The sequence below is a fragment of the Rattus norvegicus genome, chromosome 8, assembly GCF_021556685.1.
Source record: "Rattus norvegicus strain SHRSP/BbbUtx chromosome 8, alternate assembly SHRSP_T2T, whole genome shotgun sequence".
In the NCBI taxonomy this organism is placed as follows: Eukaryota; Metazoa; Chordata; class Mammalia; order Rodentia; family Muridae; genus Rattus; species Rattus norvegicus.
Window position 1 is genome coordinate 55018908 of NC_141541.1, and position 72089 is coordinate 55090996.

Here is a 72089-nt window from a genome sequence, read left to right on the forward strand (position 1 = left end):
ACAGCAGAGATAGTAAAGAGCAATTTTATTCTTCTGATATCTGCTTCACCTCTCACCCTAAAGCATGTGACTACCATGCTAGGAAGCCGGTGACTTCCTCCTTTCTACCCTATCTTTCTAAGGCTCAAAGACCCATTGTCAAGATTATTGTGTATTTCGTAGGTGGCCTCATCCACTGGAACAACAAGATGCTAAACTGAATGGATTGGCTACTTAATCAAACTGACTGGGAATGAATTAATCGAGCAGGCGGTTCAAAATCGCTAAAGCCAAGACTTAAGAAAAGTCACAGGTTTCACCGTTGTGTAAATGTATTTAGGGCAGAGACCTGGGCTGAACAGTCAGCCATTGCCCTTACGTTTAAGTGAGTAAAGTTTTCAGGATAGGGAAGATTTAGATATTTAGAAAATTATATAGTCAAGACGATTTAAGTGCCTCATGTGCATATATGAAGATGTCATAATGAAACCCATTATTCTATACAGTGGCTACCCAGCAATTAAAAAAAAAACCATCCTTGTTTATCATTTTTGGGTCATCATCTAGATCTAGCTTGAGGCCCTGATGATTTGTTGGGCAACAGTCAATCTTCTAATAACCTACACTACTGAGCTGAAAAACACATGAGCATGGGCTGACTCAGTGTACATTCTGGGATGTTGTAATATTCTAGCAGCCCAAGCAGCTGGCTCTGGGACAACAGAAGAGAAAAGCAGTGGACTTGCCAATTTATTTTCATGAAAGAGACTTTCTTATTAATGTCCAGTACAGGAGTTCATATTGACCTGGCTTTTATGATAGGTGTATTCCTTATAGCCACCCCTAAACTGGATTTCTGTAGAACAAACCCCTTTCTTGTTTTTATTATCTATATCATAGATTTAGAGATGATTTGTTTACACTTCAATTAATACTGAGTCTTTAAATTAGCTGCCCTGCTCTACCTTTCAGTGATCCTACATTAAATGAAGTGCATTGGTCTGACCAACGTCTGGAGATTTGTGAACGTTCTCTGTCATTCTCCTCTCCCACTTGGAATGACACATGAAGGAAGTCACTGGCTGCACGCTTACAGGTTGTTTCTGCATGGTGTAGATGTGGAGTGCCAGGGCTGTCAAGTTACCACACGGAAATCTGGTTCGAGTCTCATCCTGCCATTTTCCATTTCTATGAGGGCAGGGTAGAGGAGACATATGACCTCTGTCTGCATTAGTTCTTCCGTTCCTCATGGGGATTGTAATTCCCTGTTTCTTCCATGAGCTCCCTAATGAGGAAATGAGATAACGAGAAGCCGTCACTACTATTGTTATTACTGGTAATGCAATAATAACAATGAAATATGATGAGAGATAAAAAAACAGGATGAGCCATTAGCTCATCAGTTCTGCTTTCTGCCGATGAAAAGAGCTGCACTTCATGCTTACAGAGCAAATAACTTAGTGGAAAGAGGAGAGCCCTCAAGTCCAGGCCCCTCAACATGTATCCTGGGAGTCCAGCCAGAAGGACAGTAAGATTAAGTGGGTCTTAGAAGACCACTAAATCCTAAAACATCTCATTTTTTCCCTGTGTATTGCTTTTCTCATTCAGCAGATTTGGATATATTTTGTGAAATCATCTTCTTTATTGACAATCAATGCATTGAGTGCCTCTTCTACGCCAGGACTCTGCTCCATCTCGAATGTCTATAGGGCAGATAAGGTACCTCTCATGTAGTTTCCCTTTCTGCTACCTCTGAATTGCTCCCTGGGCCCTAGTCCTTCAGACCCTCCGCATCAGAATAACTCATGGTAGAAGCCGAGTGGCTGTTATTTTGCAATTTTCCCCAGGTAATTCCAACACACAGGCTCACTGGCCTATGTGGTAATTTATCATTAGCCAAAAGACACCATGACCAGGAACCAACCTCCTGCAGCTACCTATACATTTCAGGGGTAAGATTTCTAGCTTTTGGCTTCCCTATAATTGGGTACAATTAGAAGCTGTGTTTCACTCTTGCAAGTTCACCATAGGGCTGCAAAACAGGCTATGTCCTTCATTGTTGATCTACTGTTCTGTGACTGACTTGCTGCAAAATTGCCTGGATTGTTTGCCATGTGGACTGCCGGCCCCCTGTCCTAGATCCAAAGGACAATCCAGAAATGCCACTGTCCCTGTATTATCAAGTATGGGCTGGTTCTCTTTCATCTAAATATATGTTTAGAAGATCACACAAGAGAAGGAAAGCCTAGGAACCAACCAGGAAGAAGGCCGGCTCCCTGGCAACTTAGTTATGTCGTTCTCAGCACCACAGCGACACTCTGAGTGCTACTTGAACGTATAGTCCTGCACCGGCCCTCTGCAGAGCAAGGTTTCCTCAGCTGTCTCATGCAAACTAGCTCTTGGAAATCCTAAGAAAGACCCAGGGAAGATGTCCCAACTTCTGCCCTATGAACTATGAAGAAGTTCAAGTTCAAAGCAACCCAAGGACCACCCCACACATCCAATATATGCAAGATCCAGGAGAGTAAAGACAGTGTCTCTACTGAAGTCCCCTCTATTACTTCTCCTGCTTTTCCACCTCCTCCTCTGCCCTCCCTCCTCCTTTTACTTTTGGGTGTTTCAAGACAGGGTTTCTCTGTGTAGCAAGCCTGGCTGTCCAAGACTCACATTTTGACCAGGTTGGCCTTGAACTCACAGAGATCCATCTGCCTCTGCCCCCCAATCCTCTCCTGATGCTGAGTTAAAGCCATGCACCACCATGCAATCTTGTTTTTTTAATGCAATTTCTTTTTTTTCCATAGAGATTTGATTGTTTAATTCTTTTTTTTCTTTATTAACTTGAGTATTTCTTATTTACATTTCGATTGTTATTCCCTTTCCCGGTTTCTGGGCCAACATCCCCCTAGCCCCTTCCCCTCCCCTTCAATGTGGGTGTTCCCCTCCCCATCCTCCCCAACAATCACATTCACTGGGGGTTCAGTCTTGGCAGGACCCAGGGCTTCCCCTTCCACTGGTGCTCTTACTAGGCTATTCATTGCTACCTATGAGGTCAGAGTCCAGGGTCAGTCCATGTATAGTCTTTGGGTAGTGGCTTAGTCCCTGGAAGCTCTGGTTGCTTGGCATTGTTGTTCATATGGGGTCTTGAGCCCCTTCAAGCTCTTCCAGTCCTTTCTCTGATTCCTTCAACGGGGGTCCTGTTCTCAGTTCAGTGGTTTGCTGCTGGCTTTAATGCAATTTCTAACGTCACTTGAGCCTATTGTAAACCTCTCCCTGTGGTCCTTGAGGGACTCTTTTTTTTTCTTTTTTAAAAACAAAAAATATCCTTTGCCTGAGCCTCACTAAGTCTAGCAAGCAAACTTTTATTTTGCCTGTGGTCTTGCCTCTGTACCAGGGAGCTATTCCTAGCTTGTAGTTACTGCTGCTGATTTTGCAATATTATGATTTCAGTGGAATGGAAATGTTTCTTATCCCCCACTGAACTGCTCAGAGCCCTTTGATGGGAGCTGAGTTTTGGTGGGGATGGTGTGAAAGGGACATGGCAAAGATTTCAAAGAGCCAAGAGCTCACCGGAAGTCTTCCGCTCCTCTCCGACTGCAGGGATTCTCAATCTAGTCAAATGAGTACTCCCAGGTGGTCTACCTTGCCTGGGAGCTCATGCCCAGCAGTTAAGTTCATCTCTTGAGCTGAAATGTCAGTGGCACTCCATCTTGTTCAATCCCCACAGTGGCTCTGGAAAACCCATCCTTTGATTAAGCCTACCACGCTACAATTCATGGCCAAGGAAGCCTGGAGACTTTATAATGAGTCTGGATGAAGGAAAAAAAAAAAGAGCCAGCTTTAGAGTTCAGACTCTTACGTTAGCAAGGGACTGGAGGCTGAGGACTCCTGGGTACCCTTAGGGATAGCAGGCTTTGTGGGATACAATTCCCTTGCTAGTAACAAGTTTTCAGAGGATGGAAGGAAAAGGCACAGGAGCCAGGAAATAGGGTGGATGAATAAACCAGTACCCAGGGCTCGATAAAGGAGGCAGGCAGTACTCAATAATCTGTTTTCAGAGACATTGTCACACCCTAAGTCTTCCCCCTGTTTTCAGAGACATTGTAACACCCTAAGTCTTCCCCCTGTTTTCAGAGACATTGTCACACCCTAAGTCTTCCCCCTGTTTTCAGAGACATTGTAACACCCTAAGTCTTCCCCCTGTTTTCAGACACATTTTAACACCCCAAGTCTTCCCTCAGTTCTTCCTTCCATTCAGCCCAGGTGTTCAGGACCCAGGCTACCTCCAGTCCCCTCAGAAGTGACCCTTTGATATCTGATCTCCCATCTGCTGGGCTAGGCATGTAGAAGAGACAGCTGGCACAACCCCTCCCAGGGGACTGCAATTAGGGGATATTTAATCCTGTCACCTGGTTCATTTGCAGTGATGGATTTGGGCTTGAGTGCTGAGCGGCGCCAAGAGGATATTGGATTACAAGGGGCCATCCCCTTCACCCCTCAAAGAGACCTTGCCCTCTTTGTGCTCTGCACCTGTCTCTCTGGCCCCAAGGTGAGTCACCTGATGCCAATGAATTAAGAACAAGCATTGGTTGTCACCTCTCCCTCCACTCCTCACCTCATATTTCACCAGAAACCTCCTACAGATATGAAAACACTGGTGATATTTGGACCCCCGACTGCTGCCTGCCCCACAGTCAGTTTAGAGGTTCTGAATGACAGGCCCTGGTGATTGAAGAGATTTCCAAGGATTTCCCATCATTCCATTTTAGTTTTCCAGACTCTTGGTGCAGGGAAACTTTCACTGGGTGTTCCTTTAATGTGGGTGTCTCTTCCAAACCCTGTCAGCAGTCTATGTGTCCCCATGCTTGGTCCCTCACTAGCCTCCAAGGACACTGGGAGAAAGCTTGGGACCCAGAGGCCTGGCTATGTGATAAAGCTAATGTTCTTCAGGGTTCTCCCCCGTCCCCGTTTGTGTGTGTGTGTTGCAGGGGGTGGGTTGGGTAATGAGTTATAAGGTAAAGAATTTGAGCTAGAAAAGTTCCAATATGGAAAAAAATCAATAAAGCAAGAATCTTTTGTGAACCATGTCCACATGAAGAAAGTACTTATGTATTTGAGGTAATTCTGAGATGGCTTCAGTGACTTCTGCAGATCCTTGCTGGACAGAGCTTATTTTGTCTCCTCCTCAGACTGAACTTTCAAGGAACACCACACACAGAGTTCATCTTAGTTGTCTTGGATTTTATATGGGTGTGTGTGTGTGTGTGTGTGTGTGTGTGTGTGTGTGTGTGTGTACATGTTTGTATGTGTAGTGCATGTGTGTGTATGCATGTGTGTATGTTCACATGTGCATGTGCATGTGTGTGCATGTGTGTGTGTGTGCACGCACAAATGTCTTGCTCCATTGTCTTCCTCTAATTTTCTCTACCCTATTTACTGAGTCAGTTTCTCACGGAACCTGCAGCTGGCCAATTTCTCTAGACTGGCTGCCAGTGAACCCCAGGCATCTTCTTGCCCCTGCCTTCCCAGCATGGGATTACAGATGTAGTCTACTGAACTCAGCCCTGGGTTTTTTGTTCTGTTTTGTTTTAAAGCATGGGTTCTGGGGACCAAACTGGGGCCCTTGTACCTTGTCTCTGTCTTTACAAGTACTTTACCACTGAGCCATCTCCTTGGTTTCCTCCCATTGGCTATATCTTAAAATAGCATCCAAAGACAATGGCCAGTATCTACACATGGAATGCTTCACATTTCAAGGGAGGTTCGGAGTCACACAAGGAATTCACTGCCCGTAGGACTTTGTATGTCTATTGTCCATGTTAAGACCAGCTCTTCGTGACGCTATTCCTGGAGGTTATGTATTCACTATGGGTGGGCATATCACATCAGTCTCTCTGCTTCACATAGTTCAGTGGCACAACATTGTCTTTGGGAATAATATATTTCTATAGGTTATTACATCATGTTCTGACCTTTTTGCCATTCTGTCTTCTCTTTTCCTTCTCTACAGCTTTTTACTTCCTATGCCTAGACCACTATGTGAACACACATGTACGTGGCATACATGTATGAACAAGCTCATATGTAGATGCATATGCATATGTATATGTATTAGAAGCCTCAACCCTGTCCGTGTCTTAGTATCTTTGTATTGTAGATCTGTGCCTAGAATACACTCCTTAATGCCCGATGACTAATTCCTGGTTATTCTTCAAGTCTCAGTTGAAATATTTCACTTTTAGGGAGTCGAGTCCATAAACTCATGTATTTGAACCTTTGATTTCCAGCTGGTGACACTGTTTGAGGAGGCTTAGGATGTGTGGCCTTATTTGAGGAAGTCGCTGGAGGCATGCTTTGATATCATAAAGAACCCCGTTGTTTCCAATGGTCTCTCTCTCTCTCTCTCTCCCTGCTTCTTGCTTGCCACTGAAGATGGGAGCTCTCAGCTTGCTGCTCCGGCTGCCATGTCTGCTCGCCACCATGCCTGCCAGTTCTCGAACTGTAAGCTGAAACAGACTCCTCCTTCTAGAAGATGCTTTTGGTCACAGTATTTTGTCACAGCAACAGGATAGTAGCTCAAACACCAAGCATGGTATCTTTGTTTTGTTTCCAAATGCTCTCTATGCATTCTTTTCTACAAAATGAACGCACTGTATTTTCTCTCTCTTGAACCCTGCTCTATGCAGTGGCTAGACTTATCTTCAGCACCCAAAATAGCCACTAGCACATCACAGCAGGGTGTAAATATTGAATCAGTGCATACAGAATTCCTATTGAGTGTGCACATGGAGCCCATATTTGTGGGTGCTATTTAAAGAAGGCAGTTTAGTGCCCAGGCAGAGGATCTCCTTGCCTCCCAAGAGCAAAGTCCCCTCACAAAGCCGGTATTGTACTTTATGACTCCCAGCTTAAGACTGACAAACTGCCGTCACCCTGGCTGTGCCCTCTGCTGCCCCAATCCAAAGGCCTATTTCTGTGATGATCAAAGGGACTGGAACAAAGGATTCTAACGGAGTGAGTTTCATGTGGTATTCCGGAAATGGGGACACTTTTAGAGCAGGCCCAGTCCTGGGAGGGTGCTCTTGAGAACTGCAGATCTGCTACTTTCAAAGGGTCAATATGACGGCACATTAAGAAGCACTTGAGGAGAGAGGATTTTTCTCCAGAGGAGGGAGCAGCACTTCAAATCCATCATCCTAGCTCCTGTTCACAGGGATGGTGTGTGTGTGTGTGTGTGTGTGTGTGTGTGTGTGTGTGTGTGTGTGTGCACTTGCGCACACAAACATACACACATGCACACACCCATATATTCACAAACACACGTGCGCGTGCACGTGTGTGTGTGTGTGCGTGTGTGTGTGTGTGTGCGGGCATGTATGTGTGTGTGTCCACCCAGCATCTGCTTTAAGTGCTGTAGCACTGCAGGCTTCCAAACACCTTTGTAGACTGCCAGCAGCCTGCTCTTCTTCTCATCTATACAGGTACTACTTCTGGAAACTTTGTGTATTTTCCAATGCCTCCCATAATAATTCCTATTCTCCAAGCAGCTTCCTCCTGATGAACTGTGCCTGCCTGTGGCTCTTCTGAAGTCCATCAACATCTGCGTCAAAGTTTGAAAATGCGACTGCTTTTAGGTAATTTGATAAATCGTCTGAAGGCATTTTCATATGTGTGTACTCTGCTTCTGCATTCCATTTATAAGCTCCTTTAGGGGAAAATCTATATTTTTTTTTCTTTATAACCTTCTCCACACGATTCTTAGGACAGTGTTTTCATCAGCATGCTTATTGTCTGAACACATTCTTTCTTCTTAGGCTGAGAACCCTTGGAGGCTGACTTTATTTCATTCGTTAATTTATTTAAAATATTTACTGAGGCCTATTATGTGGCAGGCACTAGCTAAGTGCTAGGGGTTTAGTGTTGAAACTCACAGTCTGGGGCAAGGATGGAAACATACACAAATAACTGTAATACAATGTGGTAAGTGCTATAATATAGGTACTGTGGGCTCAGAGTGCTCTGGAAACCCAGGAGGGAGCTTATGAAATAATTTCCTTACTGTTCCAGTGTCTAAATATGAATGTTTAAGTAAACACCTTTTCTTTGGAAATGCTTAAAGCTTTTGTGATTTTTTTTCAGGTCTATTATCTTATTCGATACCTCCAACAACCCCTTTAGTAAGCTTTGTTCCATCAACTCACCTCTATGCCAGGTAGGGACCCAAGAAGGAGCTATGGGAAGAAAGAGAAGGGAATGGGGGAATCAACGTTATTCACTCTTGGTTTGCAATTAGATAAATTAAATGTCACAAAGTGATTTGCTGAAGGTCATGAACATGCATCCAGGTAGTCAGTGTAAACATTCCTTCCATGCTCGTAATATAAGGGTTTCTCCGCTGCGCTGTAAATAAGCTTCAAACATGTTTCCCCCTCCCCTCCCGGATGTCTGCTCTCACTGGTAAAATGTGATGCATAGCTCAAGTACGACATCAAATATGGAGAACAGCTCACAAAGGAGACAAGGTAGTCTGTGGTCAATCATTGACTAAATCGCATAGGTAGGAAGGACCTCAGGAAGCTGGAGATGTCACTGTAGATCAGTGTTGTCAGGAAAGGTTCATGGAAGTGGAAGAACACATCAAGAAGAAAAATAAGAGGCAACACACAAAAGCTATACTCCAAAGAAATGAAATTTGCTAACCTGCTCTCCTACCATGCACTTTGCTGGGACCACACCCATTAGACTGGGGCACTCAACCTGGTCCTTAGTGTTCTTTAATTAATTAATCAATTACCCCTCCTTGGGTACCACTCTACCCTGGGGCATCTAGTCCTGTCCTTAATATTCTATCTAATTGAACAACAGATTATATCCAGGTCAAGAAGTCCTTGACATCTTCTCAGGGAAGTTGAGTTCTTTACTCAACTTGTGTCATGTAGACAAGATATGCACATGAGGATGACTTTATGCTAGCTCCCCATTTCTGCCTCAGGACCACTATTCTCCCTCCCACAGAGGAAAGCTTCATTATAATGACAGGCTCACAGCATCTATATCTTGCAACGGGTTTCCTCTGAATTGAAACATTCCCTCCTGGAGGCTGGAGGGAAACTCGTTTAAGTTCCCAGGCTTAGGAAGCTCAGAAAGGGACAATATTCACATGGTCTTGCCTTCATATTACACAAGCAATGAAGAGTTGCCAGGGAGAAGAGACTCTTACTTGCCCACTGCCTTGAAGTTGTTCAGGAAGGTCCAGGGGTAGAGCTCTTACGATGCCATGCTCCTATAAGTAACCCCTATAAATTCATTGGTTCACCAAGTGAAACTTGAGCGGAATTGTTTCTTTGGTCTGCTATTGATGTACTATCTGGAGTCAAAGATATATATATATATATATATATATATATATATATATATATATAGATCTCTCCAGGAAAGGCCATGCAACACTATTCTGAACTCATTTTAAAATTCCTGGTCATCCCATAAGAAACATCTTGGGCAACACTCCTGCTCAGGGAAGTAGTAAGTATGTTGACAGGCAGGCACCTTTCCAACCATCAGTTTCCTTGGTCTGTGACAACTGCCTGATATGAATATGACCTAGGAACTATATTCATATCATATGACCCTGCTCCCCTTGCTCATAGATGAGGGAACCAATGTAGACATGTGATCCAGAGAGCCAATCAGATTATCTCCTGCAGGAGTTGAGAAATGAAAGCAAGAAATGGTTTTCAGCTAAGTTGGTCCCTGGGATGAGGTAACATTGAGCAGGTGGCCATCGTGGCAGCCATCTTAAGCCAACATCTTGTGCCTGGTGAGTAGGAAAAGCCAATCTAAAGGAGAACTGTGTCAAATAAACAGAGATAGAGAAGACCACAATCACTGAGCTTGAAGCGTGTTGGACACTTGTTAACAATTTAGTCCATGTAGGTACTCAATTGTCCCTTTCCCGACTTTGTCTTTAAGATGTCCCACATCCTTGGAATAATCACCTCTATCCATGTATACATATTTTTATTTAAAAGTCTGTTTTTAATCTGCATGACCAATACAGCTTGGCTGAAAACTTTAAATCCAAGTCAATGAAAAGAACTGCCACCAAGGTTTCATACACACAAAGATAGAAATGACCCAGTTTAAGTAAAGAGACACTCTTTGCTCTTGTCTAATTACTTACATGGTGGAGACACAACCATTAATAAAGCAGACTTGAGATCTATGAATTGTGGAATGTGAGACTCTTGCTGCCAGGATAGTCTAGAAATACTTATTCTGTCAAACTAAACCCATATTGTTCCTTTATTTCTTGTTTATTTTTCAAGAAAAGATTGGGTAAACGAAAGAGAAAACTAGAACCCAGGGTGGAATAATTGAATGCTATGAGTGCCTTAGACAGGGTGCAGTTGAGGAGATGTTGGCTTGGCAACTTCACATTCATACAGGGCAGAGTTTGGAGCTAGGATCTATGTGAAGACAAAACCAGCAGATGCACACACACACTCATTGGAGAAAGAAAATGGAAGACAAGAGAAACTTTTTAACACAGGGCAACCATGAAGAGTGTTGTTTGCCTCTGCCTATGCTCTAGGTGATAAAGGAAAATATTCTTTGGGAAATAGAAACTCTGGGACATGGTTTGAAGCTCAAATTTATAATAACTCTGTTGGCCGGACATTTTAAGCCAATAAATGTTTATAAATATAAAACTATTTTTCTGCTTTCTGTTGCCCTGGGGATTGCTGATAGATGCAGCTGCTAATTTTCTTTGGAGGGATTGCTTCTATGGCATGATATGCCATTGACTTTTACACAGAGAAGTGGCTTTGTTGGGATGGGCTCACAGTAAACAATACCAAAATAAAGGGTAAAAGTTCTCACCACAAGTGAGAACTTGCAGGAGCAATTAACAGGAAGATTAGGCACCAGGACGCGGACACCCCGAAAGAGAATGATAATGATTGTACAAAAAGAATTGAGATCTTCAAAGCATAACATAAATTCTGTGATGCGAAGACAGCATAATAGCTCAGAACATGCAAGATTTAAAACCTTCCCCTTCATTTCATACATGTGTACCATGAAATGAGATCATATATACTACCATGTACTTCCTTTGACGTCCCCAAGAATATGTAGTGTTTAGAGAGAGCCGGATAGAAATTTAAAACGCAGACTTTGAAAGGAAAATTCTGTGGGAACATGTCGGAACTAGAGAACAGAAAATAAATGAACTAGAAGTTTCAAAAGACTTTCACAAAGGACTAAAGCTTAACTCAAAGTAGAATACAAGGAGTGACAAAAGACAGAAATATGAGAAGATGAAAACCAGAGGGTAAAGTAATAAAGCATCAGTAAATGCTCCATAGCTTAGGATAAACGTCAGTATGTGCTTAGGAGTTTGGGATGGAAAGAACAGAGATACTGCACAAGGGGCAAATTTCTTCAGCGTTGAGGATAAATTCGACTTGACATATTTTTAAAAACCACAGTGGTTTGGCACGGTAAATAAAAATGACTACTAACTAGGCACATCATGTGAAAATGCTAACTACTGAAGTCAGAGAAAACCTAAAAGGCAAATAAAGGACGATTGTTTGGGCTGCAAACCTCCAGAGCGGTATTGAGGCCACAGCATAACGGATTATGTCTTTAAAATGCATAGGAAAAGAATTGCCAGCCCATAACTAGTTTTTGCAATTCAAAATAATTGACAAGTGTAAGCTATGATCATAATGTAAAGGAGAAATGTAGAGGTGTTCAGAAGGATGAAGACCGAAAGACACGTAAGATACCCTGGAAAGAAAAAAGAAAGAAAGAAAGAAAGAAAGAAAGAAAGAAAGAAAGAAAGAAAGAAAGAAAGAAAGAAGGTGACTCTGGAAGGAGACAGGAAGCTCGATGGTGAACAGAGTACAAACAGCAGCTGGCATATAGAGTTATGGCAGTAAGCATGAAAGGACATCACTTGGGGTTTACAAAAACAAGGCGAGCAATCAGGAGGGATGGAGGGATGGACTCAAACCATTTGGGCTTAAGCATCCAGAGTGAAAAAAGGTGCAAACATTCCTGGCTCGTTGAGGGTAGAAAAGGTGACTTGTTTTAGATTAGTCAAGTCTACAGTTACATTGAAAATGTAAAGCCAACCACACACACACCTAAAAAGCTAGGAACACGATGCTTAGAGAAAACGTCTTAGGTAGGGATTTTGTTGCTGTGACAAAACTCCATGACCAGAAGCAAGATGGGGAGGACGAGGTTTATTTTCACTAACGCTTGTCTCGGTCTCAGTCAGCCACATCATCAAAGGAAGCTGGGACAGGAACTCAGTCAGAGCAGGAGCCTGGAGGCAGGAGCTGAGGGAAGCAGAAGGCCATGGAGGACCACTACTTAAGAAATATCCACATTCTTTCCTCTTTCTTTCTTATAGCATAGGACCACCAGCCCAGGGTGACTCGCCTAACCACCTCCACCAACCATTAATCAAGAAAATGCATCATAGGCTTGCCCACAAGCCAATGTAGTGGGGTCATTTTTCTCAATTGAGGTTCCCTGTCCCAAAATAGCTGTAGTTTGTGTCAAGTTGACATAAAACCACTCAGCACAGGAAGGAAGTTAAAGAGAAATGCAACCAGTCAAAGGGAACATGGGGAAAAGTCTTAGGAAAAGGGAGGTCCCACTAGCAGCCAACATAGTTAAACGCACCACATTGGATGCTGCCATGTACTTTAAATACATCCTGGAATAGACTAGGTGAAAGGAAGATCAAGACCGTGTTACTAAAGAGTCTGAGTTTGGGGGATTACATTTAAAACCATGGAAAAACTTGTTCTAATAAAACTAGTAACCAGGAAATGCAAACAAAAAGTTAGATGCTTTTCTATACCTATTCAATTAAAAAAATGAATACCTACAAGGAATGCCAGAGAAAAGCAGGCTCTGAGTAATTGGGAAATACACCTAGGAAAGTGGAAGGTGGCCATCTAAAGCAGTAATTCCCACTCTGGCACTGCAGAAGCAGAGGTCTGAAGGAGCTCTTGGTACTAGGAATGGGAAAAGCTTGTTTGAAGCTACATTTCCAGTACTGATCCCTGAGCAGAGGAGAACAAATCACGTGAGCAGTATAGTTAACGTAACGTCATCAAGGAAGCCATTCCTGGCCTGTGGGGAGAGGAAACAAAGCAGTCTCGAAGACTCAACTTGAGAGGCAGGTGTCCGGGTCCATGGAGACTGAAGTGGCAAGAACGCATGAGGCATAGCAATGGAGAGAGGAGTTAGTAGAGAAAGAGTTCTAGAAAATGGCATAGGAGCTCTCTGGAGTCTTGGCTAAAAACAACACACAAAAAGTATAGGACAAAATTTCAAAAGACAAAACAATTATCAGCCATTGTAAATCAAGAAAAGGTCAAGGAACTCTTCCAGAGGAGGAAATCACTTCAGTCCTCACTAACTGAAAATTAGGGGTTGGAAATTATGTAGAGAGGTTAGCAGAGCCATCAAAACGGACAACCTTTGATAGAGATCATGCTAAACTAACCCAAGAACATGAGCCTTGAAGTGGTCAAGAACAGCCCCTGAGTCACATATCCTGTCGAAAAAAAAAGAGATCCTTTTTCTAAGGAATGTAACCAAATACACTATGCAACAATATTTCTGGTACCTAGTTAAAAATTAATAGTCATATTAGCAGGCAGGAGCATGTGGCTCATGTACAGCAGAAGAAAAATGAGTCAAAAGAAAATGCCAAGAAGAGAAACGACAGCAGATGAAAGTTAAATATACACAAAGGAGTGGAGAGTGTTGAAAATATCAAACACAGATGTAAATATGAAATACTTTTTTCATTTAAAAGATTATTTACACGAGTGATTTTTCTAAAGAAAAAGACAGGGCTGGAGACAGTGCTGGGAAGCCCGGCAGGACCAGTGCGTGGCAGGACCAGCAGCGGACCAACGTTCAGTCCTCACACCCAGTGAATAAGCCAGGTGGCCCACTCATGCCTGCAAATCTAGGACCAAGGAGAGCAGAGACAGGAAGCACTGCAACTTCCTTCCATCTCTTCTGCAGATGCCAAACAAAAGAGCTCTGGGTTCAGAGTGATAAGTCTGCCTCAAAAGAGTAGGCAGAATTTAGAGGAGGACGCTTGAGGTCCTTCTCACATACCACACACACACACACACACACACACACACACACACAAGTGCATACACACTCGTGCATGCACACACATGTACCACATGTACCACAAAGCTTAAAACATCGGACAAAAGATTCTTCCATGTAAACCAGTGTAATATTTTTGAAGGCAGAATGTGCTAGGTTAAAAATGCATATTATAAATCACAGAATAACCATAGGAAACAAAGCCAAGAAACAAAGCTAATGAAACCACATAAAGTATTTAACTTAAAAAAAAAACCCAACTTTTTAACATACAAAAGTAGAAGAAAGAAGGTCTGGGAATATAATTCAGTTGGCAGAGTGCTTACCCAGCATGCATCAAGCCCTGAGCATACTCTCCAGCAACACATAAAATGGGTACCGTTGAGTCTCTAATCTCAGCGTGTGAGAAAAGGAGCCATGAAGACCAGAAATTCAATGTCATTCTCATCTACCTAACAAGTTACAGGCTAGCTTGGGCTACATGAGGCTTTATGTCAAAAAGGAGGAAATTAGATGATCAGAAAAGATAAATTGAAAACAAAATGTTAGATTTTAAATCTCTCTGTTAAATAAATACATTTAAGAAAAATAATTTATACAATTCAAATAAAATCTAGATAATGTAAAAATGAATTACAAGTTATGGGTATATGATATCTAAAAGAATGCTAATTTGTATAGAGAGACTAGAACTGAATGCCAAATATTAGTATAAGGAAGCTAGAGTTGGGTTAATATTAAACAAAGCAGACTTACCAAAAGGAACCCAAAGGGAATAAGGATATCTGCTGATAGGAAAAGGGGCTAGTGTACTATGAAGAGAACAAATACTATGAACGAATACTTCAGTCATATGGCCAAATGGAGAAATCAAGTTGGTAGTAACCAGAAAGCTCCTCCCTGCTGGCTTGCTTTCAGACCGTTTGGAGGTATACTGTGTGGATTCCATGGGGGAAAGTCATCAAGTCAAACCCAGCCGTGAACCCTGGGGGCTACAGTGCTGACGACCCATGTACCAATAGTTGCCCATGGGTATACTAGCACATGAATATTACAGATATTTGATTGAATCAAAGGCACACTCTACAGGAGGAAACAAATGTCTGGTGCCATAAATCTAGTGCACTTTTCAGACTTAGTTAGAGAAGTTGCTTTTTCCCCGTCAATTATTTTTTATTCATTTTACATCCCGATCACAGTTACCCTCCCTCCTCTTCTTCCAGCTCCACCCTTACAAATTCCTCCCTCATGGTCTCCTCCCCTTCTCCTTAGAGAATGGGGAGCTCCCCCTTGAGTACTATATCACCCTAGACATCTAGTCCCAGAAGGACTAGGCACATCCTCTCCGACTGAGACCCAACCAGGCAGTCCGGGTAGGGGGAAGGATCCAATAGCAGGGATCAGAGACCAGAATAGGCCCTGTTCTACTTGTTAGAGGACCCATGTGAAGACCAAGCTGCACATTTGCTACAAATGTGTAGGAGGCCTAGATCCTTCCTGTATGCTCCCTGGTTAGTGGCCCAGTCTCTGTGAGCCCCTACAGTCCCAGGTTAGTTGACTCTGTAGATCTTCTTGTAGTGTCCTTGACCACTCCAGCTTGCCTAATTGTATCCCCCCACTCTTGCACAAGACTCCTGGAGCACTGCCTGATGCTTGGCTGTGGGTCTCTGCATGTTACCTCTATCTGCTGCTGGATGAAGACTCTTAGGAGACAGTTATACTAGGTTCCTGTTTGCAAGCATAGCAGAGCATCATTAATAGTTTTAGGGATTGGCTCTCTCCCATGAGACGGGTCTCAAATTGGGGCAGTCATTGGTTGACTGTTCCCTCAGTCTCTGCCCCGCCTTTATCCCTGCATATCTTGTAGGCAAGATAAACGTTAGGTAGAAGGTTTTGTGGGTTGCTTGATATCTTCCTCCCTCCTCTGGAAGTCCCACCTGACTACAGAAGGTGGCTACTCCAGTCTCTATACCCTTGCCTCTGGTAGGAATCTCAGCTAGGTCACCCCTGTAGATTCCCCGTATCTTCCCCCATCCCAGAGAAATGTCTTTATGCAATAAACAGTAACGAAGGCAGAAAAGTACAACTGGTCAACGTGCAGAGAACAAGAGTCGGTGGATTGGTTGCTCAGACACAAATGAGACACACTTATGACACCGTCTCACCCAAAGAATCAGCAAATGTTTCCAAAGAGCAGTGTAAAGGATGGTGAGAGTCAGATAAGCACCCCTTCCTCAGGACACCCAACTAAGCCAAGGCTGGTCCTTGGCACCAGAGCTCAGGGAGAAGGGAAGCAAAACTGTCTTCTGGGCATGATAGGACTGATGCATTCAGGAACTTGAAGCAGCTGTGCTCTGCTACACACGACTCTGCAGGACATCAAGCTGGCCAACATTCTAGCGTGAAGACGGGAGAGACACATAATTCACCAGCTCTACTGGTGAGCTATTAACAGTTGATGGTGTCTGTGAGAGGCAGAGTCAGTTTTCTTTAAGGATGTGGCTCCCGGTCAGTCAACCTATACAACAGTGAATGGCCCCACACAGATGGGCAGCACAGATTTGACTCATTGGGTTATAAAAATAATTACATGGACTTGAGAGGGGATGTTGAGAGCGGATGGGGGGGTCTACAAGTCACTGGGGGAAAGGGTTGCAGTGCAGGTGATCAACATGTATTGCATGCATGCATGCATGAAATTCTTAAATAGGAAATATTTTATTAACAAACGAATTGAATTTTCTAGAAAGAGAAATCTTTTACTGTAGTTGAAGACTTCAACTGCTCTCTCATTAGTTAATAGAACAAGCAGACAGAAAATCAGTAAAGAGAGATGCCCTAAGCATTATTAACGAACATAATCCAATTGACATTTATATAACATCCCACCCAACAGGAAGAGAATATAGTTTTTCAAGTGTACATGGAATGTTTATTGAAACAGGGCATCCTCTAAACCATAGAAAAAGTTTTTAACATGTTGAGATAATTAACTGTGTAATAGGCATATACTCTTATCACAGTAGAAGTAAAATGAAATTTAGGAACAGAAAAAAAATATTTGAAATTTTTCTTCAGACTTGGAAATGAGCCAACATACTTCTAAAAAAAAATAATGAGTCACAAGGGAAATCACAGGGAACCGATTTTGAGTTGATAAAAATAAAAACACCACATGGAATGTACCAAAAGTTCTTAAAGATAAACTTTTAACAATAAATATTTGTGTTACATAATAGTGTTATATAATAAGTTCTCCCTTTCTGTGGAAAGGGAGAAGTGAGCAAGACAACAGGAAGAAATAATAATTCTGAGAAGGGGATAAACAGAACTGAAAACAGCGAAACAGAAAAGAAAAGCAATTAAATCAAGTTTTTTTAAAGTTAATAAAATTGATAAACCTGAAGCCAGACATGATCAAGAACAAAAGAAGAGTAAAAATGAATAACATAATAAATTAAGAAGAAAACGCCATGCGAATACTTCAGATATTAAAAAGGCAGTGCAAGGATTTTTAAAAACAATACTGTGGCTATAAATAAGAAAACAGAGATGATCATTTTTCATGAAAGGTAGGAACTTAGCAGAGATTCCTTGGGAGAAATGCGCCGTCGGAATAGCTCAGCATTCGAATTGTTTTATAACTGCACTGGCTAGTCTCACCTGTCAGCTTGACACACCCTAGAATCATCAGGGAAGAGAATCTTAATGATGAATAATCTAGATTGGGTTGACCTTTAGGCATAGCTGGGAGGCACTGTCTTGGTTGTTAAGTGATGTAGGAAAACCCAGCCCACCGTGAGGGGGTCCTGAACTGTATAAAAATGCTGAAAACAAGCAAGCAAGCCAGCAATCAAAGGTATGATTTCTGTTTCTCTGTCTCTGTCTCCTCCCCGACCCCCTGTACCCTGTGCATGTGATGTGACTGCATGCTTTGGTGTCTGCCTTGACCTCCCTGAAGTCCTAGATTGTGACATGGACTTGAAAGCCAAATTAACCATTTCTTTCTGGAATTCCCTTTTTGTCAAAACATTTATCATAGCAACAGAAACAACACTAGAACAATGTTTGTTGAGGAGACTGAGTTCATAGAGGCATAAACCAAGTAACATTTTGGTCAATTCTAGAAGCCTATGTGATGGTGTTCTCCTGAGATGATATCAACTACTAAACTCACAACCATCTTAGTTTGTCTGCGTGCATCATATAGTGTCTGTACAATGACCCAAATGAGACAAAATGGTATATAAAACTCCCAGGAAAGAAAATTCCAGGGCCATATAATATCGCCATTCAATTTTGCCACACAATATGGATGAAAAGGAAAACTATCAATTCTTAGCAATTATCTGCTCATTTTTAGCAAATTATGAATGTATATGTATTTTGCTTATTAAGCACTAAAACAGGACCAGGCATAACAGTTCACACTTTTAGTCCCACCGTTTAGGAAGTGGAGTCAGGTAGATCTCTGTGAATTTGAGGGCAGCCTGGTGTACATAGCTAGTTCCAGGATGACCAGGGATAGATACATTGTGTGATCCTTTTTTTTTTTTTGGTATTTTTTATTTACATTTCAAATGTTATCCCCTTTCCCAGTTTCCCATCCCCCCATCCCCTTCCTCTCCCTCTTCTTCTATGAGGGTGTTCCCCCACCCATCCACCCACCTCTTCCCACCTCACTGCCCTGACATTTCCCTACACTGTGGGGTGGGGTGGGGTGGGGTGTTGAGTCTTGGCAAGACAAAGGGCTTCTCCTCCCATTAGTGCCCAATAAGGCCATCCTCTGCTACATATGCAGCTGGAGCCATGGGTCTGTCCATGTGCATACTTTAGATGGTGGTATAGTTCCTGGGAGCTCTGGTTAGTTGGTATTGTTCTTCTTATGGGATTGCAAATCCCTTCAGCTCCTTCGATCCTTTCTTTAACTCCTCCAATGGGGACCCCATTCTCAGTTCCATTGGGTTGGCTGCAAGTGTTTGCCTCTGTATTTGTCATGCTCTGGCAGAGCCTCTCAGGAGGCAGCTATATCAGGTTCCTGTCAGCATGCATTTCGTGGCATCAGCAATATCGTCTGGGTTTGGTGACTGTATGGGCTGGATCCCCAGGTGGGCAGTCTCTGGATGGTCTTTCCTTCAATCTCTGCTCCAAACTTTTTCTCTGTATTACCTACTATTTTTGTTCACCTTCTAAGAAGGACTGAAGCATCTGCAGTTCGGTCGTCCTTCTTGAGCTTCATGTGGTCTGTGGATTGTATCTTGAGTAATCCGAGCTTTGGGGCTAATATCCACTTATCAGTGAGTGCATACTATGTGTGGTTTTTTTTGTGATTGGGTTACCTCAGGATATTTTCTAGTTCCATCCATTTGCTTATGAATTTTATGAAGTCATCATTTTTAATAGCTGAGTAGTACTCCATTGTGTGAATGTACCACATTTTCTGTATCCATTCCTCTGTTGAAGGACATCTGTGTTCTTTCTAACTTCTGGCTATTATAAATAAGGCTGCTATGAATATAGTAGAGCACGTGTCTTTGTGATATGTTGGGGCATCTTTTGGGTATATGCCCAAGAGAGGTATAGCTTGGTCCTCAGGTAGTTTAATGTCCAATTTTCTGAGGACCCTCTAGAGTGATTTCCAGAGTAGTTGTACCAGTGTGCAATCCCACCAACAATGGAGGAGTGTTCCTCTTTCTCCACATCCTCAACAACATCTGTTGTCACCTGAGTTTTTTATTTTAGCCATTCTGACTGGTGTGAGGTGGAATCTCAGGGTTGTTTTGATTTGCATTTCCCTGATGATTAACGATGTTAAACATTTCTATAGGGGCTTCTCAGCCGTTCGATATTCCTCAGTTGAGAATTCTTTGTTTAGCTCTGTAACCCATTTTTTGATAAGGTTATTTGATTCTCTGGGGTCTAATTTCCTGAGTTCTTTGTATATTTTGGATATTAGCCCTCTATCATATGTAGGATTGGTAAAGATCTTCCCAATCTGTTGATTGCCATTTTGTCCTAATGACAGCGTCCTTTGCCTTACAGAAGCTTTGTTATTTTATGAGGTTCCATTTGTAAATTCTTTTTTTTAAAAAAAGATTTATTAAATTTTTATCTTTATTAACTTGAGTATTTCTTATTTACATTTTGATTGTTATTCCCTTTCCCGGTTTCCGGGCCAACATCCCCCTAACCCCTACCCCTCCCCTTCTATATGGGCTTCCCCTCCCCATCCTCCCCCCATTACCACCCTCCCCCCAACAATCACGTTCACTGGGGGTTCAGTCTTGGCAGGACCAAAGGCTTCCCCTTCCACTGGTGCTCTTACTAGGCTATTCATTGCTACCTATGAGGTTGGAACCCAGGGTCAGTTTATGTATAGTTTTTGGGTAGTGGCTTAGTCCCTGGAAGCTCAGGTTGATTGGCATTGTTGTTCATATGGGGGTCTCAAGCCCCTTCAAGCTCTTCCAGTCCTTTCTCTGATTTCTTCAACGGAGGTCCCGTTCTCAGTTCAGTGGATTGCTGCTGGCATTCGCCTATGTATTTGCTGTATTCTGGCTCTCTCAGGAGAGATCTATATGTGGTTCTTGTCAGCCTGCACTTCTTTGCTTCATCCATTTTATCTAGTTTGGTGGCTATGTATGTATGGGCCACATGTGGGGCAGGCTCTGAGTGGGTGTTCCTTCTGCCTCTGTTGTAAACTTTGCCTCCCTATTCCCTCCCAAGGGTATTCTTGTTCCCATTTTAAAGAAGGAGTGAAGCATCCACATTTTGGTCGTCCTTCTTGAGTTTCATGTGTTCTGTGTATCTAGGGTAATTCGAGCATTTGGGCTAATATCCACCTATCAATTAGTGCATACCATGTGTGTTTTTCTGTGATTGGGTTACCTCACTCAGGATGATATTTTCCAGTTCCATCCATTTGCCTGTGAATTTCATAACGTCATTGTTTTTGATAGCTGAGTAATATTCCATTGTGTAGATGTACCACATTTTCTGTATCCATTCCTCTGTTGAAGGGCATCTGAGTTCTTTTCCAGCTTCTGGCTATTATAAATAAGGCTGCTATGAACATAGTAGAGCACGTGTCTTTGTGATATGTTGGGGCATCTTTTGGGTATATGCCCAAGAGAGGTATAGCTTGGTCCTCAGGTAGTTTAATGTCCAATTTTCTGAGGAACCTCCAGACTGATTTCCAGAATGGTTGTACCAGTCTGCAATCCCACCAACAATGGAGGAGTGTTCCTCTTTCTCCACATCCTCGCCAGCATTTGCTGTCACCTGAGTTTTTGATCTTAGCCATTCTCACTGGTGTGAGGTGAAATCTCAGGGTTGTTTTGATTTGCATTTCCCTTATGACTAAAGATGTTGAACATTTCTTTAGGTGTTTCTCAGCCATTCGGCATTCTTCAGCTGTGAATTCTTTGTTTAGCTCTGAACCCCATTTTCTAATAGGGTTATTTGTTTCCCTTTGGTCTAACTTCTTGAGTTCTTTGTATATTTTGGATATAAGGCCTCTATCTGTTGTAGGATTGGTAAAGATCTTTTCCCAATCTGTTGGTTGCCGTTTTGTCCTAACCACAGTGTCCTTTGCCTTACAGAAGCTTTGCAGTTTTATGAGATCCCATTTGTCTATTCTTGATCTTAGAGGATAAGCCATTGGTGTTTTGTTCAGGAAATTTCTCCAGTGCCCATGTGTTCGAGATGCTTCCCCACTTTTTCTTCTATTAGTTTGAGTGTATCTGGTTTGATGTGGAGGTCCTTGATCCACTTGGACTTAAGCTTTGTACAGGGTGATAAGCATGGATCGATCTGCATTCTTCTACATGCTGACCTCCAGTTGAACCAGCACCATTTGCTGAAAATGCTATCTTTTTTCCATTGGATGGTTTTGGCTCATTTGTCAAAAATCAAGTGCCCATAGGTGTGTGGGTTCATTTCTGGGTCTTCAATTCTATTTCACTGGTCTATCTGTCTGTCTCTGTACCAATACCATGCAGTTTTTATCACTATTGCTCTGTAATACTGCTTGAGTTCAGGGATAGTGATTCCCCCAGAAGTCCTTTTATTGTTGAGGATAGTTTTAGCTATCCTGGGTTTTTTGTTATTCCAGATGAATTTGCAAATTGTTCTGTCTAACTCTCTGAAGAATTGGATTGGTATTTTGATGGGGATTGCATTGAATCTGTAGATCAATTTTGGTAGAATGGCCATTTTTACTATGTTAATCCTGCCAATCCATGAGCATGAGAGATCTTTGCATCTTCTGAGGTCTTCTTCAATTTCTTTCTTCAGAGGCTTGAAGTTCTTGATCTTACAGCATAAGCCATTGGTGTTCTGTTTAGGAAATTTTCTCCAGTGCCCATGTGTTCGAGGGTCCTCCCCACTTTTTCTTCTTTTAATGTTTGCTCCTGTGACATAATATAACAAAGTCCATTTTCTGGAAAGTCATTGATTTATAAATACACGAGTTTCCCTTCACACAAGGAAATCAGTCTGTTGTCTCTGTGGCTGAGGTGGACTTGCTAATCTTATTTCTCTCAGATGGGTTTTGCCAAATTCTCCATTGCACTTCTATTGAGATGACCTGTTTGAGTTTGGAAAATGCAGAGTAAAATCTTTCAAGAAATTACAGCAAGCAACTAGATTTTGGCACCTGTGCCCTTCCAAGGAGTAATATGTTAGAAACAAATAGCTTATCCCAAGAAAGAACTAGAGAGATGGCTCGATCATTAAAGTGCTTGCCTTGTAAGCATGAGGACCTGAGTTCGAACCCAAGAGCGCTCCTAAGCTGTAGCGTGAAGCCATTATCTTAGCTGCAGGGAGGTGAAGACAGAATCTCCCTGTCGCTTGCTGGCCATCCAGTCTAGCTAATTGGTTAGTTCCAAGACAATGAGAGAATCTGTCTCCATGACGGTGGACGGTGTTCCTGAGGATAATACTGTGTGCTGCCTTGAGGTCTTTATAAGACCATGTACTCGTGTTTCTGAATACCCACCAACACACATGTATGTGCATACTCATGTACACTACACACACACACACACACACACACACACACACACACACACACACACGCTGATCATTTAGAAGCTAGTGCTGTATTATACACAGCCTTATAGGACAACAAAACCTCTGGCAAACAGCCATTGTGGTAAGTTATTTAGCACTGTCGAGCCTTCAGATGACTGTAGCTCTATCTTATGGCAACCCCTCCCCCCAAAAAAGGCAAGTAAACGGTTAGGAATGTCTCAACTCACAGAAAATGTGAAATAGCGTGTGTTAGATCAAGCCTCTACATTTTGGGTAAAGTGTTATGAGGTCGTAGAGTCTAATGTACTTAGAGTGACCAAAAGCATTTTGAAAGAGACAAAACTGGGAGAGTCAGTATACGATTTAGCATAAAGAGCCGTAATGATGGAGACCACACAGTTTTGGCAAGACAGCAACAAAATGTTGTCTGGACCATCCTAGAGCACCTAAAAATACAACGCAAATATATGATAGTCCATCAAAATGAAGTATGCATGAAAGTCCCATATGGAAACCTATTGAGCAATTTAAAAATAATAGAAATGAAATATTTTGGTAACATGTGAATGGGATTCAGTGCTAATGGATTTTTGACAAAATTCCAAAGGCACAAAAATATTCTTTTTTCAGAATCTAAAAGTAAGACTACATATCCAATGATAGCTATGTATTTTTCTCATTAGCATATTAGAATTATTGGTCTTGCTATGACAGTTTCATTAGCGTTTTTACATCTCGCCATTTCTCTCTCATGCCTCTGCCCACTTCCACTGGTCTTGAACTCCTTCTTTTGACCAAATAGTCTCGACTTTCACGTCTTACCTTTATAATCTAACTTTCACACACCAGACAGAATATGTTGTATTTATCTGTCTGTGTCTGTCTTGTTTTCCTCATGCATTCATCTGCTGATGGACAGCAAGGCTGATTCCATAATTTGGCGATTGTGAATAGTGTCACAATAAACGTGAATGTGCAGCCATTTCTCTTGTATATTCCCACCAGTGGCATAACAAGATCATACAGCAGTTCTGTTTCTAGGTTTTTCTGAGGAACCTAGGAACTGATTTCCATAATCACCGCTCTGATTTGCATTCCCATAAGCAATGTTTAGAAGTCCTTTCCCCTCCACATCCTTGCCAACAGTTAATCCTTGCCAACAGTTGCTGCTTATACTTGAGGCTGTCTGTCTGCCGGTCAGTCTGTCTGTCTGTCTGTTGGTCTCTTTGTGTGTCTGGTGCATTTGTGTATGTGGGTACATATATGTATGTGTGTTCACATGCACTTTGTGTTTGTATGGATATCATAGGAAAACCTCCAGTGTCATTCTTCAGGTACTGCCCAATCTCTCTCCTTCTCTGGGACTGGGTCTCTTCCTGGGTTGGATAGATCACTGGTCAGTGATCCCTGAGATCCACTCCCTGCTGTGTCCCGAGTGCTGGGATCATGAGTGCATGCATACAACCATGCTTGGCTTTTCTATGTGATTTCTGGAGGGTAGAACCCAGGTTCTCACGCTCATGTAGCCATCACTTTACTGAAGGAGCTTTGGCTGTTCCCAGATTTTATTTTTTTAAAACATGTGTTTCGTCTTTAACAATTTTATTTATGTATCTAGTGCATTCTAGTCCCATTCTCCACTCCTCCCACTCCCACAAATTCTCTCTTTCTCCCACCACGTCCGCATCCCAGTTTCATGTTTGATTGATTGAGTTTGACTGATTTACTCCCATGGGCACGAGTGTGCAGCTATCCATCGCCACATGAGTAATTCACTAGAGGCTACCTTACTGAAGAGAGAAACTTCCTGGGCTGCTCCTGTGAATGGAGGTGGGACCTCATGGGCTCTTCTGATTTGTGGCTGAATATTTATTGGTTCAGTCTTGTATAGGTACAATACAGGCAACCATAGGAGTTGTGAGTTTGTGGGTTAGACAGCCACAAGAAAGCACTTGACAGTCAGTCCTCTGCCCTCATGTTTTCTTGGTAGTAGCCATTCTGACTGGGATAAGATGGAGTCTCAGTGTAGTTTTGATTCGTATTTCGTTGATGGTTAAAATTATTGAACACTTTCCCATATCGTTCTTGGCCATTTGTTCTTCTTTTGAAAACAATTAATTGGATTCATTTGTCAATTTATTGACTAGATTATTTTGTTTGGGCTCTTAATTTTTTTAGTTCTTGATATTACTCTCCTATGAAATACATACCTGTGGGAATTCTCTCTTGTTCTATAGACCACCTCTTTGCTTACTAGTTGTATCTGTTCCTGTGTGGAAGATGTTTCATTTTTTGCAATCCCGCTTGTCAGGTCTTTCCATCATTTCATAGATTACTGGAATTCTACTTAGAAAGCTCTCATCTATGCCTACATCTTTTTGGTATTCTCTCCCCATCCCCCTCCTCCTCCTCTCTCCCTACCCCTCCCTCTGTGTGTGTGTGTGTGTGTGTGTGTGTGTGTGCATGTGCATTATCTGTAGGCATGTGTCAGTACACATGCTATGTGCAGATGTGTCTTCCTCAAGCACTCTCCTCCTTCCTTTTTTCATGACAGTCTTGTGTTAACCTTGGAATGCACTTATTGGGTGACTGGCCAATAAGCCCCTGGCATCATCTAGTCTCTACCTTCCAGCACTAGAATTCTAGGCATGCACTGCCAGTCAGATTTTTGTACGAGTGCTTTGATCTTAACTAGGTCTTCATGTTTGCACAGCAAACATTTGACCCCCTGAGCTATCTCTTTGGTCCTATATGCCTGTACCCAGAAATGCTACCCTGAGTTTTCAATAGGTCTTTGGTCTATTTTGATTGGTTGTCATACAAGGTAAGAGACAGAAATCTTGTATGCAGATGCCCACTTTTCCCAGTATTGCTTAATGAAGAAGAAATGGATACATTTTATCCAATGTGTATTTTAGGCTCCTTTGTCACTGCATGCATTTGTTTTGGGCCCCTCTATTCTAGTCTATTGGCCTACTTATCTGTCTTAGTGCCATGCTATGCTGATTCCAAAAGAGTTATTTCAAAATTTTTACGTATCTATTGAGTTTGTGTGAGCGTGCACATGTGGAGATGACAAGATAATTTTCAAGAATTGTTTCCCTTCACTACGTGAGTTCTGGAGCTCAAATTCAGCAGTGAGTGGCTTTGCCCACTGGGCCATTTTGCTGGCCTCGTGCAGCAGCTGCTGCTGCTACTGCTACTGTTATTATTTACTCTGGTGTGTGTGTGTGTGTGTGTGTGTGTGTGTGCACGAGAGAGAGAGAAAGAGAGAGAGAGAGAGAGAGAGAGAGAGAGAGAGAGAGAGAGAGAGAGTCCACGTGAATTTTAGGATGTTTTATGTGAAAAGCATCAGAATTTTGGTGGGAACGACACTGACATAACACCCATAAGAATTCAATAGATTCATGACCACAGAACAGCTTTGCAACCAGAGTCATCTTCAATGGCTTTCTTTCCTGCATGACAGTTTTTATGGTAATCACTTCCTTGGTTAAGTTTACTCTCAGGTATTATTTGAGGCTGTTGTGAATAGGATTGTTTTGCTAATTTCTTAATTGCGTTGGTGTATAAAAGCATGCCGGTTTTTATATGGTAGACTTGCATACAGCCGCTCTTGCTGACACTCTTTATCCAATCTAAGCATTTTCTCAAGAACCTTTAATGTCTTTGAACAGTCATAACATGAATCTAGGGTAGCTTGACTTCTTTTCCTATTTGGATTGGTTTCATTTTTTTTCTCTTGCTTTATTGCTCTGCCGGAGCATTCAAGCATTGGTATTAAATGAAAGGGAGGGGCAAACATGCTCTTCTCCTTCCTGATGTGAGAGGAAATGCTTGCAATTTTCTCATTTCACCTAATACTGGCTATAATTTTATCAACAATAACATCAAAAGACCACACACACACACACACACACACACACACTGTCTTGTTGTCTCTGTTTCTCTCTCACACTTTGTATATCTGTGTCTGTGTGTCTGTATGTGGAGATCGGGTGATAACTTTAGGGGGTTGATTTTCCCTTTTCTACCTGGATTTGAGGCAGGGTTCTCTTGTGTCTGCCATTTGACCAACTCTTTCCAGCTAGCTGGCCTTCCTGAATCTAGGGGACTCTCTGATCTCAGCCTACCCTCTTGCCATAGGAGCACTGGGAAAACAGGCACATGCTACCACATCCAGGTCTTTACAAGTGTTCTAGGGATCCAAGCTCAGCTTGTCCCGTTTGCAGAGTGTGTGTTTTTATTTTCTGAGCCATACCCCTGGTTTATATACAGCATTTCTTTGTCGAGGTGTGCTCCTCTGTGTCCAGTTTCTACAGAGATTTTATCATGAAGGAATAGTGACTTTTGTCACACCCCCGTGTCTGAGAATGTGATATCTGTGCCTGAGTCTATGCATGGGCTCTAGTGCACTTACCAATGTGCAATTGTTGAACCGCTCTTGCCTCTCGGGAGCCATTCTTGCATCCCTGGAAGGAATAAAACCAACCTGATCAGGAAGGATGCTGTTTTTATTTTTATTTTTTATTTTTTTTTTCGGAGCTGGGGACCGAACCCAGGGCCTTGCGCTTCCTAGGTAAGCGCTCTACCACTGAGCTAAATCCCCAGCCCCAGGATGCTGTTTTTAAAATGTGTGCTGTGGGATTCAGTTTGTGAGCATTTCATTAAGAAAATTTAAGCTTTTTTGTTTTCAGGAAAGCTGGCCTATATTTTTGTCTTGTCTTTATCTAGTTTGGAGTCATGATATTGGATTTGTTTAAGGAGTTTAGTAGCATCCCCTCCCTTTCTATTTCGTGGGATAGTTTGAGAGGAGGTTGGTGTTAATTATTTTTCAAAGGTCTGGTGGTATTCAGCAATGAACCTATTCCTCTCCTTGTTGGGCCTTTTATTTTTTTTTAATTAATGCTTGAATATTGTTACTCATTATCAGGTCATTTAAACTGTATATATCCACTTGATTTAATGCTGACGGTCATATATGTCAAGAAATTTATCTACTTTTTTTCTAAATGGCAAAATTATTTCATAATGATTCTCTGGATTTCATCAGTGTCTACTGCAATGTCTTCATTTTCATCTCAAATTGCTTCACTTTGGGTCTTCTCTTCTTTTTGATTAATTTAGCTGAGGGTTCATCCATCTTTTCACCTATTCTAAGAACTAACTCTTGGTTTCATTGATTATTTGCACTGTCCCTTGATTCTCTAGTCCCCTAACTTGCATGCTAGTTTTTTATTTTTCTTTACATCTCTCAGAATTTGGCCTTTTCAAGATCACAAAATATACAACTAAGTGATTTATTTGAGTTTCTTCTGGGGATGGAGGTTGTTCGTTCAATTTTGTTTTTCCTAAGATAGGGTTTCACTTCTAGCCTTGGCTATCATGGAACTCACTATGTAAACCAGACTGGCCTTAAACTCATGGAAATCCTCCTGTCTTTGCTTCCAGAGTACCGGGATTAAAGGTCTGAGCCACTGCGCCCAACTAAGTTTGCTTGTGTTTAATGTCCTATGTGAACTCCCATGGGTGTCCCCCAAAGTTCTGGTAACCCCCTTCTTTTTGCTTGATTCTAAGGATTTTAAAAAATGCTCTTTCTCATTTTTCAATGACTCCCCTGATCACTTGGAAATATTCTAGTTTGTCTCCACATATTAGTGTTGTGGCTGTAGCTTCTCTTGCTTTTTAATGTTTAGCTTTTAAAAATTGTTATGTTCTCATAAGATTAATGACTTACACGATTTTTTTATTTTTTTTAAGACTTGCTTTTTTTGATCTAAAATGTGATATGTTTTTGAGCAAGCTCCAAGGCCCATTGAGAAGAATGTGTTTTACAACTGCTGTGTGGAAAATTCTATAGACGGATGTATCATGTTTATGCATCATTTATGGTTCGGTTTAAGCTGCAGCTTACTTGATTAGATTTTTTTTTCTCCCTGTGCTATCTGTCTATTTATTGGTAAAAATGAGGTATTGGTATCGCCCGTTAGTGTAGCACATGCACACTCGTTGCGTATACATTCACAATCATTCTGCCTTCCAGGTGGGTTGTTCTCTTTATTAACTCGCAGTGGTTGCCTTGTTCTTGATTTTGGCCGCAAGTCTAATTTGTCAGATATGAATGCAACCACCCCTGCTAATTTCCACTTGCTTGGTGTATCATTTTTCCATACTTTCCCAGAGTGCGTGGTTCTTTGCCATCAAGATATTTTGTGAAAAAAAAAAAAGAAAAGAAAGAAAAAGAAAAAACATGTTTGAAGCTTGTCTTTTAATACAATCAGCCAGACTGCATCTTAATTGGAGAGTTAAAACCATTTACAGTGAGGGTAATTATTGAGAGGTCGACATGGATTTTTATCTTTTTTTTTTTCTGGTTGCTTTATATGTTTGTTCTTTGCCTCCTCCCTTTTTCTTCCCAGGGGTTTTACAGCTTGCTGGCTCTCTTGTGCTCCTTTATTCCTTCCGGAAGGCATGCTTCCCTAGGCTCACAGACTCGTGCCTTGCTCCCCAGTCAGTATGTAGGACTGCTTTCAGCACTTCCTGCAAGCCTGCCTTGGCTTGCCTCGTCTGTTTTTCTGCTGCAAAGTCTTTGTTTCTTCATCAGTTTTGAGATGTGAATTTACTAGATCCAGTAGTCAGGACTTACAATCCTTTGCTTCTGGGGATTGGAATGCATCCTGACACACTTTCCTGATGTTTAGAGCTTCATCAGGGAGCTCTGAGGTTACTCCGATGCGTTTGCTTTTGTGAACGAGTCTTTCAGCTTTATTTCTGTCCATTTGCTCTGTAGTCTCAGCGTTTTACCCAGGGTATAATGTGGAGAACCTGTCTTTAGCCCGTGTTGGTTTGGGCTCCAATCTCATCCTGGGTCTGGTTGTTGACACCTTTCCATAGATTTAGGGGGGTTTTCTTTACCTTTTCATTGCCATGGGTTTCAATGCTTTCTTTTTAAACAAAATCTCAACGCCTGCCTCCTTTTTCCTTAGTTAGACCTGATGAGTTTGTTTGCAATTGTATTTGTGTGTTTTCTTTATCATGCCCTGAATGTAATACTCCCTTAATCTTTCCATTTTCATTCACTGTAGGTTTCCCTTTTCACACTCCACAAGCCATTGTCAGCCATGGTGAGCTTTGTGGCCTGGGGACCAGGAAGGTTCCACTCATTCCAGATGGCCTCTACTTGACGCACCCGAGGTTGGTTTTCATGTAAGGTATCCTCTTAATGTTAGAAAGCTGGGGAAGCCAAAAGACCACAGAGGTCTGCACTGAGAGGAGAGAACTCTGCCTGCTGCTCAGAGGGTTTTCAGAGCCTGTCCGTCAGCAAATGGCTCTGCAGGAAGGTGGAGGTTACAGAAATCAGTGCCCATGTCAGATCTGGACTCAGAGTCCTCAGTTGTACCCAGTATCAAACCGCAGGTAGCATGAAGAAGCTCCAGAGACTAAGCAGTCTGCCTGCTATGACCTTGGCACAACAGTGTCTATTGTAATCCTTAGGTAATCAAGCTTTCTCTTCACCACAGAAGGCACGGCCACTGACTACTTTGCTCTTCATAATCCTGGGACCAACCTAGGTCCTACCTAGCTATATTTTTCTGAGGTATGGGTTTCTTTTCCCTTGTTGTCTGCCATGCAGGAGGAGGCATTGCCTCACTAACCTTCCCCTATAGACTGGACTCAAGACTTGTATCACTATGGGATTTCTGTCTGTTTTCATTACGGATGTGTGGCATTAACTGTGACTGTGACCTGGGTTTCTTCTCATCTCCCAAGGAGTAGAGGGTAGAACTACAGGATGGTCTGACTTTTCTTTGCCCTGTCTATGGTTCTGCCTACCTCCAGTTTTCCAATCAGCTTTCTGGTGCCGAGCAATGCTCTTCTCCTGTCCCCTCTGGAATACAACCTGTCTTCTGTGAAGCTGACTCTTAGCATTTACAGTCATACCTTTGATCTTTTAACAGAACTTGACACTTCTTAAACTTAAAGAACTTAACAGATTCTTTTTGACAAACACTGCTGGAACAGCTGGGCAGCCATATGAAAAAACAAAGCCAGGGAAACCCTCAAATCACTCCTAGTGTGCACATGAAGCCTGAAAATTCATCTTATCCCTAAATGCAACTTCTAAGTCTGTAAGACTTTAGAAAAAAAACATAGGTAAACTATCTTCGTGAATTTGAGTCAAGTAAATATTTCTTAGAATAAGGAAGTATAAATAAATTGAAAAGTCTTTAGAATTATAGTTCATCAAAATTGAAAAATTTTTGCCATTAGAAGCACATTAAGGCAATGAGAAGAAAGGCATCTAGACTCATATTACGTGCTTACAGGTCAGTTACGAAGAAATCAAATAACACAATAAAGTCAGAAAATATTGAAACAAATGATGGCAAAAATGCATTATAAGCTCATTTTTATTTAAAAATCAACAAGAACTCACAAAGAGGTATTGTATATTTATTCAAATAAATGAAACTAGAGGCAAGGAACTAGTAATTGTTCCATTGATGACAATATAAAGTAACTTTATTTCTCAGGTTTTGGTGGTAGGAATTTAAGGTGACACAGCCAATTTGGAAAATAAATTGTATTTTTCTTACCACTGAGTTGAATTTTCTCCCAGTGATCCAGTGTGAGTCTTCCCAGGGACCTAGAGAACCCACACTCAGCCTTGTACCTGTTGGTCAGTATACCATCTGGGGATTCGAAGAGAGATTTTCATCTCAGTTGAAGTTCCATGGATTGAGGTCTTAGCAACAGCTACCTCGGGCCAGAAAAGCTCCCACTAACCATGGATCCACTATGAACTTGAGATCAGCCATGTGATCTGTGTCCACATCAACCCCAGCAGAATCCAAGGAAATTCCTCTCCAGTGTAGGGCTCTAACAGTAGGTATGCGAACTGCTACTACTGGTCTTTAAAGACTTGAAAGAGTCCACTCCTACTGTTCCACACTGCACAGGTACACACATGAGCCAACCTGATAAGAAAGAATCAGGGACACTTGCTGCCAACAGAGAAAAACGAATAGCACTCCAGAACTGAGCTCTAAGAAATGGAGAGAGAGAGAGAGAGAGCTACATATTGCTTAAGAAATAACTTGAAATGATCATTTTAAAGAAGTTTAATGAAATGCAACAGTATACAAAGAATCAGCCACGAGAAGCAGGAAGCATTTCATGAACAAAATTTGGCATTTAATAAAGAAAGAGAAGACACAAAAGGAACCAAAACAGTAATTGTAAAATTGAAGCATATCATAACCGAGTGAAATTTTTTTCAAATACATACTATAAACAATAAAGTTGATCATGGAGAAGAATTAGTAAGTTGATGCAGAGGTAGAATTTGAAATCCTTATATTAGAGAACAAAAAGATTAAATGGCAAAGAAATTACAAGGAACCAAGAGAACACCATCAAATTCTAAATATGAGTTATGGAAGTCCCAGAAGAAGAAGAAAGAGAGAAAGGAGTATAAAGTTTATTGAAGGAAAATAATGGCTAAATGGATACCATTTTAGAAGCTCAGAGGAATTAAAGAAACACTCCAAAGAGAAACACTCCTAGGTACATTATAGTCAAATTGTCAAAAGTCAAAACAAAAAGAGAATCTCTTTTCTTTTGTTCCAGTGTTAGAGACTTGGATTGAATTTAGGTTTTTAAACATGCTAGGCAAGCCTCCAGCATTGAGAGAATCCCTAGACTTCATTAGAGAATCTTCCAAGTACCAAGCAGTGAGACTGGCCACATACAAGAAATAACCAAGAAGGCTATTACCAAATACTCTTCATGCATACTCAAATTATGCATAACAAAAAGTGGGTAATAGATTCAAAGTATTGCGCATGTGTGTGGAACATTAAATGAGGATTCTATACCTAGCAAAGCTGCCTTTTAGAAACTAGAAGAGTTGTTTGACATTGGTCTCGTCAATGATTTCTAGGATATTGTGCCAGAAATCTTGGGCAAAAAAAAAAAAATTAAAGTGAGTAAATGTGTCTATGTCAACCAAATAACTCTGGAAAGCAGATGAGATAATAAAGTGAAAAAAGCAACTTATAGCCTGGAAAAGTAATTGTAAGCTACATAATCTGATTAAGGGTTAAACTTTTAAATTTTAATTAAGATACTTTTGAAATTCAACAGCAAGAAAAAAACTAACCAAAAGTTGGCCAAAGATTTAACAGTCATTTTCTTTTCAAAAGAAGATATAAAGATGGCCAACCGATATCTAAAAATGGTTTATGCTAGACTCCTAAATGGGGAAATGTACTTAAAAGTCACTTTGAAATACTATGTCACTCTTGGGATGGTTATTACCAAAAGGACAGGAGTAATAAATACTAGCACGGGATTGGGGATTTAGCTCAATGGTAGAGCGCTTGCCTAGCAAGCGCAAGGCCCTGAGTTCGGTCCCCAGCTCTGAAAAAATAAAAAATAAAATACTAGCATGAATGTAGGAAAACGGAAACCCTTATATACTGTTGATGGATTGCTAGCTTGCGCATCAATCGTATGAATGCTATAGGGTTACAGTTCTTCCTGGTGGGATGCAGCAGGACTGGTCACGTGACACCCACAATCAGGAAACAGAAGGATAAACGCTACTGCTGCTCAGCCGGCTTCTTTGGTTTTAGATAGTTCAGCATCCTCAGCCCAGTAAATGGTTCTTCCCACTGTTAAGATGAGTCTCCCTATATCAGTAAGATGATCAACATGATCCCCTTTCAGTGATGCCCAGAGGCCCCTCTCCCACATGACTCTAAATTCTGTTAAGTTGACAATTAACGGCAGCAGTCACAATAATCAAATTCATCATACTTTCATATTCTCATGGTGACGTGCAAATCACTTAACTCGGATGTAGAAGTTAAAAGATGAAAAGATTAAAAATAATCATTCAGTAATAAAGCAATTAATACATAACAGAAAATATGGAAAGTGTGACCTCAATTGTATGCGTGTGAGAGGTAAAAGAGTAAAGATTTTAATGTGCTTAGAGTATAATTAGCTTAATTGAATAGTGTATCTCTAAAATAATGTATGCAAACCTCGAAGTAAAAAAACCACAAAGAAAAAAGTCTCTAGTTGATGTACAAAAGTTGATAAAAGTGAAATCAAAGATCACTGCAAATTTTTAACAAGTCGCATAAAAAGATGGCAAACGGCAAGAAAAGCGAAACTACAGAAGAGCCAGTGAACAATTAACTATGAGGTAATCATAAATCTTTGGCTGGCTGTTAACGTTACTTTCCTTGTTTAAAGACTGAGCACTATGTGGAATTATTTTTACTTTTTTCAAGATGTATTTTAATTTTGATTAGTATGTGTACGTGTGTGTTAGAGAGAGAGAGAGAGAGAGAGAGAGAGAGAGAAAGTTTACATGTTTTGACACATGAAGTAAGTGCCTGAGAAGGCCAGAAGAGGGCATCTGATCTGGAATTACAGTTGATTATGAGCCACCCAACACGGGTGGTTGCTGGGAACTAAATCACAGGGTTTCTGGAAGAGCAGCAAGTACTCTCAACGGCTGAGCCATCCTGCACTTCCTGCATATTTTTAAAGTCTGATAATATAGGGGATGAGAAAAATATTCCAAACAAATACCCAGCAAAAGAGAGTCTCCTACCAGACGTGATAGCTCACTGTTTGTAATATGCATAATGACGAGTGATGTATTGTTTTCCAGATGTCTACTGGCCAGTTTAGGTCTCCCTCCTAGAAACATCTGTTTAAGTTTTTGACCACTTTTTAGTCAAGTTATTATTCTGTTGATGATTGCGTCAGAGCAAAGAGGCTACATTAAAATAGCAGACAAAAACCATGAAGGCGTCAACTTATTGAGATGGTTACTTCAGTGTATGCAGCTAACCAATGGCAGAGCCACCAATACACAATGGAAATACTTTCATGGGTTCCATTAAGAACCAAAGAAAGGGGTAGCAGAACAGTAGTGAAGGACTTAGAAACCACCTCAGGGAATGCATAGATCACCCAGACAGAGAGACTGTGGATGAAATAGAAAGACAGGCATACGCAGAGCTTTACGTCACCAGCAGTAGTGTATGCACCTTTTGCAGGAACACAGAGAGCACATTCTCCATGATCAAGAAAATTATAATCATTTCAAATATTGCTTTTTTTTTCTGACCACAGTGACATAAAAGCAGAAATCGATAGTGGAAGAATTCTGAACACTTCATAAATGCATGGGACTTTAACACACTAGTGAAAAACCAATGAGCCAATGAGAAAACAAAGGAGGAGGAAGGGAGTTGGCTAATGAAAGAAACAGTCTTCTAAAAACTCACTATTTTTAAAGCTAATTTTGAAATATAATTAATAAAGAAAGAACTTGAACACAGGTATCCTGGGTGTGGGTGTGGAAGTGCATGATGAGAACAGTATCTTTTACGTCCTTAAAGATTGGAAGATTTGCTAGACCCGACAGCCAGAGTTAATAATACACCTTGAGGTCACATAAGACTTTAACCTACTATCCTACTGTGTAGTCTACCTGTTCGTTTTTAAACTATCAGAACAAAGTAACAAACAACCTTCCTTGCCTTGGATAATCCCATGTAATCAACCATTACAACCTAAAACAATGCAAAGCAATCTTTTAAATTGAATATGCACCATAAATGTTAAGCATGACACTTTTTTTTACTGGTTGATAAATGGTGTTATTTGCAATACTGTTTGTTTTCTGGGTCAGTTGGAGCCAATGGCTTAATCCCTTGTAACATGGTGGTAAAGATTTCTATGTAGTGCCCTGTCCCTTTCTTATGTGATGTTTTCTATGCAATTCAATAAAGACAGAGTGAGCTTCTTTGTTAAGAAGACAGGAGACACAGGGAACATGAAGTAAAGCTTTCTAATCTGGGCTCACTCTTGGTTGTGACTCCAAGGAGAAGTACCTTTATTTCTGTCCTTACTGTGACAGTGATGTATTGGTATCTTGGAATTGATCACTAATGGTTTTAATCCACGTATGCCTGGGCAATGCTTCCTCCAGAAGACAGGACTTAGAAGTGAAAATTTCAGTGCTGGACATGGATACCTCCCTACGAGTTCCTAGTGTGGGAGGCCCCTCAAGCTGCACAAGCAAGACAAGCTATTGCCATTTCCGTTGACTGGCTGTCCATCGTAACTAGGTGATAAGACCCTAGGGGCTGAAGACACAGCACACAGAAGTCAAGCGGGAACTTCGTCAATGGCTTCTTTCATCATGCTGGAAGATGCTATGGAGACCTCTCAGGGAGAAAAGTCTTTAAAGGTGTTACTTAATGGTAAACCCTAGATGCTATAATGTCAAACCACCAAGGGAGATGTGCTCCTTGGTGCAACATGAGCTTGGAGGTTGTAGGGATAATTCACTGCTTTCCGATTGGATCCGAGGCCCACCATACATGAGGAAATTCCTGTGTGCTCCTGTAGACTTGACTTCAGAGAGCATAATCCCTAGGAGGGAACCTGTTACTGTTGTCTTATCTAATGTCCAGGCCGCTCTGCCCTCTGAGTGCAGGTTGATGCTCATAGGTCAGTGCTGCTATCCACCCTGGCCAGAGAAGCTTCTTTCTGAGGTGGACAGCAATGAATGCGGAGGCTCTCAAATGATCAAAGCTCTGAGAATTGTGAGTGCTGGGGGCTCAGCCCTAAATGGAGCACCTGCGCCAACCCCACTGGGGCTCAGGGAACATCACGGAAGAGAGACTGGAAAGAATGGAAGAACCAGGGGGTAGGGAGGGTTTCTGGAAAATGCTACCTTCTGGAGATGACATACTTGCTTCATGTACCTGTGGTTACCTGCACACAACCTGCATAAGATCAAGCCAATAGGATTAATCAATATACCAGGAGGCAGCACTAATTGTTTAGTAAGACTTTTTGTAGTTGTTGTTGTTAATTTTATTTTTCTTGGATATTGTATATATTTACATTTCAAATGTCCCCTACTCCCTCTCTCCCTGCTTCTGTGAGGATGTTCCCCCTCCCACCCACCCACTCCCACCTCAACGCTCTGGTATTACCCTACACTGGGGAAACAAATCTTCCCAAGACCACCACGGGCTTTTCTTCTTATTGATGCTGGACAATGCCATCCTCTGCCACATATGTGGCTGGAGTCATGGGTCCCTCCATGTGCACTCATTGGTTGGTGGTTTAGTCTCTGGGAGCTCAGGGAGCTCTGGTTGACATTGTTGTTCTTCCTATGGAGTTGCAAACCCCTTCAGCTCCTTCGGTCTTTTCTATAACTGCTCCATTGGGATCCCCTTGTTCAAGCCAATGTTTAGCTGCCAGCACCTTCATCTGTATCAGTGGGGCTCTGGCAAAGCCTCTTAGGAGACACCTATATCTGGCTCCTGTCAGTAAGCACTTTTTGGCATCAGCAATAGTGACTGGGTTTGGTGGCTGCATACGGGATGGATTCCTGGGTGGGGCAGTCTCTGAATGGCCTTTTCTTCAGTCCCTGCTTTATTCTTTGTCCCTGTATTTCCTCCTGTGAGTATTTTGTTCTCCCTTCTAAGAAGGAATGAAGCATCCACATTTTGGTCTTCCTACTCCTTGAGCTTCATATGATCTGCAAATTAAAAAATGTAAAACGGTCCACGAATTTGCGTGTCATCCTTATGCAGGGGCCGTGCTAATCTTCTCTGTGTTGTCCCAATTTTAGCGTATGTGCTGCCGAAGTGAGCACTTGTTTTTAAGACAGGACATGAAGGTGGGAGAAATGTGCGCTCTGCTGTGTTCAAAGGAGTGTGGGTGTGGGTGTGGGTGGGGACCGAGAAAGATGGGGTCAAGCTGCATTGTATGCAATATGAAATTATCAGAGAATAACCAAACGGTATAAAGTGAAGAGGAAGAAAGCAGAGGAGAAAATATAAGTAGATTAAGACAAAAGAAAACAGAAGCACCACAGACCCAAAATATCTGGGATGTGGCAAAAGCAGAAAGTTCACAGTGGTGTCTGCTGGGATGGAGGAGGGAAACCAGAGGAGAGTAAGTAATCCAAGTCTGTACTCAAGGAACACACAAAACAAAAACAAGTAAAGCCCAGAGTTAGAAGAAGAGAAACAATAATGATAAATACATGAAATAAGAGCCTAGAAACACATAAAAATATCAATAAAACTGGGATACCATTTGAAAAGATATATTTTCCAGAGCTTTACCAGAAGAGTGAGAGATGACTCAATTACGCTAACTATGATCGAGCTATTGTAACTGATAGCATGTCAGTATGGTGCTTATAAGACGCTGATGTGCACTTATACACCAGTGCATTAGGGAACTCGGAAGTGGCCAAGTTCCTGCCCCCTGTCTAGACTGAAGAAACAGAAATGCAAAACACATAATGAGACTGAATCTGTAATCGAGGTTCTCCCAATGCAGCACACCTAAGGACCAGGTGGCTTTACAGCTAAATTCTAACAAACAGAGAAGGAAGAATCAATGCCATAAATTCAAACTATTTCCAAAAGAGTGAAAAAAAAGGCATCTAAAAGCCTCTTTTATGAAGACAGCATTATTCCCTTTCTAAAGCCACAGACATATACTTTATTAAAAAAATAGCAAGCTACTCTCCCAAATGAACATAAATGAAAAATTCTCAACAAAATACTAACAGACTGAATTTACCCCAATATTAAAAGCAAAGCATGCATCACGTTCAAATGGGACGTATCCCTGGATACAAGAATAGCGCAGCACATGCAGATTCATAAATGTGACAGCACACGAGCATCTCTGAAGATACACAAAACCATTTGACAAATTTAACATCATCTCCTAGCGAGAAGTCTCAAGAAAGCAGGTGTAGAAATAATGGCTGTCACTGTAATGGAGACGATCGTATATAACGAGTACATCGCGTGCCCCACACTCAATAATGACAAGCTTAAAACATTCTCATCCAAGATCAGGAATGAGACCAAAAAATAAAAAAATGCCTCTCTTAAAACTTGTACCCAAAACAGTACCTGTTTACTGAGATGTGTGGAGTTCGGTGCTCTGCGGCTGTTTGAGTCGCCTCTTAGCACCAGTTCTGTAATGCCTTTATTTGTGAATTAATTAGAATATTAGGTGACATAATTTTTTAAAATAATGTCTCTTGGAAGTTCTAATCACATCAATTATGTGAATAAAAGAAATAATTTTTGACACTGTTTTTTTTTTCTATGTATGTGAAGAAAGTCTCTGGGACACAGGTTGGGATTGTACTGAATCTGCAGGTTGTGTTGGACAGGATATCTGCTTTCACAAACTAGCCTGGGAGAGCAGCCCAGCTTCTAGTGTCTTCCTCAGTGTATTAGTGTCCTAACACTCTCATTGTAAAGGTCTTCCTTCTTGTTAAGTAAGCTACATGTGGTCTGTGAGTTGTATCATGGGTATTTTTGGCTAATAGCCACTTATCAGTGAGTATGTACCATGTATGTCCTTTGAGGTCTGGGTTACCTCCCTGAGGGTGGTATTTTCTAGTTCCATGCATTTGCTTGCAAAATTCATGATGTCCCCATTTTTAACAGCTGAGTAGTATTCCACTGTGTAGATGTACCACATTTTCTGTATCCATTCTTCAACTGAGGGACATTTGGGTTCTTTCCAGCTTCTGGCTGTTATAAATAAGGCTGCTGTGAACATAGTGGAGCACGTGTCCTTGTGCTATGGTGGAGCATCTTTTGGGTATAAGCCCAGGAGTGATAGAGGTGGGTCTTCAGGTAGAACTATTTCCAAATTTGCTTCAATCTCACTTAGAACTGGGGAAACGAAATAATCTTGGGAGTCAGAGGGAGGGAGGAATCTGGGTGGGTGAGGGAAGGAAATGGGGGGTGGGCAAGATCAGATATGGAGGGAGATAGGAGAGAGAGGCCCAGAAGACCAGCAGAATGAATAAAAATATGCAGCAGTATGGGGTGGGGAACAAATGGAACCACTAGGAAGTCCCAGACACCAGGGATGTGGGAGGCTCCCAGGACCCAGTGGGGATGACATTAGCTGAAATGCCCAATAGCAGAGAGATAGAAACTGAAGAGACTCCCCAGTAGATAGGCATGCCTCCCAGTTAAGAGATGGGGCCACCCTCCAACCTCAAAAATTCTAACCCACAATTGTTCCTGGCTAAAGGAGATGCAGGGACAAAAAAATGGAGCAGAGACTGAAGGAAAGTCCACCAATAGACTGCACCAGCTTGGGCTCCATCCCATGTGCAGATACCAAAGCCTGACATTACTGTTGATGCCAAGATGGCCTTACAGACAGGAGCCTGGCATGGCTGTCCTCCGAGAGGCTCTGTCAGCACCTGATTGAGACAGATGCAGATACTTACAGCCAACCGTTGAACTGAGCCTGGAGGTCCCTATGGAAGAGTTAGAGAAAGGATTGAGGGAGCTGAAGGGGATTGCAACCCCATAGGAAGAACAACAGTATCAACTAACCGGATCCCTCAGAGCTCCCAGGGACTAAGCCACCAACTGAAGAGCATTCATGGGCTGGTCTGTGGCCCCAGCTACAAATGAAGCAGAGGACTGCCTTGTCTGGCTTCAGTGAAAGGAGGGTTGCTTGGTCCTATGGAGACTTGATGTGCCAGAGAAGGGGGATGCTAGAGGGGTGAGGTGGTAGTGGGTGGGTGGGGGACCACCCTCTTAGATGCAAAGGATGAGGGATAAGGGGGTGATGGAAGGAGGACTGAGAAGGGGGACAATATTTGAAATGTAAATAAATCAATTTAAAAAAAAACGATCTTTTGTTTCTCTAGTTAGGTTTGGTTTATTCCTGTGTGTGTCTGTGTGTGTCTATGTGTGTGTGTACACATGTGCCTGAAAACACATTCTATGAATGAGATTGTTGCCCTGACCTTTTTTTCAGCCTGTGTGTCACTGGCATGTTGGAAGACTTGATTTTTTGTATTTTTTCAAAATGTTCCCCCAAAATCGAAGATGAGGCATTTTAAAGTTCACTTTGGGAAGACATCATTATGTCACCTCAAAGCCACAATATACCACGCTTTGCAGAAAGTGTTCATCAAGTATTCATCAGTTCTGTAAGTTGTGAGAGGGATGGGGTCTATGGGGTCTTCTATGTCCATAACCAAATCATCATTGACTAGGAACACTTTGACTTCCTACCTCTATCACTTTCATTTATTTCTCTTGTCTTGCTGCTATAGTAAGGACCACAAAGACTATATTGAATAGTGAGTGGACCTCCTTGTCTTGTTCTAAAACTTAGTGGGATGTTTCAGTTTTCCTACATTTAGCAGGATGTTGGTTATAGAATTGTCATATGTAACCTTTATTATGTTGAAGTGAGCTCCCTTCATTCCTGGCCTTTCTATGACTTTTGTCACGAAGGATCATTGAATTTTGTCAAAGGTCATTTGTGCTTCTATTGAGATGATCATGTGCTTTCTGTCTTTTAGCATGTTTTTTAGAATGGATGACACTTTTTTTTTTACATATTTGTATCTCTGAATGAAGCCAGCTTGGTTTGATCATATTTTTATATGATCTTGAACTTATTTGGCAATATTTTAAATGAAGAATTTTACATCTACATTCATCAGGGAGATCAGCCTGCATTTTTTTGTCATTGTGTTTATCTGTTTTGATATTCATAGTGCTGGCTTCATAAAAAGTTTAGAAGTCTTCCTTCTTTTTCTATTTTATGGAATAATTTGAGCAGTATTGTAACTCTTCTTGGAAATTCTTGTAAAATCTTTGCAGTGAATCCTCCTGGTCCTGGGCTTTTATTACCTTGGGGACTTGTTATTACTGCTTCAGTTGCATGGATGGTTATGAATCTATTTAAATCACTTGTTTCTTCTTTGTTTAATTTTGGTATGCTCTATGTATCTAGAAGTTCATCCATTTCTTTCAGATTTTTCCAATCTCCTTTGCTATTGATTTCTAGTTTTAGTCTACTTTCATCTGATAAGATGCAGAATTCTTTTTATTCTTGTGTATTTGCTAAGGCTTGTTTTGTGGCCTATAACGTCATCAATCTTAGAGAACATTCTGTAGTCTCCAGAGAGGAACGTGTATTCTCCATCTGTTAGATGCAATATCCAGAAGATATCTACTAAATCCAATTGATCAATGATATAGTTTAGCTCTAAAATGTCTTTGTTGATTTTCTTTTTAAATTTAGAAGATTTTGTAGTTTGTGCAATGTTCCCCATAGGTTTACATGTTTGGACAATTGGTACCGAGCTGGCCATGCTTTGTGGGAAGTTTGCAGAAATTTTAGGAGGTAGAGCCTTGTTGGAAAAAGTGGATCACTGGGGTGAGGTAGAGATAGTGTAGGGAGTGGGGCAGATCATGAGGCTTTGTAGTCTGGTCCTACTCCTATTCTATCTTGCTTCCTAAATATGGTGTGTGTGTGTGTGTGTGTGTGTGTGTGTGTGTGCGCGCGCGCACGTGTATGTGTGTGTGTGTGTGTGTGTGTACACATATATATGTAATAAACACATAGATAGGTAGATAGGTAGATAGATAGGTAGATAGACAAGTAGGTATGTAGATAGATGATAGATAGATAGATAGATAGATAGATAGATAGATAGATAGATAGATAGATAGACAGACAGACAGACAGACAGACAAGCAGCTTTGCATTTTTGACATCTTAGATATGATGGGTCACAGAGAGGTTCCTTTCTGATTGTGTCTATTTGGCTTGTAAATGCACTGTCTTTGCACACACACACCCCACATTTAAGAAATTTATTATTATAATTTCACTGGATAAATTGTCTATACTTTTTGGATTGATCTTATCCCCATCTTTTATCCTGAGAATTCTTTTTTTTTTCTTTTCTTTTTTTCGGAGCTGGGGACCAAACCCAGGGCCTTGCGCTTCCTAGGCAAGCGCTCTACCACTGAGCTAAATCTCTAACCCCATATCCTGAGAATTCTTAAGTTTGGTATCTTAATGATAACTCAGAGGTCTGGACCTTTGATATTGTCATTGATCTTTTCCTATCTTTATATTGGCTACATGCACTGCTGTTTTGACCTTGTCCTCCATTCCTGAAATCCCTTCTTCTTCTCAGTCTTGCCTGTTGTGGATACTTTCCTCTATGTCTCTTATTTAATTGATTGACTCTTGGTTCCAGCATTTCTGGGTGGTTCCTTCTCAAAGTTTCAATTTCCTTAGTGAGCTTTGTCCTTCATGTTTTTGGATTGTTTTTCCAAATTACCATTACCATCCACTTTGCTAACCTCTTCCCCGAGTCCTGAATTGATTTCCTCACTCCAATCATCTGGTGACTGGAACCTTTTGTGTGGTCATTGATCCTTTTTCAGGGCAAGATTCGGACATCTTCTCCTGAGATTTAATGATCTCACTATGTTTTGTAAAGATTTATTTACTTTGATATTATTTGTATGTGTGTTTGCCTGCAAATACATTTGTGTGCAGTGTCCTCAGAGACCACAAAAGGGTGTTAGGTCTCCTAGAGCCGGAGATACAGATGGTTGTGAGGTATCACATGGAGCTGACAATTGAACCCAGGTCCTCTGGAAAGACAGCCATTGCTCTTAAAGGTTAGCCACCTTTCTGGACTGCTTCCCTATCTCATTGCCTTTTGGCTTCTGGTAATGAGGACCTGAGAGTTTGTGCAGGTGTTGGGATGGCTTGTAACTGCAACTTTGTGTGTGTGTTTCTGTTTTGTTTTATACATCTGCTGGGGTGGACATGTATTCAAAAATTTACACACACACACACACACACACACACACACACACACACACACACACACACACCCCTACCTTGCTTGCTTGCTTGCTTGATTTTTTTTATGGGAGCATTTCCGGCGAGTCGTCTTCATCTGGAATTATGTTCTCCTTTACCATTTTGAAAAAAAGCTTAGTGAAGTAACAGACATGATGATCTGACAGCTATCCCAGTGTTAACTGTTAGGACCTCGGTAAAATATTAAGGTCTAAATGGAATGATAAGGCCTAGGTGACTGTTACCTGACCAGCCTGCCATTATAAGGAAACTTTCTCATAGGTTTCTGCTGCTACTAGGAAACTTTCTAATGCCAAGATTGATTACATATTCTGTTATGTTCTGTGCCCTTGGAAACCAATCATGATAGATGTCAGTAGAACTGTTTTGTATAGTTACCCACAATAAACTTGGACCCAAACAAATCACCCAGCAACATTTTCTTTACCTATGTATAGGCTATCCCTGGGATGGACCCCAACATAAAAGAGACACCTACACAAATATGAGAAACTATTTGGAATAAGACTTCCATTTTAAATAGTGGTCCAGTAAAGTTTAAGTTCCCAAGATCTCCCCTGGAAACAGACATCCTCCTTGGCAGAAAGAGACATGTATGTAGGTAACTGACGTCCTGGTTGGCTAGTTAAAACATGAATGTTAGACAAGTCCCATTCTGGTTGGCTAGTTAAAACATGAATGTTAGACAAAGTCCTGTCCTTGTAGACAAGTTAGGACACAAGTATTAAATAAGGAAAGACCCCTGCCACAGTTGAATACTTCAACCAATTGGAGAAGGATAAGTGTATAACAAAGACATGTTCCTATGGAAGTTTGCAATGCCTAAATCCTGATTGGTTAAATAACTTGGCACAGATGTTTGTAGATTTGGGGCTTTAAAACACTGTAGGATCTTAACTCTGGGTCATGCATGGTTCAGTTCTTGAATCAGCCATGGCCGTGGTCAACTAGTCCTGGGGTGTATGCTCACTAAACTACCCCTGCCTATCTGAGATTCCTGGACCCCAACATTAACTTAGAAGAGAAGACACTTGCATCCTTCACTTGGGTCCTTACTCAGGTTCAGAGACAGCAGCCCTGTGATTCTGACCAGGGAAAATATCATTAATAATTTTTAAGAGCTAAGTTTGTCAGTAATTAAGTAGAGAAAAGAGGGAGTAAAACACAAATGAGAATAAAATACATAGAGGAGAATATTGTAGATTAGTTACAGGAAGGGGGAACAATCGTGAGAGATTCAAAGAGGATCTAGGCCAAAACACAGCAGTCAAGCAATGAAAACAAAGCAGTACAAATAAACATAAAATACAATGAAGTGGAAGGTGCAACAAGCTCTGGGGTGGGGTGGCATGGGGGTGGGGGTGGGATGGCTTGGGGGTAGGGGAGGGGGTGGGTCAGGATCAGGGACCAGGTCAGGGATGGCAGGAATGGGGTTAGGAGTAGGTGTGGGGGCAGGGCTGAGGTGGGGGTGGGTTTCATCCTAGTGGTGAGGGTATCGTCTCTCCCCTTTTTTGTCTTTTATAATAGTCTCCACTGAGGAGTACATGGAGGGTGGGGTGTTACTGGTAGTCTTAGTAATTCCAACAAGTCAGATGACTTCCAGGTGAGGGGGATACTGCATAGGAAATCCACTTTATGGTGAATTACATAGTTGGAGCTTCCTTCTCCCCGAAATCCCACACCTGACAATTACAACTTTGAATCTGGAATTTGGTGGCTTCTTCCCATGCACTGGTGTTCTATAACTGAGGCTCTAGGCCAAGGTAGAAGGCAAGCTCACCTGTGTTTGTGTTTTCTCCTCACGAGATCTCTTTTTGGCCCTGCCTTTTAGGAGACTATGCCACATTCGGCAGTGAACTTCCTTCATTCCCATATAGCTCCATCAGGCCATATCAAAGGTGATGCCGCTCAGCTAGTCCATTGCAGAGTGCTCATCTGAGATCCAGGCTTCTGTGCCACTCTCTCTGCCTCTGTTTCCACAGCCTGCTCTGCTCTGACTGTCTCTCCATGCAAGCTGGACCAGCTGATGCATCTTCTTACCTAAATAGTCTCTTTGCAGCTCTTCTTGTCCAGAACTCTACTACTGGTTCCTGCCCACTGTGAGCCATGTAATGTGGAGACAGGAGCATGGCTGCTACTGCTTTGTGCAGAAATACTCACACGGACTTATTCCTTTTCTCTTTAAGCGATTTGTATTAAAGAAATGACAGGTAGCATTTTTTCAAATCCCAACTCTTGTCTTGTTCTGAGTCACAAGGAAGTGGTCCCTGGTCTGCCATCTTCCATGGAATGGACGTCTCCTCGAAAACACCATCAGAAGATGAATTGCCATTCCTTGCCCAATGAAAGATTGTTCTCAAAGACCAAGAAATGGAAACAACTACCAACACATAGAGACACATCTCCATCCATGCTTATTTCCTAATTTTATGAAAACATGGACAAACCTGGGCATTTTACTAGGGGCATAATATCAAGTTAAATAGCCCAGACGAAGAAAACCAAATGATGTGTAGTGTTACTTACATTTGGAGTGTGCTTTTATAAAGTCAAACACAGAGAAGCATCAGTGGATGCCAAGGAGTGTAGGAGGGCGGGGTTTAGGAGCTGGTGGGTCATGCAATACCAACTTTCTATCACGAGATGGGTATTCTGAAGATCTGAGGGCAGCCTGATAAGTAGTGAGGAGTACTGGGTGGATCGTCAGAATTTGGAAACACGATGTTACAGCTTTATCATGATAATAATTCAGGATACACGGTAATTGGATCATCATAGTTTAATATACAGTTTTGCTTGTAAGACATCTGTACAGCTTACATTTTTATTAACAGCAAAACCACCAAGAAGGAAAAGATGCTCAATCATCAGCCACACAGAAGGAGAGGTGGTGTTAGGTGAATAGGCATGAGTCCTGAATGAGAAAGGGTTGTATTTTGGGTTTCAGAACTGTGCAGAAGCACTTGTGTGCCATTGTGAAAATACTAAAGACTATGGAGTAGTATGTCTTGAAGGGTTAAATGATAAAGATTTTATGACTTTTAACTCAATTACAATAAAGAAATACAGTAGGCGTTTTTTAAAAGTAAAGTAAGGGCAGATGGGTTGAAATAAAGGGAGAAATCTGCTGTTTGCAGATGTCACGGAAGTCACAAAGTCTATAGTAAATCTAAGGAATCTATTTTAAATGTTACAGAATAATGGATATGAACAGTCAATGAGACGTAAGGGAAAAATACAAATATTACTTGCATTTTTATTTTAACAGCAAACAATTGGGAGTGAGATGAGAAATTATGTAATCCTGTTGTGTGGATTTTAGCCTAATTATGTAAATATGTAGGAATGTGTAGAAAGAACATGTGATATTACTAAATTGAAAAGTACTAAACAGGGTGAGAAGTTCAAGACCTGATACACAGTGTGGCATACTATGTTCATGAACCAAACGACTCACTATTATTGAAGCACTAGTTGTCTTCAATTTAAGTTATAGATCCAAAAACTTCTACTCTAAGCTCCAATAGGATTATTTAAAAATGGTGGCAAACTGCTTCTGAAATTTATAATTAAATACATTTAGACTAGTCAAATCATTTTCTAGAAAAATAACAGAAGCAAAAAATTTCTAATACCACATTTCCATACCTACTATAAACTTTCACAGGGATACACACAGATATATATGTACATATGTGTGGGGGGAGTTATTAATAGAACAGAATAGAGGGTCAGAAATAAATCTTCATATACAAGCTAAATTGAATTTCACAGAAGATGACAAAGTAAATTGATACAGAAAATTATTCTCAAGAAATAATACATAAAAAAATAATATGAGACTAGTGTGAGTCAACTATTTCCTGATGACACACACCACAATTAACTCCAAATGACTCAAAGACCTAAATGTAGTTGGCAAAATAATGAAACTTCCAGATCAGAGTATAATGACACAAAAATGACTTCATGGCTTTGAGGTAGGCAAGGTTGTCTTGGATAAGACAAAAACTAGAAGCCTTGAGGGAACAGTTACTAATTTCAAGTTTCTAGCATGCATTGTCAGGAAAAAGGCAAGCTACAGACTAGAAAAGAAATTTCTCAGTATGCATATCTTCCCAGTTTGCAGAGAATTCTAATTCAGAATGTATAATCAGCTTATACCAGTTTAATAACAAAGTCAGTAACCCAGTTGTTCAAAAGACTGGCAACACATTTAACATGCTGTGTACTAGTGTCTTATCTCACTGCCCTGATAAAATACCTGATAAAAACAATTTAGGAAAGATGAGGTCCATTTTTACCTACAAGTCCAAGGAATTCAGCGTGTTGTGAAGAAGGAATGAAGGTAGGAACGGGAGGCAGCTGCTCGCCCGGAATCTTTTGTCAGGAAGCAGAGAGCAATGAATGCTGGTACTCAGCTCTCTTACTCTTTCTTTATGCAGTCAGAAACACCAGCCCATGGGGTGGTGCCATGCACATTTAGGGTAGGGTTTCACATCTCAGTCCATCTAATTTAGAGAGTTCCTCACTTGGTAATCAACACTAACCGTCACAGAGAGCCTTCGTGAAGAACAAATGCAGATGCTAGGCATCGCCTGAGAAGATGGTCGGTGTCATTAGCTGTCAAGGAAAGAAAATAAGAACCACAGCGTGAGATAACACTTTTTACACCAATTACAGTGAGTGCAATAAAAAAAGACATAATACAAAATGTTCGTTAGGGTTCAGAGCTATGGGAACGTCCATCGCATGCATTGTAGGGAGGAAGTGTAAAATTTTGCAAACACTTTGGAAAATATTCTTCCGTCTTCTTAAAAACATAAACATATTCTTATCGTGAATAACACTTGTCAATGTCCTTCCTAGAGCCTGTTCTGTAAACACACAGTAGACATCGCTGAGTCTAGCAAATGTACACAAGGAAATGAGGTCCAAGAACCTCGGTATGAGCCTTCTTGTCACAGTGCATACACGGAGACAGACTGTTTCTCATTGGGAGGATAACTCCTTTATTCATACAGTGGGATACTGTATGGTAATTAGAATGACTGGAATTGATCCACATATAGCAAGATGGCTAAATCTCAAAGGGAAATTGAATGAGAAAAACCTAATTGAACTAGGATAGATGCTATTTATAGATAAACGTGTACATGAATGGCAGTTATGAGAGTATATGGGGAGAGGCACTATGGGGAGGATATGGTTGGGGCATTATTTGTATCTCAAATGTTTTGTTTGTTTAAAATAATAGACTCAGAAAAAAATATGGCAACATGCTAATTTCTGTTTAATTTTGGTTGCAAGAGAGAACACATTTTGGAAATTTCTCTTTTGTATGTTATCGAATAAAGGAACTAGAGACCAGCCTGCCCAGAGAGAGGATAGGAAACTCCAAGAGATGGTTTTCTTAGACCTGCCTTTAGAAATGAAATGAGAAATCAAGATCCTTGCCTTCCTAGCGCCCCTCAGAAGGCAGTAATAAAATATACCCCTGAGACCGCCAGAATGAAGGGTGTAAGAGTGTGGAAACGGCAGCTTCCTACATCTGACACCTGTCACTTCCACTTCTCTTGCCGACAGCAACCAGCAATAAAGCTCTCAGAATCAGAGGGGCTGACTGACTTGTCCTCAGAAACAGCATGGGGAGAGAACAGGAAGGGCTGAGCTTTGCTCTTGAGTCAGATTTGAAGACACGGAGTGCAACAAAAAGAATGACTATGGACTCAGAGAGGAAAAAAGAAGCAGAGACTAATCCCGGAGCAAGCAAGATGGGACGGTGCTGGGAAAAGTCCAAAATGGGCTACTGAATCCAGGGGTGCCTGAGCATAGAACCACATTCTATAGATATCGATTTTCCTCAGATCCCACCAGCCAAGTGTCTTAGTTCAATATTCCAGGAGAGTTGATCCCACATGGTATCTTGTAAGAGTCCTCAATCTAACTGAAAACTGTTTCCACTCTTCTCTGCCTACATCCTACCCTCTGCTCACTAGTGTGGCTACTCTGAGACTATTGTCACCTTCTTGGGAAGACAATTGATTCACTTTTTTTATTTTCAATCCTATTGTGCTTGCCCTTCAACACCACTGGTATAAGTAGTTTTCCGATTCCTTCATTTCTCTTCGTTTATCAATTATATAAATCTCAAATTGCTCACTCGAAATCATAGAGTTCTGCTCCTTTTTGTAAAAGGTGGCACTTTACCCCAATCCATTCCCTAATCTCTATTTCCTGTCCTCTACACATGCACATTTGAGTAGAGCTACTGAAAACTGTACGCCCATGAAGATCGACAGCAATGGAGATGTTGAGATTCCACAAACTAGACTTTTTTATTTAGTAAACTAAATTCTTGGAGAGTTCATTCCCCAATCTTCCCATAGAAGGTATTTCTATTTGATCTTTCCTATTATATTAAATGGGCATGTCTTTTTGGTCTCAGTTCACAGCTTTTCAAACTCTTGTAATTTTTTGAAAAGGATGCTGGGTATATCTTTTCTTCTAATATTTGGTTCTTAGCACAAAGTTCTTAATCCTTTGACATTTTCTAGGATGGACTTGAGTTCCAATGAGGTGACAGTTGGTGCATTCCTACTCGAAGCCTGACCACCAGAAGGACAAATTCATCACTAGAAGATGGAACTCTTATCCCTATGCCCAACTTTTAGGAAGAAGAGAGGTTAGAGATTGAGCTAATAGTCCCTTATATCATGAAGCCTCCATAAAATGTTATAGAAGTTCACAGAAAGTAAGGAAGATTTGCATATGCCTTGCCCTATGTGATTCTTACTGGCCGAGTGTGAGTATATTTTGGAATACCCAACCCTTACCTTGCTTGGGATCCTACAATGGCATTTTAGTGCCCATGTCTTTGGTGTGGGAGTGATCTTGGCATCATATTGCAACAAGGTAGGAACTGGTTAATGATTTCTGAGCAAGGCCAAAGTGGGAAGCAAAAGAAGAGGCAGAAAGACTTCAGAGCAGGAAACAGGAAAACCGGTTCTGAAGGGAAGGGCTGACACACAAACAAAGAGAGACAAATGTATAGAGCTCTGGGAGGGGGAGCTGGAGATGCTCCCAATGTAAAACATGGAACTGAATAAAGAAAACATATTTCAGCACAATTGTCTCCTAACACAAAACGTCTGGCCTATGCTCTATATACCAATCGCCCAAGATGCACGGAGGGCATACTGCAGCATGGGCTCTATAATCACGGGGCTGAGGCCTTCGTACCGTGTTCCCTTCCACATTGCTCTTGTGAATCTAATGTGTTACCTGAGAACAAGGTCTTCACTAGTCTCGGAATTTTGATAGCTTCTTTCTCTATTGCCAACCAAGCCCAATGCTATTCTCCCCCCCCCCCATGCCTTCCTGTATCTCTCACACACAAATGAAAGAATTAGAAAAAACTCATCCATCAGCTGACCACTGCTTCTGCCAACACTGAAGAGTTAGAATTTGAAGATTTTGGAGCATTAGTGTTTCAGACACTTTCTCATGATTCTTCTGCTTTTCCTTCTTTTTGCCCTTCAAATCCCACCAGCATCCTCAGAGATGCATTTTTCCTAGCTTACTCCAAGCAGAGTCAGACATTTCCTTCCCCATTTCTATCACATAGGTTCAGTTTTTTAAGCTTAAAAATTATATATATATATATAATTTTTTTAAATTCTTTTTTTCGGAGCTGGGGACCGAACCCATATATATATATATATATAATTTTTAAAAGTTTTCGGGTGTGCACAAATATGCCATGGCACCCATGTAGAGGTTGGAAGACAACTTGAGAGAGTCATTTCTCCTCTCCCATCGTGTAAGTTCCAGGGATCAAGCTCAGGTTGTCAGGCTTGGTTGCAGAGTCTTTACTGACCATACCATTCCTCCAGTTCTGCGCTTCATATTATTAATACCATATTTAACAATATTTTGTTGTGTTTAGTAACATCATATACTTGTAATTTTTTCCCCATTATCACAGTATCGTACTTTATCCTCTTCCTGTTAAGGACCATGGATCTTTGTATCCCTAGGGACTAATAGGGTGCCTGATGTATTAGTTAAATTTCTAAAGTTGGGATAAAATAGTTGAGACAAACTGAAAAAGGAAGTTTTTATGTTTGAGCTCACATATTTAGGGGTGTTAGTCCATGGTCACCTGCCTCAACCTGTGGATCTGAGCAATGTTAGACATCATGAGAAACATTTAGTGGTGCATGGGGAGGGAGCAGGACAGAGAGAGAGAGAGAGAGAGAGAGAGAGAGAGAGAGAGAGAGAGAGAGAGAGAGACTCTTAAGGCATTACCCAAAGGTCTCATTCACTACCTTTAGCAAGGTCCTGCCTACATTTCCATCACTACCAATAGCCTGACAACCTGGGACCCCATCAGTGAGTTTATCTACTCATGAACCCTTATGAGCTATTCACCCCTCAAAGGCCCATCTCCAAGCATTGCTGTACGGGGACCAACCATTCAACACATGAGCTTTTGCAGGACTTTTCATATCTAAACTATTATGCCTAGCATACAGCAGCCACTCTATAAAGTGTTTCTTCAAGGAATGAAGAGATTAGTCAGTGAGGTTGTGAATGAGAAAACCTAGCCGAGGGGAGCATTAATAACAGAGAGAAATGTGGAGATAAAGTCATAATGCGCTTTGGAGGGTATTCAATGGTGGCAGATCCTGCCTTCATCTCACACAATGAAGAACAACTGGTTGTTGTTGTTGTTGTTGTTGTTGTTGTTGTTGTTGTTGTTGTTTGATTTACAAGGTCAGTGACCCATAAAGAGTCATGTGGAGAATGGGTAAGATGACATTCAGGATCGACTTGAACCAATAGAAACCACACACCATGATCAAAGGGCATCAGAGGTGAACAAAGGAGCAGGAAGAGAAGATGGAGTCACCAATGCACACTAGAGGACATGCAGGGGATACTCGATGGGACCCCAAAGACTGCAGAAATTACAGGAAGAAATTGGCTGGCTCTCCCTGAAACTTAGAAAACACAGAGCACATAATGGTTTTCTTCAAAATCTTGATGCTCAGTCCCAAAGGAATGAGAATTAGCCAATTTATTTCTGTATTCAGAATTCCCCAGAGGTCAGATCTAAGACAAATATGAGGGAGAATTTTATACCCATTAGACATGCTAAAAATGGAACAAGATGCCTAAGGAGCAATAGGTGTCTTGTCACAGGAGATGAAGAACTGGGCATTTGGTGCAGAGTTACAAAGGAATTCAGGAATCAGACTGGGTAATCTTTCCAACACTTGAGATTCTATTATTTTATGATCGTGTCAGTCCCTGCAAGTTTGAGATAACAGGTATAACGTGTACGTACAATGTCCAGGAGTTAGAGCTCTTGACAGGAAGCTGAAGAGAATCTGGTATATCGAGGTTTGGCTGGCCAAGTCTGTGGCAGGGTGCATCAGACCAGTCACCCTTGAAAAGCAAGCAATGACAGCAAGTAGTTTTCCTGGATTAAGAAGTATCTGGGTCTTTATCAAATCAACCCCAGAGAACATTAATGGAACATGACGGTGTCAGGAAGTCACTGAAAAAAAATCTACATAGCCTTTGCTTCTCTGACTCTTACTTCTACAAACACAGTTCTCATCCTTGGACAGATCTCAGGATGCCCTTAGACAGTGGGTGTTGGTGGATATTTTCCTGTCAACCCCTGTATGGGACCATGTTCTTGGCCCTATAAAGTTTTCAATGGAAACCATTTCCATGACTTTCTCTTCATTTGTCTCTAGGATATTAACATCTGGGTTCTGGTTTACTGTTTAGATCTCTGCTCTCTCATAAGACTTCGTCTCAAGTCCTTAGACATCTGGCCCTCCTCTCTACAGCCCCAGATATTTAGCATTGTTATTTCACTAGAAGGAAAAGCCCTTCAATTGCTACTTAGCCTTTCTTCACCATGTGATACTTTAAACAAATGCTTGACTCTTGCTCCCCTTGACCTTGACCCTGTCCTTTCTGCCAATAGTAGCCTCACTTTGTCCCAAAGCACCATGTGGAAAGACACTCCAGGAGGTGACAGAAGGAGGATGTGTGTTCCACTCAGAAGGTTTGGGTTTGGTTTCCATCTTTGTCTGATATTCTCCGAATCTCACTTCCTTGCCACATTGTTGTTATGAGCAACAAATGACCCAAGAGGAAAGAAAGATATGTCATACCCCAAACTGAAACACTCTAATGACACTGCAACAACTGTCATTGAAATGTTGAGTGACACCATTGGTCACTTGCCCAATGACTTCCTTTTAGTATTCTGTCTCATGAGTTATCAGTTATCTGTCAACTGTCAGGCTTATTTTCCTTTGTCAACATAGTTTTCTTTGGTAAGTTAGTGCCTCATTTCTGTCCTTGTCCTCTTTTCTCTCTCTCCTTCCTCCTCCCTCCACCTTCCTTCTTTCTCCCCGTGTCTCTCTCCTATCTCTTCCCTTCCCTTCTTTCTAACCACTGTCAAACTTCCAGTGAATTCTCTACCCTTCACTGTTGTCTTGTTCTCTTCTAAGTGAAGGGAATGGGCTTGCCAAGGACTCCAACTATTGCTTCTGGGGTGTCACCAGCAGGCATTTCACCCACATTTTGGTTCCAGCTCTCCAATAGGCCAGGTTTCTCCTTTGGTTTTCCTGCCAGGATCTCAGATTTTTTTCTTTTCTTTTCTTTTTTTTTTTTTGCTGTCACAGGTAAATCAATGCATCTCTCTGTGGAGCCCTCTGACAAAGTGCTTTGGAAAAGGCCAGACACTGAAAGATGATTGGCCAGTCCTGAACAGGGTTATCATCAGAAACCATCTTCCAAATGTCAATTCCTTTTATGGAAACCTCATGCTATAAATTACAATATCTGCATGCCAAGTAGGAGACAGCAATGTCCACTCCCATTGGTCTTAGTGCTAATAAAGCATTTAATGAATTGACTGCCCTATGAGGTCACCCATCTCTCTATGATTGCGTTTCTTAGCCTTTGAAGGTGTCAGTGGGCAAACTCTGTATGCTAGTTTCATTGATAGGCACACAATATGGTCATCAAAATAGTTAATGGGAATCATTCTTACCTTCTTCTTGGTCAAAACCAACAAGGGGCAGGAATCCATCAGGTCTATGTGACACAGAAAATCTGTCCCTGAGAATTCTGAGTCACAGCAAACTTTGAAAATCTACTCTTTGTGTCATAGAAAATACGTGTGATCTTCCTATGTTCCCTCCCTTTGGTATCTCTAACTTGTATTAATGAGCCTGATACGAAATAGTTAATGTTCATTTCCTGCTTCCCTTTCTTGTGTCAGACTGTCAGGACTGTGAGGACAGAAACCTGATCTATTTCTCATTTTTGTAGCACAATCAGCATGCCTCATCCAGCCTTCTACCAATACTTGTACACCCACATATTAGATTTTACTTCATGCATGAACGTAGATAGGTGATATGGGAGCATGGATTTTAAATGGGCTCAAGATTGATCAGGTATGATGGCTTTTGCATTGAATGGTGGGGTGCCCTATCCATATTATATTTAGAGTCTGGGCCTGACCTCCAACCTGTCAGTCAGAGAGGACATTCCCTAGTCCCATCAGTGTTGGCAGTGATCAGAGTCCTTTTTTCTCCTTGCCCTTTGGTAGGACTGGGAAGCCAAATGTAGTGGTGTGCTGAAGTCAGCTGACGTAGGCTGCTGAAGATCCACTGTTTTCTTTTTCCCCTAAATCTGAGCTCAATGGCATCAAGCTGGCAGCCTTAGATCGTCAGTGTGGGAGGATTTGCACCATGGAGACTGACAGACACTACAGAGCAAGGCTTGCTTTACCTCTAAAGAACCAGCTGCAAGGTGCAACCCTGTTGCAATCTGTGTGTGTGTGTGTGTGTGTGTGTGTGTGTGTGTGTGTGTGTGTGTACGATCAACTTCTTCTAACTCATACATTTCAATGCTGACATTCTCTCTTCTGAGGGACATTTTTAGCTGGTTACCCCTACTTCATTCACTTCAAGAGCCCCCACTCTTCCCTGCAGAGTTCTTATTTCAATGAGTAATAACTTTCCATATGTATTTCACATACCGGTTCATGATTCCGGTTCCTCCCTAAATGCCTCATCTTCCCTAGATACCTCATCTTGTCTCAATCACTGCTGTTCTCTGAGAATCTGTTCTAGGTCCAGGCACACAGTTATTAGTATTCCTGATATGTCCATCAGAAAATGACCTAGACAGATGGCTCAGTGGTTAAAAGTAGGTTCTGAGAGTGTAGAGGACCTTAGATCAGTTCCCAGCATTCGTGTTAGGCAGCCTCTTATAACTCCACCTCCAGGGAACTGATAACCTCCTATGGCATCTGCAGGCACTTGTACTCAATTCATGTACACAGGCCTATACACAGACACATTCTGTGGTTGTCCCCATAGGCTCATATACTTGAATACATAGTCAACAGGGAGTGGTATCATATAAAAGGATTAGAAGGATTAGGCACGGCCTTGTTGGAAAAAGTGTGTCACTGTGGGTGGGCTTGGAGGTTTCAAGAGTCCAAGCCAAGTAAGTCCAGTCTCAGTCTCTCTCTCCCTCCCTCTCTCTCTCTCTCTCTCTCTCTCTCTCTCTCTCTCTCTCTCTCTCTCTGCCTAAGGATCAGGTTTCAGTTCTCATTTACTTCTCCACTCCCACGTCTGCCATGCCTGTTGCCATGCTCCCTTGATAGAGTAAGCCCCCAAGTAAACGCCTTCATTTTTATGAGTTGTCTTGATTATGCTGTCTCTTCATAGCAATAGAACTATAACCAAGACATATACAAACATACAAAATTAAAAAAGAGCAATAAATCGTTCGCTTTAAAATGAGCTCAGGCAGCAGGATCACAAATATAATAGCTTATATATTTGTGACATATAATAGTTTTTTTTTAATTCCAGAATCTAGCATAGTACCTACAACATAGTAGATGCTCATTAAACTTTAGAATGGATAAACTCATAAATCATTTAATGTCCCTCTGTAATACCAGAGAATACCATTCCCTTTACCCACATCAGTAAAATACAGAAGCATGGCTTCCTTCTGAGGGAGCAAAACCTTCAAAGGAGAAGGTCATCCTGGCCGGGACTTCTGGGAAGACTGAAGTGCCATCAACTTATCCACCATGTGTTTCTTTCCTCTGTCTAGGTCAAAACAATTTGCTATATCACCCTTAGGCAAGTCACCAAGTAGGACTGAGAAAGGCCATGTCCCCTGTCTTTAGCAGCTGAGATGACTTTCCGTGCATGGATGAATAGCTGCAAGTCACCTTTGCCCCAGTCTCCTGAAGAAGTCAAAAGAACTTCTAAATGTTTTCCTGCCATGGGGATCACTGAATTATGAATGAGGCCCAACCTAGGGAAGAGCAGATCTCTGTGGGATGGTGGGAAGGGTTCATCTAGGAAGGAAAATCGAAACCTGACTTGCCTTCTCCTAGTGGTGGGTTCCCTCAATTGATGGCTGGTGTTATGTTAGCCCACATCCTTAATAGATTATTGATGCCTTGGCAGTGATACTGTCCTGGTGTGGAGTGATTCTGTCTTTTTAGTATGCTATGCTAACTATACTCGGACAAGGAAGCTTGGATACAGGGCCTAGCTGATCTGAATGAAATCAATGAACTCCAGCACTTCCCTGGGCACTGACCTGCCGATGAACGAAAGTTGCATATTCATGAGCATCCTCCAAAGCAGAAGGGGCCATGAGGCTTGGAGAGACTACCAGAGTCTTTAGAAGGTACAACTAAGGGGGCACCTTTGTCACCTTTTGCGTAGAAGATATAACATGCTATGCTGTAGCTTTGGTGCTCACTGTGGCCTCCACCAAAGGCAAGAGGAGCCACACTTAAGGAGGAATGGTCATCTTTATTCTGATTAGCTGATATTATCATGGAGACTTTCTCCCTGGTTCTCCATTTCCAATGCACAGAAAGACTATTGGACCAGAGGACTCCAGCTGCCTCACAGGTCACAGCTCCCACATTAGACCATCAGGAACAGGATAAGAATGGATGTGCAATCTTTGGGTATACATATGTTGACACTGTAAACCAAGAAGAGAGAGCTATTAAGGTCACCTGTATGTGTCTCTGGAAATCCTGATGAATAATAGCATAGAGAATGATCTATACAGGGATTTCCCCCTCCCTCTTTGGGCTGTGAGGCATTATTTTAAATTAAAATTTTTTAGTTATAGTTTTGGGGATTATAATAATATTTGAGATTATAATATAATTACATCATTTCCTCTTTCCCCTTTCTCCCTCCCAATCCTCTTTTATGTTCCTCCATTCTCTCTTTCAAGCTCAAGGTGTCTTTTTGCATTAGTTATTGTCACACACACACACACACACACACACACACACACACACACACACACACAAAACTAAATACATGATGTAACCGTCTCAGTCTATTTATTACTGCTTCTTGTATGATTTCAAGACTGACGATTTGAGATTGGATAGCCACATGGTGGATCTTTCCCTTGTTCTCAAGATTCCTTAGTTGCCTACAGTTCTTTGTGTAGAATTCAGGCCTTCTGTGTGTCTCACATCCATGCTAGTGTGTCTGATGTAATTGTCCTTATGCAATTCACGCTTAGGCAGTCAGGTTGTTGAGACTCTGAATGTAGTTTCTGACTTTGCTAGGAGACTGAATTTCACAATAAACCCTCTGGTCTTCTAACTCTTACAGCATTTCTGACTCCTCTTCTACAATAATCCCCACGCCTTAGGTGTAGTAGTTGTGTTGTAGATGTATCCGTTGAAAGTGAGCTCCACAACTCTGCATTTGATTGGGTGTGGTTTTCTATATCATCTTTATTTGTTGCAAAGCAAAATTTCCTTGAAAAAGGGCAAGGATTACCCTTACCTGTGGTTATAAAGACAAATATTTACAATGTGTGTAGGGAGTGTGCTAGTTTCATAAAGTAGCAGTTGTAGGTTCTTCTTCACAATCGGTCACTTCACTAGGCCCGAGAAGTTGGCTAGGTCTCAGTAACAGACATGATCTCCCTCTTGCTGAGTGATCTTCAGTCCCATTACAGAGGTGTTGGTTACCGCCAAGGTGTGTGTGCCACTGCTGCACCCTTAGGGTTACTATGCTTTGGTGTTCATTGTTGTGGTTCATAGACATCATAGCTGGATAGGAAGCCATCAACATCCTACCACAGGGTTTTAGACTATTTGAAAAGCACAAGCCTTTTAGTAAGAGTCTCTTTCTGAACAGCTGCAACCTTACTTCTCATATTCTACATAAGGGCATGGACATTGGTTTCTAAGTCGAACAAAAAATAATGGTTTGGTTTAAGTCCCAGATTGAACATTATTCAAAACCATGGATCACGGTAAAGTTGCAAAATTTTCTCTGAGTTTCATGTTTTTGTAACAATAAAGTGGAAACAATTTAAAAAAAAACCCTTGTGTTTTCATAGAGTTTTTTGAGGAACAGATAAAATAGGATGATGGATATAGGATCGATTTATAGCCCAAGTCCTGTATCAACTGCAGGGTACACTTGAGCTGCCAAGACTCTTCCTCTCTAGGATACATCCCATCTTGGAAATTTTTTTCTTTTAAATAAACCATAGGGTTTGTATAAAGTTGCCATACTGTGTGTGCCTTTCTAAAGAAAGTCGTGCTGCACTTTCATAACAAATACCTCTTTACAGCAGATGGAAGCTATGTAGAAAACCGCAACCAATCGAATGCAGAGTCGTGGACCCCAGTCTCAACAGGTACATCTACAACACAACTAGTCCTCCATGGAAACTCCATCTTGTGGCTGTCATAACTGATCGAGGTGGCTCTGAAGTGACTCTGAAACCCCAGCAATGCATGCAAAACAGAGCTCTTTCTGCCAAGAGCATTGTACTGCACTCAGGAGATGTGTGTTGAGTTTTCTCTCTGGGCTACTAGACAGGAGACAGAGAAGCTGTTGGTATCTCTGTTCCCTAGTGCCTGGAGGAAGCCTGTTTGGTGGGTAATAAAATAATGTCACACTCAGATCAGGAATATGTAAAAGGCAGACTTGGGACAGTATAGCTGGCTCAGATTTCCCTTTGGGTACAAATAAATTACAGTGCCCTTCCAGTATATTCTTCTTTCTGCCTAAGCTGGTCTTTGTTCAGTCTCTGTCGCTTATGACCAAACAAGGCTTGCTAGAGAGATTGGCATTCACTTTTCTGGTTCAGGGCCCTGAGTTGGGCCTGGGTTTCACACGTTGATCTCGTCCTCCTCGATTTACTCTGTTCTTCATACCACACCCATTTGTGAACTTTCCCCAATGTGCCAGATACCCTCTCAAGCCTTGGGGCTCCGCATAGAGTCTAAGAAAGACATTTGGATGTCATCCTGAGGAAACTCACACAAGCACCACACTGTAGAGGCTCCCGGTAAAAAGGTCAAGTCCAAGTATTTAACTTGATGCACTCAGCTATTCATGGTATTTTCCCCGTACCATCCGCTTATGAAGAACTCTTCAAATCCTTCGTGGAATGGAGTAGTTTATATTGTAACTCATTGAAGACTGATGGAGACCTACTGTCAGCTCGGAATGACTGGGGAAGAAAAAAAAATAGATATGGCCCTAACCTCGACAAGCATAGGGATAATACTTCAGAACAAATAATGTCAAGTTGTGATGGAAAAACACAGAAAAATTGAACCTGGTAAGGCATGAGCCCCAATGATAAATTTTATACAATCAGAGGAGCTAACTAAATCTTTGATAAATTAGAGGATTTGGTGCAGACATTTTGTAAGGTATAGACTGCCGGGATTGTTTTGTTTGCCTTGTGCAAAATTTGTCTTTGAAATTGGTGCTCATCACTTAAAAATAAGGAAACTGCTTATTTTAAAAGAAATCACAGGTTTCTGGTTTCTTTTGATATATCCTGAGATTTGACAATAACCCTCACTTGATAATTATCAACTAGAGCTCAGATCTTTCAGACAGCTTACCCATACATAGTCTATCCACTGCCACGTTTTGACTTCAGGTTCCCAGCCTAAAGGGATTTGAGTTTGCTACGGGAGGCTCAAGTTGCACCTCAAAACCTCCCAGCTTCCCAGAGCTTTTAGGGGAAACTTTAAGCCCAATACGCATTGGAGGTTGAAGCTCAGGTGATGGGCAGGGGACTCAGTAGCCCATATCTACCGTTTGGTGCTTCTAGTCACCAGGCCAGGGGCCAACTGAAGTTATAGTCAGCTTCTCTGGAGAAATCAAAAGATGGAGAGCCCGTCTCTGGTTAGATCTACACCCAGTACTTGGAGCCTCAGGTTTTCGTCACAGCTTCTTCCTTTCTGTCCTTCATCATGCTCACATTTTCCCGCTTTGTTACGTTTGAATGCCCCTGATCCACAGTGTAATTCCGTTGGCGGCTGTGTGTTTGGGAATACACAAAAGTATTTATGAATCCTAAATGAAGCTGGCTGCAGAGCCAAGGAGCTCCAGCAGAGCGCCGGCGTGTGTGCCCGCCAGAGTCTGATCTCTTACACGCGAAGCTGTGTTTGATATCTCATTTGTTGGCTGTGTTCCTTGCAAAGCCGAGCGCTGTTTAACCCACTTTGCCATTACAGAAGGTGATGCAGAAAGTGGCTGGCAGGGCAGGTGGGAAGACATCTCACAGAAGAGCCCTGGTTTGGTCAGCAGAGCCGTTGGAATTGACGCATAGGAAGTGGCGCCCCCTATCCGGCTGGATGTGGCACCACACCCTGCTGGACCACGTGGGTAACCCCCTCTGCTTCTTGCTGACTTCTGAAGTCCCAGAATTTAGGTGAGTCTTAGACTAGCTTGGCTTTCTGTGTGCTTAAACAAAGATGTGTGCTTTCTATGCTGCTCATTGTGGAAGAAAAGTTCTCAGGCAAAGCAGGACCCCCCTCCAATCCCAGCCTAGGAGAGACACAGCAGGTAGCCTTGGCTGAATCCGCCTCTTTCTGCTAGATATTCAACCCACGCATGACAGAGACTTTGGCAAAATGCTAGCAATCAGAAACCGGCTCCTGGTAGACATAAAAGAGTCGGTACATAGGTCTCCCCAATAATGATAGTCTACATGCATTAGCATATATTTTCATGAGAAGCGGACTATCAGAGTATGTCCCTAAAAGCAATCCATTCTATTTACAGCCTTTCTGAAGCCCCTGAGAGCGAATCATCTGGAACGGCACAGACACCACATAGAAAATAGTGAAAAACATTCAATTTGGAAACAATTTTACCTTGATTTCTCTCTCTCTCTCTCTCTCTCTCTCTCTCTCTCTCTCTCTCTCTCTCTCTCTGTAAGTCTGCTCATGAATCCTGTTCATTTTTCCTACCTGAAAATGGTCCCTGGATTCCCCTAGCCCAGGATTCACAAGGTTGGGGATGAGGAGAAATCCCCAAGAGTGTGGCCAGGACAGTCAGGGGACATCTAATCTTTCTTCCTGGCAGGACTATCTCATTCCTGGAACCCAGGAATGGTGAGTAGGGAGGCAGAGAGCACAGGCTGGATGTGATGGAGCACAGAACTCACAGCCTTGCAGTGCAGAGATCATTCCCCGGGGGGAAGGTTCAGAACAACGGCAGCATGAACACCGAGTTCTCTTACCCATCTTCTGGGCTAATAATAAGATTCATAACCATGTCAACAGCCAAAGAAAGGGAAAGAGCAAGCTTCCCTTTGATGCATAAAAAGCCCTCATACCTAGCCCAGCCTTGTAACTCATTCAACTCCTGATCATGTGCTGCCTGGAAAAGGCAGAAGGTGAGTGTGGATCACCACAAACCTGCCAAGACTAGTAAGAGTTAACTACCTACTGTGTGCTCCCACAGTGTTCCACACACTCCCCCCCCCAAAAAAACATAAACAACAGCAACAACAACAACAACAACAAAAACAGAAGGAAATGTTACAGAGACAGTTTCTGCTTCTTAGAGAGGTTACCACATACACCCAAGGTAAGCCACACCCCGTGTGAGTTGAGAATATGTTGGATTAAGACTTAGAAAACATGAGATTTTGACAAAATAGTAGCAATCAGAAACCAGCAGAAACTATCTGGTAGACATAAATAAGTTAGTTCCCTCTCTCCCTCTCCCTCTCCCTCTCCCTTTCCCTCTCCCTCTCCCTCTCCCTCTCCCTCTCCCTCTCACTGTCCCTCTCACTCTCACTCTCACTCTCCCTCCCCTCCCCCTTCCCCTACCCCTCTTCCTCTCTTCTTCTCTCTCCTCCTCCCCCTCCCACTCCCCTTCTCTCTCTCCCTCCCCCTCCTCTCCTTTCTGAGTCCCTTAATTTGAGTCTCTCTGAGCCTCAAGTTGTAATGTGGCTATTCCTCAACTTACAGGCCCATACACTTCTCATGAGGATGGAATTTAAAAAATAAAACTGTGGTACTTTCAAAATCAACAGTCCTATTCTTTTAACAAACAAACAAACAAACAAACGAACCATATATGAACCTTTAAGATCACATCCAGACCAGAGCCAATAGACTTCAAGATTGGACATAGGGCTAACCTGCCTCCTTAGCCTTTTCTCATCGGGACCTTGGAGCCTCCCATGTTCTCCAGAGCTGAGCAGGGGGAAAGGTAAAAACCAGAGAGAACATGCTTTGAATTTGTGTGTTATTGTCTTCTTACAACTACTAACACAAACAGTCCTTAGCTGACGTAATTACTAGAGAAAAAGGGTTGATTAACAGGAGCCTCAGTGTTCAAACAGGACACCTGCTTATTCAGAAATGGTGGTCAGATTCTGGCTAGGCAGACAGAGAAGACGTTAGAGGGGGTTCAGGGGTTGCACGTGGAGGGAACAAAGACGGAAGGAAGAAATCCCACAGGTCCTGAAGGAACAAGGGCGAGCCAGCTGGGTTACAGCAGAATTCCAGTAAGCAGAGGGCATGCAGGTGAGGACGTGGTTAAGTTCGTCATGCTTGAAGTGGGACAACCATGACACAGCTGGGACCGAATAGGCAGGTCCCACTGTAATAGCCAGTCAGGGATGACGACATTTTAAACCGACGCTCACGTCCCTCACTTTGGTTGTCAGACTGCTAAAATCATGAAGCCCAGGAAGATAGAATTCCAACCTCTGCCAGAAATCGCATGTTAGAAGGAAAAGCTTAAACATGGGCCAGCTGGAGTGGAAGATTTTCTTCAGGGCAGAGATTTAGGACTTGTTTTAAAAACCAGTTTGGGTCCATGGTGTGTACGGTCACACTTATACTGGGGGCTACTTAGCTATGCGTATTCTGGCACTCTACTTAATTAAGCCTTTGCACCACTTGAGAACCCCAAGAATGGACTGGGGGAAAAGGAGTCCCTGAAACTCTTCGTCCCTCTTCCAATGTATCCACATTGGCTAAATCTTATTCCTTCCTTCCCTTTTTTTGCAACTTTATTGGCCCATGAGGATTGGTGGCTAAATCTGGCTTGCTGGGTTCAGGCTACATTCCCCCAAGTCTACCAACACTATGAGAAACCTAAAAATTAGCAACATCTAGAAGGGGTGCCCCACTTTAGTTAGGGTGGTGACTGGCTGGAGCTCTCCTCTGTCCCCTGGCGTCTCATCTCATCTCCCTCTTTGGCTCTGCTGACATGGGTCCTTGCTTGGGAGCCTGGTTGCTACTCCTAATTGCCACGTCAAGCCCTGCACACAATCTACTCTCCTCTACTTCAATACTGTGCATGGAGCTGTGGGTCCCCAAACTCCGCAGAAGCATGGCCCAAATTTGTTTTCTCTGGACGCCTGGTTTACCTAGATCCCCACAGACAGCACAGAGCCAGGATGCCCTTTTGGGCCCTTGTGCTTGTGGGGAGGGCTGTCCCTGCCTTGCTTTCTTCACTGAAGTCCCATCAGTCCCCAAGGATGCCCGACCTTCCCTGCTTATCTCAGAACACCTTGTTGTCTTGTCCTCTTTGAAATGCCTGACAAGAGAAAACACTTGGGTCTAAAAGCAAAATAATGAAATCAAATGAAAGCTCCCCAATTTCTCAGCTGCTTGTCCTTGGTCCAGTGTGACTCGTGGCATGCATTATTCAGAGAGTGGCAGATGTATCACCTGAAGCAGAAATTCTGTTTTTCAGGCGCCAATCTAGAGGGATGGCTGGAGCGGAGTCTATGGCCCTGGCCTGAGGCATATGGGCCCCAGGGAAGGACAAGGGTCCAGCTTTAACCCAGAACATGCTGAGGTCATCGAAATCACTAATGGCTGCTGCCTCTCGTGTTCCTGGGCAAGATGGTCTCCCTGAGCCCAGGTGGGAAGAAGTCCGGATGAGTAGGATAGAAAGGAGGCAGAAGAAGGGGAGAAAGGTGAAAGAATGTAGACTGAATAGGAAAACCCAAGTTGCACAGAAGAGCTTTAGGACATGGTCCATGCCGCACACACCCTAGTCAGTTCACTGATGTCTGAAGATAATGGAGCATCTCCTAAAGGAGACTGTTCTGCAAATCCTGTGAGCCTGTGATGTTTCCCTGTGACTTTCCGTACGCACAGGGGAAGAGGGTTGGAAAACAGGGGGATCTCCTAGACCTCTATATCCACCTCTGTGTGTCATCTTGTCACCTGGTGTCTCTTGTCACCTGGACCATGTGATTTGCTTGGACCAAAGGAGCACAAGCCACTTCAGAAGCTCCAAGAGGCAGAGTGCGCTTAGCCTGTTCTCTTGTTTGGGTCTGTCTTGTGTCAGAACAGCAGGTCGTCAGTGAGATCAGCCTTTTCAGCGCAAGTTCTCAAATAAGAGGACTCATGGAGCTGCCAACGGGCTCAGCAAACAACACGGAGACGCTGATGATTATAAGCCACTAGGATTTTCAGGGGTTGTTTGTTACCATAGCAAAGCTGGCTGATATAGTTAATGTCAATCAATGATGAGGAAATTAATCATGTCTGCCTTGAGTTAAGCTTTTTAAGACTTGATTTGTTTATTTAATTGATTGTTGTCATCTTCACTCGGGGTGAATAGCATTGATAAATAAGAGGGGCTGTTTACTTTAATGAGTCCGTGGAAGAGCGCCGCTGAGTTTCTCGGGATCGGCATATGAGGATTTGACAGGTTCTGTGGCTAGGCTTCTGACTGGGTTTCCTCTCGTTAGTGGTTGACTAGGTCTAAACATAATGTAGAGTTATCCATTTTCTGTCTCCTACCTGCTGTGAATACATTCCCACTAACCCTCCTTCACCTCTGCTTCAAAGGATTTGCACCAAGCCCTGATCCTGCTCTGGGCCATGGAGTGTCTGCTCATTACTTCATTTATTTCTCCCAACAACACTTTAATGATAGGCATTATTATTACTGTTATAGTCTGTTAGGGCTGGTAAAGAAAATATCACAGATTGGGTGACTTATAAACAAGAGAAATTTGTTCTCCACAGGTCTAGAAACTGGAAAACCTCAAGTCATCATATGCTCACTGTTTGGTAAGTTGCTCTCCTTATTTGTAGATGATTTGTAGATGGCATCTTCTGTTACAATGGAAGGGAATGCAAGCTCAAGCTCTCTGTGGTAACTGTGTGTGTGTGTGTGTGTGTGTGTGTGTGTGTGTGTGTGTGATGTCTAGGAGCATACACACACCATGTGTACATGTGTAGGTCACAGGATAACCTCTAGGCCCCTTCTGTTTTGTTTTAAGCAGACTTCTTTGTTCATCACTGTGTAAGCCAGGCTAGCTGGCCTCTGTGTTTCCTGGGATTTTCCTATTTTTGCCCTCTTACTTGCCACAGGAGTAATGGGGCTATGGACACATGCTATAGCAATTGGTTTTGATAGGGTTCTGGGATCCTGACCCAGGTCCAGTGGTGTTGCAGCTTTCTGAAGTCACCTTGTTAATGACAGCACTAATATCAACCAGAGCTCTGCCTCCTGTCTTAGTGCCTTCCACAGGTTGCATCTCATAATAGTGTCACTGAGGAGACACAAACATTCAGACCACAGCAGTTGCCAAGTACTTTTGGGGAAAACAACCACAGCTCTTCAGAGTTTGTGCCAAAGCACAAAGCTGACGACAGACAGATCAAGATTTTAATCTAGGTTGCTTCCTCTATGGCTTAGAACCCTTATCATTCACTTGACCACATAGATCAAATGTACCCTGGGTCACGTTGACATATAGGTGCATTTGCCAAAGGACCTGAATCCTGGCCCCTTATATTGGCAATAGGAAGGCACGGTGGAAGATAAGACTCCTTGTAGGTTATTTGTGTCCCAATTCAATTGATGTTTTATTCTCAGACATAAATTAAGTTACATTAGATTTCTAGAACAGACAGTCAAACAAGCTTTGAACTTCTGAACTCCAGGCATATGATCTACCTTTTTTGGTGATATATATATATCCGTGCAAGAGAGCTACTTTCCAAAGGGCTGTACTCCCTGAAAGCCATTCCTACCATCTATTTTCTTAGAACAGAATGGGTGCTGTATCATTACTAACAACAATAATAACAGAATAATAGCTTCAGTGTCAACAGGTGTTTCATAAAATGCTTTCATATAAATTGCCTGTCTGCTGCTTGAGAAGGCCTCCCAGGGCCACTTGAATTTACTCTGTCACACGGCAGTTGATGGCCATCTGTCTAAGGCTCAATAATGTGCAAAGTCATGATGTTGGGCTCATCAGCAGTGTAGGAATACAGACAGGCAGAGGCAGGGCCCAGGTGATAAAGAGGCGAACCACTCCAAGGGTGGACGTGCTTTTTCTTGCATCTCTCTTCTCATTTTGAGGATTGAACGATTCCAGGAGCCTAAACGATGGTGACTGGGTAGAAAGAATTCATCAATACAAACATCAGCGAGACCTGGGTGCTACAGTGGACCCTCCACACACCAATGAAACAGAACTGTTTCTATTGCATGACAGCAGAGACACCCTGTTCTGGTCGCAAGACTCTTCCTTACTCCCCTCCCACACAGAAAGTAATGAGATCCAGCCTTGGCAGGACTTCCTGCAGACATCTCCTAGTTCTCTTGGCTCTAGAAGCAAGTTCCTCCTCAATGCTCTGGGAAGTCTGGCAGCCCCTGAATAGGTCTCTTTTTATTCTGTGTACAATCAATTGACTGGACTATAGACTAGGCTTGGCTTCTTAGAGAGGAGGTAGGGCAGGGGAAAAAGCCACTATTGCCACTTTTACTGAGACTGGGCTCTCATATAGTTTCAGGTCACAGGCCATTTAATTTTTATGAGACTTTCTTCCCAGCCAGGTGTCCTGTAAGCAAACCTCCTTGAAAGGACAGGAACTGCCCTTTGCTAAGGAAGATGTTCTGGTAAACAGCCACAGTGGACGCAAGGTCTACCTGTGAGGAGTGCTGTCCCTAGCACTTGACATTCCCCTGGACGGGTTAGTAGTGATGGGGCAAAGAAATGGATGGCTCTGTTGTCAGGGTGCTGGCCCATATCCTTGAAACTCTGGACTAGTGTTACTGCTTTTCCCTGGGATGAGATACTATACACCTTCCATTCCTCCTTTTCTTTCTTCTCTTCCTCCTCCTCTTCCTCTTCTTTCCCTCTCCTAACCTTCTTCGCCATCACTGGAGACTGACATGTTCCATTGATGGTAGAAAGAATCATTTTCTCTGGGGAATTCTGAGTCTTTCTCTGGATATGCTGTATTTAAGTCAAGCAGGAAACCACGCATAGACTCAGTTTCTGAGTGTTTCCTGTTCAATTCCATAGCCCTCAGATTCTGTTTTCTCCTCCTGTTTCTCCTGGTGCCTCTTAGGGAAGGGGAGTAAGGCAGGTGGTTATCTATTAGCTGCCATTGGTGGACCCTCAGCTCAGTCATGCCCACAGCTCTGTACAGCCTTCTTTCTGGAAATTTCTTATACATGGACCTCCATAACTTGGAGAACCTAACTCAGCCTCTCACCACAGTAATGCATCAGGAGCATATCGTATATCTCATGGCAACCTCCAGGCTGACAGTGGCCTGTGAAGAGATGAGACCACTCAACTTCCCAGCGAGTGTGGTTCAATCTAGATGGTAAATAGTCAAATGGGTCAGATTCTTAACAGAATGTCATTGATGGAGGAAGACACCAAAGAATCAAGCATCAGCAATTCTTAGTTCCCAGCATGCCTTAGTTCCCAGGGCAAAATATACCTCTGGGATGATGTGATTCAGAACCAAGGCTGGACTGGGTCCCAAGGGCCTCCTCTCAAGTGACTTTCATCAAGCTGTTTGACTGTCCTTGTAGAAATCTCAGTAAAGCTCAGAGAAGAGTGGGAGGGCAGGCAGAATGAGATCTCCCACCCAGGAAGGCACCTATTTCTCACCTCTGTACATTGGGCAGAGGACAGGGAGAGATAAGAGCAAAGTGTAGAAGTTGGTAGGGGGTAGGTGGGATAAGAGAGTAGGACCCTGGCCTCCTAGGTACCCAGCTCCTGATTAAGACAATAGAAAGAGAGACTGAGCAGGGGATGCTGGGGTCTGAGCTGTCCGTACCTCTAATTTGAGTTTCTAGTCTGATGCCTTCACTTTATTCTCGCTGCAGCTAAAGCTGAGCCTCCCCGCTCCCGTTGGGATAACTAGCTCTATATATCCAAAGAGAGCCCTTGAGCACAGCAAACAGATCGACGGATGGCTGCAGAAGCCCTCCTCTCAGTAAGGTTTCTCTGACTAATCTCAGCTAGATACAAGCTTTATACCAAGTCATATGTCCAAGGAATGTTGGAAGTCTGCAGCCACGTCAGACTCACTCATTGACATGTTATACACACAGTCCCTGGGCCAGAGAAGGAGCCAACTAAATATTCACACAAGAAAAAAAATGCAAGAAGGAAGTGGAGGACAAAAGATGTGAGAGACTGGGATTAGGAGGGAGGAAAGGAAGGACGGATGAAGGGGAGTAAGGAAGGGAGGGGTAAGGGAGGGATGGAGGGAGGGAGGAAGAAGAGAGGGAAAGAAAAAAAGAGTAGATGGAAATGGAGCAGGGGAGACAGCTCAGCAGGTAAAGGGACAGCCCCACGGCCAGATTGCAACCCCAGGAGCCCATGTGCAAAGAATGGAACGTGGCGATGTAATCGTCACACTCCTAAGGTGAGCTGCAAGGTGGAGACAGAGCATCGTCTAGAAACTTACTGGTCAGCCATCTTGGCAGCATAAGAGCAGAGACAGGAGAGACCTCGTCTCAGCAAGGTGGAGGTAAGAACAGATCCCCCAAAGTATGTCTTCTGACCTACACACACACACACACACACACACAAACACACACACACACACACACAAATGCACACACATATCACATACATAAACACATACACACAGACACAAACACACAAATACAAGCATACACACAAAACATACAAAATACAAACACACAGATACAAACACAACACAACACACACACACAAATACATACATCATACACATAAATACACACACACATGCACACACACTAAACAAACCGATATATCTACAGATTTTTTTTTAAAAAAAGAAATGGGATTTAATTTTTAAAGACAAAGAATCTCATTTTATCATGAAAGAAGTTCCAGCTGTCAACATGTCAAAGCAGATAGAGCTATTGTGAAGGATGAGAGGAAGCTTTAACCAGCGTCCATGTTCCCTTTGTGCCTCTGCAATTGTACCCGAGAAGGAGCTCTCTCTCTCTCTGCATCCTTTAACATTCAGAAGGATACTTGCTTTATTTTCTCAGCAAATAAACTGTAGTTCCTGATGGAAAAAGAGGCCTGTTTCAACCTGAACAAACACGGGGCCTTCTCACCAGCCAGTGACTGTTGACAGGCTCCACTGAGATTGTATCAATCCTGCACACTAGGAGTGCAGAGAGAGCACTGGATGTGGGACATGTAGGCCAGGAAGAGGGACTTGTTGATCCACAGGCTGTGTGAGTCAGGCATGAACGACACCGTGACAAAGGATGCTGCACCAACGTAAAATGTATTGTATTTAAATATTCCCCAAGTCATTTTGTGTATTTAAGTCTTAATTCATCTCCTCTAAATCTCTCTCTGCTACATTAATGTGACGACTCTGACAGAAAGATGAATAACATTATTAAAGAAGCTTGTGAGCAGTTCCACTCATAAAATCCCTCATTCACTCATCGCTCTGCTCTTCCCACCCCGCGTTCTGTTCCCGGTGGCTTACCCTGTTCTCATCCTTTTGTGACTCTGCAGGACGGTGATGGATGAGAAGGGGAAGGGAGAGGACCCATATCTCAAACCCACTCTGAATTTCCCCCTTTTACTAAAAAACCTTAATAAAATAAATAATACGATCCTAACTCCAGGCAGGTCTCTCTTCCAGACAGGGCTTTCAGCAGGGTACCAGTGACCACACAGCATGTCTTAATGTTCGGGGGAGGAGGGACTTTTCCTGCAAAACTCAATTCTGGGGATTCCTGCCAATGTAGTTCTTCCTAGCACTGGCAAGATTAGCAGCAGCAGCCCTAAGGCTGCCTCATATCCCACATCCTCTTCCTTATTGCCCAACCTCGCTTGGTCTTTCTGGCTGGAGACCGATGCCCCTCTTTGCCAAGCCACCTTGATGAACTGCTTCCAGGGTAGTGGTGAAGTCTGTGGTATTCATCTCACCCAGGTCTCAACCTTCTCCTTTAAATCATTGTTCAGGTTGGCGGCCATTTGTTCATTCTTGACAGCCCAGCCTGGCTCCAGCTGGGGAAGGGCCCACAGCATCCATGTTGCCAGGGGCAACCACTTCCTTCAGAACCTAAACCCTGGGCACCTGGCCAAGCCTTTGGAGGCCAATCCAGAGCCCCAGAGGGTTCCCCAGTTAGATATAGTGCTGAACAGTAGTGCATAAAACACATCTGTTGGTGTTGCTTCCAATCTATTAGGACTCGTAGACCAATCATGTGTCCACTCCCTCTTACAGCCGAATCACCTAAGGAGTACTGGACCCCACACTAGGGACTCAGTGGCCATTGAACTAAACTTTTATAGCATGGACCTGATGCAATCTCTTTGGGAAACTGTTTGACAGTATCTCGTAAAGCTGAGCCTACCTGTTCTGTGTGATACACCTTGATCCAGCATAAAGGAGTGTTTGTGCGTGCCAGGAAGTGTTCATAAGAATGTTCACAACAAGCAAATACCTGGGAAAGTAAAGGTAACTCCAATATCTACTTAGAACACTGGGCAAACACAGTTATACAGACTGTATTGCACTGGTCATAAAC

General features: G+C 42.3%; 1 non-coding gene across 1 annotated transcript; it reads right to left on the minus strand.

Moving 5' to 3' along the window:
• Positions 1-37763: 37763 nt before the first annotated feature.
• Positions 37764-37870, minus strand: LOC120094559 (U6 spliceosomal RNA). Its single transcript, XR_015628331.1, has one exon. It is a non-coding gene; the product is annotated as a U6 spliceosomal RNA (small nuclear RNA).
• Between the last annotated feature and the right edge of the window lie 34219 nt (positions 37871-72089).